This window comes from Camelus bactrianus, chromosome 2 (genome assembly GCF_048773025.1).
Source record: "Camelus bactrianus isolate YW-2024 breed Bactrian camel chromosome 2, ASM4877302v1, whole genome shotgun sequence".
Taxonomy (NCBI): Eukaryota; Metazoa; Chordata; class Mammalia; order Artiodactyla; family Camelidae; genus Camelus; species Camelus bactrianus.
In genome coordinates, this window is record NC_133540.1 from 50,234,857 (window position 1) to 50,306,945 (window position 72,089).

The window sequence follows — 72,089 nt, forward strand, 5'->3', positions numbered from 1 at the left end:
TTCCTGCGGCCACGAAAGGGAGGGAGGCCTCAACGACCCCAAGCCTAGAGTCCTGGACAGTTCCCCAGCCCTTCCAGGGCCCCCGGGACCCCTAAAGCCAGGCGAGGAGAGCGGCCCCCCTCTGGGTTCCAACGCATCTGCGGCCCAGCCCTACACAGGCGGAGAAGACTCGGGCGAGCCGCGCCCCACGCAGGCGCACTGAGGCCGGGGCGGGGCGGGGCGGGGTCGGCGGTGTTTCCGCTGCTCCGAGCCGCCTGTTAGCAGTTGCTCGGAGTCTTCTCCGCCCGCATCCTTTCCTGCTCGGCTTGTCGCTGCCCCGCGCTCCGCCGCTCTCCGGGAGGTTCGGGTCTGGGTGAGTGAGCGCTCGCCTAGTCCGTGGAGGGGAGCGGGGGCGTCGGGCTGCGCGGGCGCTCTGCGGGGAGCGGTCCCGGGAGCTGCGGAGCGGGCGGGTCTGTGGAGCGCGGAGGTGCTGTCTGGGCGCCGCTGCGGGGAGGTCTCATTCACTGAAGCCGCGGTCTTTATCTTGCAGTCCTGCATCAAGTCACCTTTTCCTGACCTGAGCAGTCGCCATGGCACAGGTAAGGCCGTGCGCCCCCGAGCAGCGCTTGCATTGACCAACTTTGTAAGCTGCTCAGGAGTTCTAGCAGTTGTCGGAAAGCCAAAAAAGTTTAGGAGTAAACTGAATCTGCCTTCGGGAGATGTCTTAACACCTTTCTTGTTTCCCCTTTGCTCCCCCCAACCTCTTTTCCTGCTTCTTCCCTCGGAGGGTCCACCGGAACCTGCTCCCACCAGGGCGCAGCCGCCGGTGACGTGGCCGGAGTTTTGCGCACTCCCTGTTCGTGAGTGAATGTGTAAAAGGAGGCCCTCCCCCAAATCCAAAGAGTCGCTAAAATTAGATCCAGAGCAAGTACAGCTCATTGTGGTCATGTGAAGAGAACGCATTACCCACCCCCACCTTTTCTTATTTGAAAAAATAAAGGAAGCCCTTTTTCCTGGCTTCCCTTTTTTTTCTCGCAAAGTTTCCTGTATTTTAATACTAGGTATTGGCTTTTTCCAGTAGAGCTCTAGGGGAGATTTTTCCAGTTGCTCAACTCGGTTTTACTGAAAGAAACTGTTCGTCTTCGGCAGTGAATTTTTTTTTCCTCCAGTGCAAAAGATTAAGAAGAGCTGCTTTTAGGTAACGAGCTCGTGGAACGAGTTCTGAATTGAATTTGCCTTGGGACTGTTTCAGAACTTGTTTACCCAATATTGGCTGTCTTTGCTGTTCTTAACATTTATCAAAAATATAGGGAAGAGAAAAGCAATTTATATAGCACTCGTTAAAAATTGACCGTGTTATGCAATCTTTTGTGAATAAAGTATCAGTGCTTAAGACACTCCACCCCAAAACTAATTTTAGAGACGTCATCCATCTAACTGGCTTATCAGAGTCCAGAAACTTTTTTTTAAACAAGTGTTTTAACTGCTCAAACAATGCCCTGTCTTATTTACAGTTCACTTTTTGAAAAAAATCAGATTGATTTATCAAAATAGAATAAGGTTTCATGGTTCTTTCCAAGAGAAAATGGGAGGATTAAGAGGAGTTGGTAACTTTATTAAATTTTTACAGTGCTTCCATTCTTTCTTTCTCTTTAGCACTTAAGGAATATAACAGTAAACCAATTTTCATATTACATAAAGTGGAGACTTTGGTTTAGATTCTTCCCCATAAAGGATACTTTTATATGGAATTAACTTTCCTTCACCAGGAATTACTTTTCCTATCTTGATATGCTGGTGGTGATGTAAATGATGATTTAGCACGCATCAGAGAATTGTTCTCATTATCCTAGCTCATTTGGCTGTTTCTCTTATCTCTTACCCAGTGATTTATGAAGTTTTTCAATCAGTTCTTTTAATTATGTAGACTCTTTACCCAAGATAGTATCAGTAATCACATTTTCCCAAATGTGAGCATTAATAAATTCAGAGTGAAAATAGTGTGAAAGCCCTTATATATACAAAACCTGGAGAATGTGGCTTGTATTATAGAGTTATGTATATGACCTCTATCACAGTATAACCAGGACTGTTTTCTATCCAAGTCACAGATTTTAGTTATCATGAAAGTGACAAGTAATGTTAAGAAAGATCCGGTGTTGAATTTTGCAGTACCTTTGTTGTTAGTTATCCTTGGAAACCATGGAAATAAAACATTTTGTTAAAATATTTAATATTAAGATGGAGTTTTGTTGGCTTTAGTCTTAACATTTGATGGTGGGCAGAATGCCCACATTATGGAATTGGACTTTTACTGTCTAAAATTTCCTTGGGATCCCAGTATCATTATTGGAAAGCTGAAGTCCTTCAGTGTTAGGTTTCAAATGGTTTCCATGGTAGTACCTTTTGTTGACCTGTGGGTATGGGAACCAGAGACCTCCACTCTGTGGCTCTCTGTAGAGTAATGGGGTCAGATGCCTGAGTCTTAGAGTTTTGCGTTTTGGCAATATAAAATGTATTGTAAAATATTAATGTCTCTTATTTACTGAAAAATTAGAAGGAAGCCTCCTCCAACAGTGGTTCTTCATATTTATGAACTAAATCTTCCATGCTGGTGGTTTTCTCTTTTTACTTAACATTGGAACTACCCCACCTATAACAGTCTTTAAGATATCCAGGAGTCAGTTATCGTATACATAGATCACAGGCATGACTGTCTTGTTAAGAATTTGACAGGAGAGCATTGATCGGTCTTCACTGATAGATACATTGAAGTTTTTTTTAATGTAATTATATTATTAGGGATATTTTACGCTTTTGTGCATATCTGTGTTAATATATTTATTATATAAGTAAGTTATAAATTATTATGGTTAATGTAATTCATATCAATGCCATTTTTTTAGTTTAATTTTAGCCTAATGATGTCAGTGTAGCGGGCAAAGCTGTGGCACATATTGGAAACTACGTAAAAAATGACTTAAATGATCCTGTTGGGCAAATACATTCGGAGTTGGAGGCATTTATGGGTAACCACCACTTGAGCTCTGCCTTCTCTTTCTGATCCTAATCCTCATCCGTCAGTATTGAGATAGGTGGGATTTAACCAGTTGACTATGGAGAGAAGTAGTCTAACGTGAGGCTTCCCAGACTCTTTCAAGAACACACTGGCTAACTGTATGTTCTCCATGATATACAAGAAAAATATAAATTATAAATGTACCTGCTTATAAACAATTCCTAGACAGTATTTACTTTTATATGCTTGAAACTATTCATTTGAATGCTTTAATATTTATCTGGTTTGAAACTACAACATCCATGTTATTTTAGCATAAAGTTTGCTAAATGAGTAATAAATTATCATTATTGGATCGGTAACACAATCTACTATGTTAAATTTGGGTGCAAGCTAATTCAAGATATTTACTAAGGAATGGCCAGAGTGCTATTAAAATTGCCTGCATTGTCTATAGTACATATTTTTGAATACTTTCATCCAACAGTCAACTTCTGATTATATAAATGTGGATTTTTCATTAGATTTTAGGGTCATTTCTTTAATCTGACTTATCACATATTGGGTTGGATTTCTTAAATTGGGTCCTGACTTATTTCTTTCCTATTGCTGAACTTGCTCACACAGGTTTATTTTATTTTTTTTAAATCTCACTGCTTAGCTAGAGCCAAATTATTTCGTAGATATTCTAATTTATTTAAGTACTTAAGGTTACATTGTGTACTGTGTTCTTTGGTTCGGAAAGATCAAGAGTTGGCTATATTTCCTAGATGAATGATCCATTTAATATATTTTAATTCAGTTTAAGGCTTTTATATCTTTCCTTTAAGATAATGAAACTTTAAAAAGTTATACTTTGGGCAGTTGGAACTTAGTTTTATTTATAATATTGTTTGTAAAGAGTTAACGTATTCAGGGTCGCAGGACTGTCATGAAGCAAAAGCAGGCTACATAATTTTTTGCTAGAAACTTCACGAATATCAGAGTTATCAGTCTGATACATACTTAAACTGTACAAGATTTGATTAGAAATTTTTTTGGTTGGTTTGAAATCATTACACTATGATCATTTACAAGGGCCCTGTGCAGAGCAAGCAGGTTGAATGTAAATAAGTACATTTGAGATGAGGTTTATGCCAGAGGACGTGCCCGGGTGTCACGTGCATCTTTTCTTCAGGTCTGTCACTTTAAGGTCAGACCTCTCCGTATTGAATGATTCCCTCGGGGGTTCTGAGATCAGGTTACCTGTTTACCAGTGGCCTGTGCTGCTTTGGGTTAGTTTCTCCCAGTTTCTGATTCCTTTGACTGGTCTTCATTTTGGATGCTGAGAAAGAACTAAATTCGAATCTGCTTGGCTGCTTTGCAAGCCACTGAGCAGTTCATTGGCGTTCAGTTAACTTTAATTCTCTTGTCTTGACCTAGTGCCCCTTGGACACAGGTGGCAGCCAGTTAGAGGTGGCAATCTGGTTTTCTTCTTTCAATGATTTAGAAGTTTATTATTCTAAAACTTCACAAATTATCAGTTAATATTTTTACAAAAATTAGGGCTCCTAAGACCTTGGCTTTAAGTGTTTTTTGGACCGACCCTTTCAGTTTAGTGGTTTGTATAATGTGTAAACCTATAAGCCATTGATTAGTTGGAAGGAATGCATATTCCAGTTGGTGTCATTTCTTTGGACACCAGTTCCTAACTGTGCTCTTTACTTTTCATTCATGCATGCATTCATGACTGTATGAAACTTGAGTTCCTACTGTGTGCCAGGTATTGTTAGTTATGAAAAATAAAAAGGCAAATGGAACTAAGTTTTATTGGTATAACAGATGCATTGCCGACTCCTTTGTATGCATTGTTTAGTGGTCATAATCCAGTTTTGGAAATAAGTAATACTATTTCAGTTTCACAGAAAAGGAAATTGAGATTACTTAGCTGGCACTAGTCACATGGGACAAAGGAGGAAAGGCATGATATGTAGAGGCAGCAACAGCGAAAGCACATGCTCGGGGTGTAAAGGAGTCTGGCCTGGCCGGGAGCTGCAGGCAGCGTGGCACTGCTGGGGTAAAGCTGCAGTCAGTGGGGAGATGGGGCCCTGCCTTGGAAAGGGGTGCCAGAGAGGCAGACTGGAGCCAGAGCTGAAGAATACGAGCCATTTTGTAGGTAATGTCGAGCTACCACAGAGTGGTAAGTTGGGGTGTGCCGTGGTCAGATTGATATTTCACAAAGATCGCCCTGGGGCCAGTGTGTTGTTGTGTTTCTGGGGGCTGCAGAGGTGGGGTGGTGAAGCAGGGGAAGAAGAGGGAAGCTAGATATTGGAAGAACACTTAGGAATCTGTGGCTGTAATCCTAGTGAAATCTTAAGGGCTTAAACCAGGCAGTAGCTGGGACTTCAGAGAGGAGGGCACTGTAGGAGACTGGGCAGATTGGATGCATGAATAGGATGGGAGTTGGGGGTGAAGGGCCAGATTGAGGTCAAGATGACTGACTTGCTTGATGGTGTGGTTGGTTGTGTTTTTCTTTGAGGAAGGAATGTGGGGGAAAAACAGTGGATTTGCTGAATTTGAGTTTTATAAACACTTAGGTGGTGCTGTCTAATACACAACAGAGTGTATAGCATCTTTAAATCCTCTTTCATCTCTGTAGGTCATCCATTTGTTTATATATTATTCATCTCTTCCTACAATTGAAAAGACTGGAGGCTGACTTATTTCCTACCTTTGTCTAGGACCAGCCATGTTCATTAGATTTCTGCCCCTTGTGTAGATGCAAAAGGAGGTAAAGTTGTGAACCCACACACACTATTCTCTAATGTGAGAAACCTATAAACTTGATTGAAGCATTGATATGAATGAATTGGTTAGTGATAGAGCTTTTCTTGTGCTGTGTGCACAGTGGCCAGTTGAACCACTGGGAATATCCCCCCCCCCCCCCCCATCATGTGTATTCAGCAGAGATCGGTGTGTTTGCCCGAGTTAACCAATTCAGAGGTATCACCGTTATGCAAAAGCAGTTAATTAAACTTTCCATTGTATTGGTAATTGCCAAGGGAAGGCATTCTTGTACTAGCTGGGAGGTAGCCAGAGGAGCATTAATGAAACACAACAAAAGCCTGAGTCATATTGACAACCTTGGTTTTGTTAAGTTTCTAAAGACTTCTTTTCTACCACTGTGTGCACTACTTGAACTGTTTTATAGTGATGCTTTTTTTCCTTACATCTGAGTTTAAGAGAGAAGTCAAAGGTAGTAGGATACTCAGACAGAATGGAAAAAATGCTAAAATAAGGAGGAGCATGAAAGGGAAAGGAAGTTATGGGAAACTTAACAATAGTTATAGACCAATTTAAATTTAAGGCTTTGAACTGTGGGCTCGATAGTTTGATGGTCTCGAGCAACGGTAAAGATGCAGGTGTGAGTTCTTATTTCTGAGCCCTGATTGTATGTGTTTGTACCCCTCAGTCCTCTGGGAGGTTCTAGTGTTTCCTGGTCTTTAATTTACTGTGCACCTCAAGTCATAATCCTGTCACCCTGGCTTTTCCCCCCTTCTTGCTCATCTCATTTCTTTCTTAGTACAGTGATTTTTCAGTTTTTTTCCTTGCTCATCAGGGGACCCATTATCACAGGAAATATTAGTGGGCCTGTACTGTGTCCCTCACATAAGACCTGAACTACTGTGCCTGGAGAGAGGAGGGAGGACTCTGCCCTTGGCCTTCGTCCTCCCCACCTTCCTTGAGGGCCTCCAAAAGCTTTTTGCAAAACCTGAGCCTCAGAAGAACCACACACAGAAATCCTTGTGTAGCTGCTCAGCCCCAGTGGTCTGCTTCACGATGCCTGGCTTCTGCTTCGCGGCACCGAGGGGTATTTAGGTGTCGATTTCATTGAACTGAAGGCAGATTTAAAGAGGATTTAGTTCTCCTCTGTGCCTTCAGGAAAGCTTCAGTTTAGAATGTTTCAGACTAGGTGAACGTTTTCTCGTCTTTCAATTTAGAGTATTGTTTCTGTGTTATTTTCCTGTGCTTCTAAATTCTGTGTCTAGAAAAGCAACCCTCCACTTGTGTTTTGGCTTAATTTTATTCATTTTATCTTGGCATACCTAGTCTTTGAAGGTAAAGAACTTTTTCACTTAGAGCAAACAAACAGAAAAAGCCAAAGAAAATTACAGAGCTAGGAGAATTGAAGTTGAGAGTTAAAAGAGTGAATTACATGTTTTGGCCATGTATTGTCTGAGTATATGTAATAATTCCCTTAGTACAGCGTTGGTGGCAGGGGCCCAGGGTAGTTGAGGATGAACTGAGGATGGGTGAAGGGAACAGTAGCTACTTAGGACTGGAATTAACCTGGGGAAGGTGCACCCACTGAACTTGAGGCTAGTGGGAATGACAGGAAGCAGGGACGTCCTCTTGTGAGTCCTGCAGGATCCCCTTTGTCCAGTGTGGACAGTTTTGTGAGGGCGGGTTCTGCCCTCGTGAGTCACGTCCTGTGATTCACATCTGGTCCCTTACTACGGCTACGTGGCTTTGCTAGCTTTCATGATGACTCTAATCACATGGAATGTAGCGAGAGTATTTCCCAATTTCTAGAAAGCTCTCAAAAATACAGCCAGCAGGTATGTCTTCTTCGTGTTAGGAGCTGAGACTCTGAGGATACCTCTTTTTTTTCCCGTGGTTCACTACGCTTCCTTCAGGCTCGGGGGTCAGATGTCCCTTCTTTTTACGACAAATCCCTCCTGTCTCCTCTGTTCTTAACCTCTTCCCTGTTTTTAACTTCTCTATCTGCTAGCCACTTCTTCAGAGTCATAAACTGGATAAGGTATTTTTTAAAGTGTCTTTCTGAAAAGGATTTAAAAAAAAAGTCATTTGTAAAATAGGAGTTCACAGAGATGCTCTGCCTCCCAGTTCACCCTTCAGTGTCCTCCAGTCAGGCTTTTACCACCACCAAGGACCTCCTAGTTACAACTCCAGTGGGCCCCTTTTCATCGTCCCTCTCACTTGACTTCCCTGTGGTTTGGACACTGGCTTTTCTTCCTTTTCTCTTAGAACATTTCTTCTCCTTTGACTTCCATGCTGTCACCTTCTTTGGATTTTCCCTTTGCCTTTGGGAGGCTGTGGAGCATCATAGTTAAGAGCCCACAGTCCCATAGCCTGTGTTCAAGTCCCGGCTCTGCTACTTGTCTTGCTTGCTGGTCATTGGGTGATTCACCAAACCTTTCTACGACAGTGTGTCTTTTCATCTGTAAAATGCGGTTTCACTGAGAAGATCCACATGAAGCCCTGAGTATGGTGCCTGGCTCGTTGTTGCCCTCAGCTGATGTTAGTTGCCATTCTGTTTGTAGGTGACCTTCCCTTCTTCTCCAACTCTTCTTCCCACCCCATCAATATTGCCTTCATGAGCCTCCTCGCAGGACTCCAGTTTTGCCCTGGTAACAGACAATCCTGCTTCTCTTCCAGTACGTGGAGAAATGCAAAACCAGCCTTCCTTTCCCTATCAGAAAAAGGAGTCATCCTAAAAGGTTCCCTTCTGCCTTAGCCCTGTCTGTTCGTCTGTCTTTTTCTTTCCATTTCCACTGCTCCTGACTTAGATCAGGTCTTTTTTTTACCTTCTTTTTATATTTACTAGTTTTTAAAACAGGCTTCCTGTCTCCACAGATGCACAGTCCCTCCCGTTGTCCCTACTGCTGCCCTAGTCATGTGACTGCAGGGTCAACATTGTTCCTCCCTGCTTAGGCGCTCTCCAAGGGCTTCCCGCCGCCTTTGGGCTGACAGCTGCTCTTCTTAGCAGGGCTTCCAGCCTGTGCTTGCCCCCCACTGTGACCTTTCCCTTGTTTGCTTTTCTGACCGACCTTACTGCTTGTTCCAGCCTGTTGAAATGCTTAACCCTTTGTCCAAAGTACAGCAAAGTTTCATTCTCCCACATTTTCCTGTGTGTTGAAATACCTGCTTGCCCTTCTCTGCTTTCCCGAACCTGCAAAGTCATAGGCAATTTTCAAGACGTTTGGGGAAGTTTTTCCCATTTCTTTCCCTTCCGCTCTTCCCGTCTCAGTCCCTCCTGTATGTGCTCACGTCACGCTGATGAAATCTCCGTGTATGTATACTCTACCGCACCTGATTATTTACATGCCTGTCATTTTTTCTTGACTTAAGAGGTCATGACTTTTTCCTAATGGTTTGTACAATGCTTGGCATGTGGAAGGCATTCAAAAAAATGGTTGTTGAGTGAATAAATAAACAGACAGGTGAACTAATCATCCAAGTTCTCACATTAAGAAAATCTATGGTATTTATCCATTTTTATGATGATGTTGATGGTGTCTTCATCATCGTTTTGAACTGGTTTTACTAAACAGAGAGAAACTGCAGTTTGACCTGAGAGAAATAACTTTGCTAACTCACACCAATTTTGAAGGGCCATCTTCTTAAATCTTACCAGTTTCTCTCCCAACCTATTGCTCCTTTTAATTATGTTGAACCTTGGGAAAGTGCTAGTACTCAGCCATTCAGTTTCAAGCAGCTCCAGCTTGATAGAACTAATGGCAGGGAGTTTATTGGCCAGTATGCATCTGTGCTTTTTAGGTAGGGTGGAAATGGAGACTAGCCTGGCTGTGGGTGGATTTCTAAGAGTTCTGAGCCCAATTCCAATGTAGGGGGTGGTTTCCGCACACCAACAGGCAATTCTTCTGCACCAGCTGGGTGTCCTGCAGTCCAACTCCATTCTGACACTGTCTACCTGAGATAGTATCAGATCCCACAGTTTAAGGGCTCAGTCCTACAAGACTGCCTCCTTCATCTCCCCCCACATCCATTTCATTCAGATGCCAGTTTCAAGTCCAGATTGTCACCTGTGCTTCTGACTGGCTATAGATTGAAATTTCTAGTGAGCCCATCATTGTATTTGATTGTGCTAGAGTGGCTCACAGAATTCAGAGAAACATTTTACTTACAGGGATCATTGGTTTATTATAAAAGGATGTAACTCAAGAACAGTCAGGTGGGAGAGATGCATAGAGCAAGATATATGGGAAGGGGTGTGGAACTTCCTCTCCATATCTCCATGTGTTCAACAGCCTGGAAGCTCTCCAACCTTTTCTTTTTGGGTTTTTATGGAGGCTTCATTACATAGACATTATTGACTAAATCATTGGTTATTGTGAGTGAAGTCAATTTCCGGGTCCTCTCTCCTCCCTGAGGTGGGGGTGGGGGTATGGGACTGAAAGCTCCAACCCTCTAATCACATGGTTGGTTCCCCTTACAAGCATCCTTAGATGCTTTCCAAAAGTCACTTTAGTAACATAAACTCAGATGTGTTTGAAGGGGGTTTGCTATGAATATTCAAGCTCTTATCATTAGGGAATTCCAAGGGTCTTAGGAGCTCTGTGCCAGAAATGGGGATGAAGACCAAATATGTATTTCTTATTATAATCACAGAATCACATTTTCCCACTTAGTAGAATGAAGAGCTCTGGCTTAGTTTCGTGACCTCCCATGAGATAAGTAGGAGCGAGCACCCCTCCCCACCCCCCTTTCCTAGTTGACCACAGTCTTTTGTTTAGCTCAGGGCCCAGGGAGTGAAAGCTGCTACCAATCAACGCTCTGAGGCTGGGAGATCAAACTGGGAGACACTTCTTCTCTTGTTTGTATACTTTTGGCTGCTATAGCAACACTAAGGTTTTCCTATACGTCGTCTCAAGGCTGACTCTGATGTTGTAATGGTCCAGTTCACGTTTCAGATGGGGTTTCTATATCTTATCAAATGGTAATGTATTTAAAGTCTGAACACGATATAGAGCCAGTGGCTTGCTGTTTATGTGGATTGTCGTATTAGCTGTGCTTGAATGATACCACTGTTTTTCCTGTGCCAGGTTCTCAGAGGCACTGTGACGAGCTTCCCCGGATTTGATGAGCGGGCTGATGCGGAAACTCTTCGGAAGGCCATGAAGGGCCTGGGTAAATTCAGCCTTCTTTTTGTTCTAAAAAAAAAATGTGACTTTTGTTTTTCTGAACAAAAGTCATTCTTTTGTAGTAAAATTACTTTTAGAATATTTTGATTTGAAATGTATGTAGACAGAAAAGTTACCTTAAGATAGCAAAACGATGACTGGCCACCTCCAGTCTTCATTGTCTAGAACCGAACGGGAGTGCAGTTCAGCCTCTGTTTTTTTTAGCTGTTCCACTTTGTCTGTGTGATTGAGTGGCTGATTGAGTAGATAAGTAGACATTCCTGAGAGTGATCAGCTGTGCAGCATTTCTCTCTCATTGCGCAGTCACATAGCAGTTCTGTAGGATTCTTCTCTCCAGCTGTCTTCTCTTTCCTCGCTCTCCTTTCTAGCCACTTAACTCATCATGAGGATTTCCATCTATAACTAACTGATCCCGTTGTCCTCCGGCCCCCTCTGTACTCATGTCCATGTGAAGGGATCCACCTTCCTCAAACTTGGCTCTGACCCCGTCACTCTCCATTTTGAACACTGTGTGAGATTTCCTGTTGTAGCAGGGTTAGGTGCAGCTTTCTGGCCGTGCAAGGCCTTCCCTGTATCGCCTGTGTCCTCTGATCCAGCCATGCCGGCTGATCTGCTGTTCAGGAAAACCCTGTATTTTCCTGCTGCTGACCTTTTCCCCAGTTCTAAAAGCCTGTCTTCCTTCCCTATGTCGTCACTGCCTGTTGCAGTCTTTTCATTCTTCAAGATGGTTTTGGATGTCACCTTCTCCATGAAGCTTTCCCCTGGACTCTGTTCCACCTCCTATCAGCTAAGAGAACCTCCTTTGAACCCTGTTTAGCACCTGGACCTCTCTTGATGCACTTGTCCCATTCTGTCTTACCTCACAGTTATTTGTATTTTTGTATTTTTACCCTAAATTGCCAGTAACTTGAAACCTGGGTCTATATCTTTCTCCCCTCAATTCCCTGTAACACCCAACACACTGTGCCTTGTGAATAGCTGTTATATGAGAAACTTTTAGTTGCAAGAAAAGCTAGATGCACTGTTTCTAAAAAGTCAGGAGGATTTTTGCATTTACTTCACAATGTATGGGGCTAGTATGTATTATTGGAAATGATAACATTTTGTAATTGTTAATTTTAAAGTTTAATAAATTATGTAATAGAATATATTTTGTGAGGTAAGGAATTAATGGAGATCTGGTTACACAGGTTACTGAGAGAGTGGGATGTAGGGGCTGAGATGTAACAGTTCGAACATAAATTGCAGGCACCGATGAGGAGAGCATCCTGACCCTGTTGACATCCCGCAGTAACGCTCAACGCCAGGAAATCGCTGTGGCTTTTAAAACTCTCTTTGGCAGGGTAAGAGCACACTTCATCCCAAGGTCAAATGTGAGAGCAGCTTTATCTTTTAAGACGAGTTTGAAATCTAATATGCTTTCATAAATATCATTTATTTTATGATTCTGACTTTCCTATTCCTCCTTTCTTTTCCAGTCTCTTGGTTACTGGATGTTGGTTTATAATGCTCACCCAACTTATCCTCATGTGATTGTTTTTCCTGGCTTGACAGTCTAGAGGTGCTGGAAGATCCCATGGGGATAACTGCCCTTTCCTTCTGTGCTTCCCACTCAGGACTGTTGTGTTATCTGTTTTCCAGGTGTAAACCTGCATTGCAGTATGTTTTGTTATGACACAGCACCTGCATGTGTCTTGATTCCTTTTGGAGTGGTGTTTTAATAAATGAATTTTTAAATCATTGATTTAAATGCTCTTATTCGATAAATAATTGAAAGTGAAAATTAAATTTTTTACTAAATGAATTAGTACAGACATGAAAAATTTAAATACAGTTTTGTTATTCTGAAAATTTGTGTTTGTTATTTTGAGAAACAAGTGCAAAGAAAGAACAGAAATTATTTTAAGCACAATTCCTAGTTGCCTTTGTGCTGAAACTGAAATGGATAAGAAATACTGCTTTTCTCCATAATTTTACACACAGTTTCCCCATGGCAGCTGTCCCGCAGTAGTCAGGAGCGCAGTAATGAACGTAATCCGTTATGTGCGTGTTAGACTATCATTAGATGTGGAGAGAAAGGAAGACATTGTTTTGTTTAGGTGTGATAGGCCAGATTTTGTCCTTTCTAAAAATGCATTTATGAGTTTTTTTGAGGAAGTTTTTTTTTTAAGATACACGTTTCTCAGAACAGTGTTTTTAAAATAAAAATTTTTAACCTATTTTTAAAGTATTTTTTTAAAACTCTTGAGATAAAGAAAAACATCTCTTAAAAACAGGTACCTTGACACTTCAATGGGTTTGCTTTAGCTTAAGCTTTGGGTCAGATGTCCACAGTACGTTGTTCGGAGCTTCCGCATGTGGTTTAGCTTACTGTCTTCTGCTGGGAGATAGCAAGGTAAAGAATTCATTAGAATAAAGGGCTGTCTCTCATTTTTTAAAAGAATCTCCTTAAATTTATGCCTGGTTAACAAATTTATATTTTTTTTGTGTTAGGACCTTTTGGATGACCTGAAATCAGAACTGACTGGAAAATTTGAAAAATTAATCGTGGCTCTGATGAAACCCTCTCGGCTTTATGATGCCTATGAACTGAAGCATGCTCTTAAGGTAAAAGGAGGAGTGCAAGGAACATTCCTATCATGTATCATATTATTTTGTGTTGGTAATTACTTCATTGTATTTTTTTTTTATATTAAAAAAATGAATTTTTTAGTGAAGGTTTCTTGGAGGACAAAACTGTAGGAGGCAATAAGAAAAAAAGAAGGGAAAAAAAAAAGGTGGGAGAAAATGAATAGAGTGTCATTTAATCTCTTTGTACAGTTAATAATAGTGGGTATTTAAAATTTTAATATATTTGACAGCCTTTTATATTCTATTTTCATGCTCGTTTTCTCATTTTGAGATGTGTTTTTAAAATGTTACAGATTAGATACTTTATCTTTTAGTATAGAGGAGCCTGAGTAGGAAACAATAATATTGTCAATCATTTTAGATTAAAAAAATTAAGCTTCAGAGAGAATTTTGATATAAGATAGATTTTCTTCTTTCTTTTTGATACTTCTAAACACTTTCCTTTTCTGAACCCTTTTCCCTTTCCTTCTTTCCTGTATTTCTAAACACTAAAATGAAATAGCTGGTAAACTTGATATAATTTCACTGTAGCAAATAACTGAATACATATTCCCTTGCCTGGTGTTTGGAATGTTGTATAAATATGACCATGCTGAATCATTTGTTTAGACTTATGGGACGGAATAGTTCAGTCATTAGTAGTTAGGTTTTGAATGGGCAAATTGAAATTTAGCAACAAGGAGGTTAATGTAGCTCAGGTGGCGGGAAGAGGGGCTTTATCAAGTTAGGAACCTTTCTGTGCTTCTTCTCTTCATTTTCCTGCAGAGATTCTTTGGAATGAACAAAATCTTTGGTTATTGGAAATGAGCACTTTTGCAGCCTTCTGAAATGTTAGCAGTAGCTGAAATTCTGCCAGAGCATAAACCTAGTTTTTTCAGTGCTTGATTTTTGGTAAAGAAACAGAAATATAAAGAGAATAAGGCTGTCTTTTAAATTAAGTTCTGCTGTGTCATTGCTTTTGTCTTCTAATTCAGCAGTGTAGATGTGACTTTATAATCAGAAAAAGGAAAACCAGTTAAAATTATTTTTCAAAAATCCAGAAAGCAAGTCACAATTCCTTTATACTGACCCCAAAACTGATTTCCTAATAGCTAAGTGATGCTGTGTTTATTGTTACCTTTGCTGCAGAATTTTCCTGTGGATCTATGGAGAACTTAATTTGGAGACAGGGGTGTTTATATTTTGAGGTGTATATTAAGTATCAGTGCACCTCCAAGTAAATTTATGTAAAGTTTTCATTTTTACTATTTAGCCTTTTTATTTATTTCCTGTTTCATTAAAATGTTTTACTTTTAAAAAAAATTTAGTTCTTATGTTTTTTTCTTGGGGAGGGAGGGTAATTAGGTTTATTTATTTATTTATTTAATGGAGGTACTGGGGATTGGACCCAGGACCTCATGCATGCTAAGCATAGACTCTACCACTGAGCTGCACCCTCCCCCCTAAAATGTTTTACTTTTAAACCATTTAGAATTAAATTGATAAAATTATAAATTTATATATGTTATATGCTATATATATGTATACACATACATACATGCAATAAACATTTTTTTCATTAGACCAAAAAAGGGATAAAATTGTCTTTGGAAAGAAAATTAATTTGACATTTTTTATTTCTACAACTGCTAGAACTCATAGAATAGGAAGTGAATGTTTAAGATTATATTTTCAAATACAATGATGCTACGCTCCATTTTAAAAATTTATGGTTATGTTTCATCTTCAAAATAACATTGCCTATATTGTTGGGCTCTATCATTACAGTAATCAGAAGACCCCACAACTGCCTGTTAGATAACTAAGAGATTTAGGATTAAGCCTTTATCAAACTCTTTGAAATTTATAATTCATAAAAATTGTTTAGGAAGTAAAAGACATCTCACAATCTTTGAATTTCCTAAAGTACCACACTTGACAATATGTGGGGACCTCGGAAAGTAGATGTTCACTTTCATCCTTAGCTTTTTATCTTTCACTCAGGAATAAAACCCTCCATAAAATAAACCCCACAATAAGTGCAGCGTCCACTACCATTCATAGACGGTGCAGTATGTAAACAACAACATGTTGGAAAATAAACAAAGCTGCCTTTTACTTCTGTTGTCCTTCAATATGGATAAAGTAAACACGTTTTCTGTGGAAAGAAAAATAAAGCATCCTTTGTCAAAGTAGGAAAAAAAGTGAATGTTATGTTGGGTAATATTTATATATTTATGCAATTTGGGTAACACCCAGGAAAATCACTTTCTTTTTAATCTTAATTGACGTTTTTTTTTCCTACTAAAAATCAATCTCCAAACAGGGAGCTGGGACAGATGAAAAAGTCCTGACAGAAATTATTGCTTCAAGGACACCTGAAGAACTGAGAGCCATAAAACAAGTTTATGAAGAAGGTACATGTTTTGAATTACATTTCCCTTCATTGCCACTGTCACTTTCATTTCTCTAAAGTGAATGCAGTTCCTTATAGTTACAGGAGGCAGGCCACACATGATTTCCGTATGAATGAATGACTGAATAAGCAACAATTCAAGCTAGTTTTCTCCTTCTGTAGGGAAAAGGGCTGCCTTTTACTATACCTGTAACTATTTTAGTATTTATAAGAAGCTTCTGTTGAGGATGGAATTTATTTTCACATAGGATTTGCAGCTAGCATAGGGATATACAGATTGTCATTCTTCTGCATTAAGTTTAAGATGTAAGTTGTTTTTCTTCCTTAAAAAATTCAATTTTATGTTAGTGGAAGTTATGAGCTGTCTAAAAGGAAAAACCTTGTTCAAGTCAGAGTTGATAATACATGAGTAAATGTATCTCGTTTTAGCTGATGGCAATGCTTGAATACTCTGCATTTTGATTTTTCTTTCTGTTGTCTTTTCTTTTTTATTTCTAATTTTTTTGTGGGTGGGGGGAAGCCTGTATTTCAGTCAGAAGCATATCCTGTGAATGGAGCCAAGAAAATGAAATAGGAAGTAAAGGTGGAGAGTTCTTTTCTCATCGGATTTCATGTAGAAGACTCTCCCTCTCAGCTGACTGAGGAGGATCAGACCTTCCAGATTGTCACCTCCAAGCATAGTGGCTGCAGTGAGGAAAATGGGTCCCTGTCTTGGCATTAGTCTGTTAATCTTAAAAATGACATTGTAACCTAGCCAGTGAGAACAGTGTGAAATTTACCGCAGCTAAATAATTTACCTTTGAAGTGCTGGATCTTTCTTTCCTGCTCCTCTTTTTACACTTGGATAGGTGCCCACCACTAAGGCAGAGGGAATACATGTATCTCAGTTGCAGCTGGTCACCCTTGAGTTTCTAATTTTCAGATATCTCTTTCTGGGGATGTTGACATTGCTGAGTGAGCCTTTGTGCTGCTGGGTGACAAATGGGGTGCCTCAGGTATAATAACTGCTTATGGCCCACCCAGCCAGCTGTGTTATTGTGCACTCGCTGTGTGTCCGGCAGTGTACTGGCTGTCATGAAATGATGCAAAAGATGTACATAACATAGCTCCTGTCCTCGGGAGTTTGCAGTCTATCTAGGGATGACATGACTGAGAAAAACTGCAGTTAAAGGATAGTAAAAGTCAAACACAAAAAATGCAAAATTCATTCAGAGAAGAGAGGTCATCATGGCTTTGGATGTTAGGAGGGGGCTTCACGGTGCGTTCAGACACTGAGCGAGGGCTTCAAGACCAGATGGGTTTTAGGTGGATGACAAAGGCATTTTTGGTCAAGGTGCATCCACTGTCTGCCATGGCACGGAAACCGGACTGAGAAAAGTACGTTGAGGGAGGGTACGTGCATGTCCATTCTGGAGATGAACTGACTAGCGCAGTTAGGCTCTGTTACAGGTGGATTTGTAAGACTGGATTAGAAGTTTGGACTTGACTCAGAGGCTCCTTGATTGTAAGCTCCTGAGTGGGCAGTGGAGTATTGAAGGGATAGTTGAGGGAGTGAGGAGATTTGAATCAAGAGGCTGATTAGGTAGCTGGGTGGTGGGGGAGGTAAGCTTTGCAGGTATGGCTCAGCCTAGGTTGGTGGGAGGTAGGAGGCGCATACATCAGAGAGAGGAGGAATATTTGAAAAGATTTGATGGTTAATTATATATAGGCATTGGAGCAGAGGGAGGAATAAATAATTCCTTCAAAGTCTTGTATTTGGGTAACTGACTGAAATAAATATGTAACTCTTTTGGAACTTTAAAAATAGAAGTTTCAAATAAAGTTTATCTCCTTTCAGATAATGGTGAAATATTTAAATGCCTTAGAGCATTTGATCCTTCAACAGCAGCTGTTTGAAAGTTACAGGGCAGTGCCTGTAACTCTTACAGATCCTGCTTCTCCCCTTTGCTGTGGCTTCACACTGAATGGTGGGAAGGGCATATTTTAAAATAGCTCTGCTGACTCTCAGAGTTAACTTTATTTGTTGCAGAGGAAAAAAATATCTTATTAGGGGAAGCAATGGCCATGCCCCAATGAAAGAAATATTAGAATATTAGATATCAGAATATTAGAGAAATACCTTTGGAGGGGAATCATGTAAAACAGTTGAAAGAAAGCAAAACAAAGTTTAAAATTATGATCGATTGTATTTTAGAGGCTTTCCAGTACCATCATGTGTCTGTAGACTAATAACTACATTGGCTGAGAGCATTTCTAAACGGCTGAGTCATCATTTAAGTTTCAGTCGAGTGCTTTTGGGAGACTTCGTTTTCACCTAGCCACTCACTTAAAGCGTTTGCCTTCAGTCTTTAAAGCCCTTAGAAAAAGATGAACATTTATGCTAATCAAATATTTCTTCCTTTATGTCTCTTCTATTTGATTATTGAGACAGGATGTCTTTCTAGTTGAAAGAAGCTGTAAATAAGTGTGGAATTATTCTGTTGCAGAATATGGCTCAAGCCTGGAAGATGACGTGGTGGGGGATACTTCAGGGTACTACCAGAGGATGTTGGTGGTCCTCCTTCAGGTATTGGGTGGAGACTATTTATGGTTTGATTAAAAAACTCTGAAGCTGGACTGATCTGAATCTAGTTAAGTAAGGTCATTTAAAATTCTTTTAATTATTTCTGGTACTTGCTTGATTCTGGCTTTGTGGTGCCTGTGTTTGTGTTTCAGAATATCTGACCTGAACTCTTCATAGCTAACTCATAGTGTTTTTGTTTGTTTGCTTGTTTGTTTGGATGTCACTTTCCTCTTTTGTTCATAGAATTTAAAATCAAGAGGGTCAGTTTGGTTTTGGACAGTGCTTGTGTGATATTGTAGGACTGATAAGGTCTGATATGGTACTTTATCTCTTGTAGGCTAATAGAGACCCTGATGCTGGAATTGACGAAGCACAGGTTGAACAAGATGCTCAGGTGGGTGAGACTTACTATGTGATGACTTGCTTATGACATATTGAATCATATGTCATTGAATGAAAAAAAGAATCCATGCTTATGCTAATGAAAAATACATATTTATATATTATATATGTAGTATATAATATTATATAATATATAATGGCATCTAAAAATAACTTGGTGGGTCCTTTACAAATCATAAGACCCATGTAGGTCGATTTCTCACATTTTGATATGGCCAAAAAATATTTTATCCCAAAGCTGAAATGAAATAAAATAAATTATATGGATAGTGAGTTCCACCTAGATGTTATTTTTTTCTGTGGTTGTGGAACAGTCACAAAGTAGAGAATTTTACCAGAAAAACAGGTAAATTCTTCTGCCAATGAGCCAGTCAGTCTCTTGGCAGAGAAGGATATAGAAGAAAGAGTAAAGTATTTTAGTGATAAATTGTGATTTATCACATAATAGATGAAGTTAATTGTAGGATTTGAAAATTCCTCCACCTTTCCTCTGGTAGAATTCTAAATAGGATTGTTCTTTTTGTCAGCTGCTCTTTAGTGACTCCCAAATGAAATTTTGTACTGAAATGGCTTTTCAATCCCATTATAGTCTCAGTATGGTTTATAAAGTAATCAAATGTAGGAAACAAGTATTAGGAAATTTGAAACGAGGAACTTGAAAACTGGAGATTGATAATAAAGAAATTACTCGGGTTCCTGCAATCACATATCGTAGTCCTGTCTTTCTGGTCACATGGTTCAAATACAGGAGGTATTGTGGGTTCGGCTCCAGACTATGCAATAAAGTATATATCACAATAAAGTGGATCACATGAAGTTGTTTGGTTTCTCAATGTATATATAAATTAATGTTTACACTTACTGTTTATACTTACAATATTTATATAATTACATCGTTGAAAGGGGAAAAGCCGTATTCTCTCCTCCAACTGACTGTTCTCTCTGAAGAAGCCATTGGGTGTGTGAACTGACTTTGCTAATAGGAGAAAGGAGGGCCTTATTCTTCTTTTCAGGAGGTTGATTTCCTAATGGCTGTGGGATGCCGGCATTTCTTTGTGTAGCTGGAGAGGGAAGAGGCGAGGAAACAGAATGTTTGCTGAGGGCCATCTGCAGTGTTTGATGCTTGCCTCACTATCCCTTAAAAAATGCAAACCTATTGTGTCCCATCCCTGCTTAAAATCTTAAAACCCTTCCGTGGATCTCATTGTCCTCAGGGGAAACCTCAAGTGTGGTTTTTAAGCCTCCTTGTTACCTGTCCCTTGCTTTCTTATGCCTCCAACCTCTCTCTTACTTGCTCTTTCTCCTCCCGCCCCTTCCTCCGCCCACTCGCCTAATTCCTCTTCAAGGGTCTGTCCTCAGATAGGCTGCTTTTCAGGGTGCCCTGCCTGACCCCCCTAGGTGTGTGTCAGGTGCTCCTTACGAGGAGGACTGTAGCATCTCAAGCTTCCTGTCCCAGTGCTGGCCACCTGATACTGAAGCTGCCTGTTCACTTGACACCCACCCAGGGCGCCCTGAGCCGTCAGTTCAGTTAGCCTAGCATATTGGCAGCACTCAGTAAATAACTCAGGAGTGAGTTAGTGTCTAACTCTAAAGTAGAGGGGATCGTTTCAGTTTTTACAGATGAGGAAACGGAGGCTCAGGGATTCAAGAAACAAGCCCATGGTCCCCACTGAGTGGTGGTGGAGCCTGGGGTTCCTGCCTGCACCTGTCCAACCTCAAAGCCCTCTCTCTTTCACTAGATGGCAGGCTCCGTGTTCTTCCCTGTTAGCTCCTTTCTCACTTTCTCTACTGTAAAACCCGTCTATTAAGTATAGATTGGAAGGAAGGAGCTAGCTTAACCCCGCCTTCTTAAGGGGCAGGGCCAAGGCTGCCTGCAGACCCACACTCCCTGCTGTTAGGGGCTTTGCTCATTGCTGAGACCACCTCGGTACTTTCCCAGCATTCATTGTCTGTAGGTCTGGAGGTGACCGTGCTGGTTCTCACATTCCTCCTCTCAGGAGTAGGGGTCATGGTCACAGGGAAAGAAGCCAGCTTTAATAATCTCAGATGACTGTGGTGAGGCCTCCATTAGTGGGCGGTGGGTCGATTTCCCAGCACAACTGGTGGTGTAATGAGATCGCTGCTGCCCTGTGAGCAGGAACAGTACATCTTTATCTCGTTTCCATTGATGTCTCTGCTCGGAGCACTCACTCTGAGAAGCAGTGCTTCTCAGACTTTTCTGTGCAGGTTGTGACTCAGGAGGTCTGGGTGGGATCTGGGATCGTATTTCTGACAGGCTCTCAGGTGACGTCCATGCTGGTCAAGGGACTGCACTTTGAGGTCAGGCTGTGTAAGCATCACTTAGCTCTCCTGCAGGGATGTGACCATCCGGGACCCTGAACGGAAAGCTTTGTACATCTGAAAACTGACTTACAAAGTTACTTTAAAATATCCCTGAAACAGTATCCAGGCTCTCCTTACCTTTTCAGTGACCAGGAACAACACAGCATACAGTCTTTGATTTGTAAAAATGTATTTTTATTAATTAATTCAGCCTGTTGAAAATGATCCTTTCAGCATTATAAAAAGGAACACACCCATTTATACCTTGTAGAAAGAGTACCTGGACTGTTACCACTAATGGGAATTTAAGATTTCTTAATTGAGAGTAACTGAAGGGCCCTTTCGTAAGCTTTTGAATTTTTTTTCTCAACCGATACCTGGCACTAAGAGAATTCCTATTATTTCAAGGATTTGGTAAGCCACAGTGAGTCATTCACCTGAGAATTGAACATTTTGTAGATAACCCACTTTTCTTTTTAACATTTTTAATGTGTTAAACTGATTTTACCTCCTTCCCCACCAAGTCCTTGTTTTGTGCTTTCTCTGGAGGGAAGGTTGAGCTCTTCAAGGAAGTGGGGGAACAGTGTTTATGGAGCACCTACTGTTGGTTACCTGACATTGCTCAGTGAATTCATTATCTAAGTTACAAAATCTCCAGTAATAACTCCATAGAAATACTATTCCTAGTCTGTAGATGAAGGCACTGAGGCTCAAGAAGACATTAAGTAACTCATCTAAGACTCAGTTGAGGACAAGGACCAGGTCTTTTTTGACTCTAAAACCGCTATACTTTGCTTATCAAAGTGTGCTTGGGCTGCACCGTCAGGCCCCCTCTGAGGACGGAGGACGGTGAGGAGGTGTGAGGGCCCCTCATCCAGGGTGGCTCCATGGACGCTAAGCATCCTCATTCAGAAGAAAGGACCCTCAGGTTAAAACAAGACAAAACAAAACTTGTAAATACCGCTCTGCGTGAAGATGCCGTCGTTACTGCTGTGTATGATTTACTTAGTAGTAGTTCCAGAATAGAGACTGATACCAAACATAATCCTTCCAAGAAAATTAAGAGATGGTTAAAAATAGCCATTTCACCAGTTATTCCCGTACGACAGGCTTACCTGCTATACCTACTCGGGGAGATTCCTAGCAATCTAGCACAGTTGATAAGGAAGGAGGGCTTCAGCAGGGCTTGCCGTGTGGTACAGGATGAGCCCCACACCCTCCTAGGTGTTACCGTATGTGTCTATCTTACCTGTATGTAGTGAACGTACTAGAGGTAAGTAACCAGTATCCTCAGAATGTTGGTATTCATAGTAATTTTTATTTTTTCAATGATTTTTCTCTTTTTCACAAAATTTCTCAGTGAACATATTTCATTGTAATTATATGTAAAAAAGTTATTTTAAGATGGGTCTGTAACACTGTGATACAGTTCTAAAGTTTACATACTTTCATGACTTTCACACTAACTCCTTTTCAGTTTGGAATAGCATGCTCACATGACCAGGATTGGTGTTATTTTTCTCACTAAAATAAATTAATTTCCAAATTGAGCGTAAAGATGATTCTCTGGAAATGGAAAAAAAAATAAATCTGTAACACTATATAATAATAATCTATATTCTTAAACATAACGTGATAAGAATTTTGACATCCAAATACGTGTTCTGATCACCTCCTATCCTTATTTGTTTTGCCATTTGTAGGCATAAGGGCAGCTGCAAGTAGCAGTCTCAGCAAATTGCATTCATCTGGTTTTAATAGGTATACTTTTACCTTGAAATGAATAAAGGGTAGTAAAGACATTTTAAAGATTCTTTGAGTTTTAATAAATTATCTATGTCTTAATAAATAGACTCAGATATAATGGTATTTGTGTATGATTTTATTTTTTCAGCAAGTATATGAACACTGGAAAGCATATAGTCTTTTCCATGTGAAAAACTAAATATGAACACTCATACTGTTCAACAAGTATATATTAAGTGCCTGCTGTATGCCAGGAGCTGTGATACACCCACAGCCTTTCAGTTTTATTGTGATCTTTTAGAAATGGGGAAACTTCCTGTAGCTAGCATTGTTTAAATTTCACTTATAATGAGAAAATACAGAGTTTCCTTTTTATCATGTGTTATTGAACAGCTGCAGAGCAAGCAAAACAGAAAAATGCAGACACCTTAGCTCCTGGTTAAATTTTTTCCCTGTAAGTGGATGCATCAACAGTGGGGTAATCAGAGCTTTCCACCAACCACACCATTGCTCCTGAATGACTGGAAGTTATGGTAGACCTTTTGGGAACATTTAACTTGGCCTTATTGCTATGCCTTATCGCTCTGACCCACTAATCTTCTGTGGCACAGTTCAGGGGCAAGGTCCAAAGTCGCCCCAAGCTCAGTGAGGGGAGTTTCAGAGTAGGAAACATTAGAATTGAAAAATAGGAGATGAAGAATCAGGTAAATCAGCATTCAGGGACTAAAACACAAGTGTGATGAAGAACATGGAAATGAGATGGAAGAACAGTTTATTAACTGGGGTTGAAATTTTCACAGGCTTTGTTTCAGGCTGGAGAACTTAAGTGGGGGACGGATGAAGAAAAGTTTATTACCATCTTTGGAACACGGAGTGTGTCTCATTTGAGAAGGGGTGAGTGAAAAAAGTGTGTATGACGCAGGTACTTTGGTAAATTTTTTTTTCTGTATGTAATGGTTAATTTTTAAAGTACAGGAGCCAGTTTGTCAAAATTATCTGATGCATAACAGACGCTTACTGAATGAATCAGTTTTTATATTTCTTTCTTTTGGTGACCTTGAGAAATCTCAATTCTCTTTGCTATTGTAGCTTTCACAAAACTAGACATCTTTAATCTAACTCTCTTCACTGTCATATGATGATTAGGGAGGTGGGCCTCTAGATTGTTACTCTCATAGTCACAAATCACCGAGCTGTAGCTCCCTACAAGAATTTCCTCCTAGATAGTGGTACCTAAGGGCTCATTTCTGGATATTCATCAGTATTTGTGTATCAGGTAGGAATGAGTTCAGTGGCAAGTGACAGAAAACACTATTAATAGTGGCTTTAAAAATTGGGCTTTCTGTAGGTAGGATTCCTTGGCTGATTTGGCAAGACCTGGGCTCTTTTTCTTTTTCTGCTTCACCCCCCTGAGTGCTTTGGTTTTCTTTCTCATGCTCGGTACCTCTTTGTCACAACGTGGCTGCTGTTGCTCCAAGCATATCAACCATTTTTGCCTCAAGAAGAAAAGAAAGGGGTAAACTAATAGCTGTCTGTTGCTTTTAATAAGGAAAGGGAAAGATTACTCAGAATCCTCTCCAACAGATTTATTTACCTTTAGGTCTCATTTAAACTAATAAGGAGGTTCTGGGAAGTGAGTAAACAAAGAATATTTATAATCCATTGTTTAGGGCTTGGCACATTGAGGCTCTGAATAAAATTAGGGTCTCTCAGCAAGGAAAAAGGGGAGATTTGTGTTTGGTAGGAAAGTACCTGGTTAGAGTAAATACCTTGTTTCTGGAAAGTGATTCTTATGTGATTAAGAAATTGCTTTCCTGTTTTCTAGTGTTTGACAAATACATGACTATATCAGGATTTCAAATTGAAGAAACCATTGACCGAGAGACTTCTGGTAATTTGGAGAAATTACTCCTTGCTGTCGGTAAGTAATTTTTTATTGTGTATGATATTTGTGGTGTTAAGAGCTGAAGTATTTGATTCAGTTGAAGCTGTATCTGAAAATAGCTAGCTGTTTCTTCATGAAAAGATCTTACCTTGATATTTGGGTGAAGCATACCCCTAAATTTCCAATTCAAAGTCTGTTTTGATGTTGGAAATACATGATTTTCTAGTTAGTTCATCTAATTCTATGGGAATACTAAGAGAATTGTTTACAAATCATTTAGAAGCTGCATTAAAAATAACACTATTTCACTGTGAACCTGAAATGTCATTGTCTCAGAGGCGTGTAAATGTTATTTCTGACACCTGTGGAATTCTGCTTTTCTTTTGAATATCGTTGTCACAGCTTTGAGGCCGACTGAGAAATTAGAATCTGATTTAGAAAAAGTATCTTTGATAACCGTGGAAAATGTGATGGTGACTGTCTTCCTGATTAAATAGTTTGATGTTTAATTTTAGCTAAATATTCAGAGTAACCTAGAAAAATTGGAGAACTGAGTTTGTGCAGTTTATTGTAGTAGTAGATATTCTTCTAGTCCAGGGAGAATGTAGCTTGTGAGTCGCCTGTGGTCCTGGTCTTCATATGGGTGTGGAGGGAAGCTTTGGCTGCTGTTGTTCCGAGTATTTGGTGTTGAGTTGAAGTTCTTGTGCTCTCTGACTTCTGGAGAATGAGCTAAAAATGTGCGTGAACCAGGACTAACAGTAACCTTTCACTTGAGTCCACTGTTAATGAATTTTAATAGAAAATTTTTAGATATCCCCTTTGTAACTGGAATACGTGTAAAAATTATGGTGTTTTTAGTTTTGGTGGCTGCTTTTCTTAAGCATTGGAAGAAAGAAAATACTGCTTCCCATTCAATGATGTGTTATTTTGGTATATTAAGGAATTCTCATATGATAGTTTCTGAAGCTAAGCAGATTGAGTTCTGAGCAGCCCTAAGGTACTGTCGATTTGTACATTTTCAGGGAAGACACTCTTTTCTGTTACCAGTTTATCTGGGTATTTCTCCCAAAACGTATGAGTCTCACGCCGCCCTGTGTGACTCACGGATGTTAAAGAATACGGAGAGAATACCTGGATTAAGATTACAGGCAGATGTCTAAGGTTTGTCACAGATTAGAGAGAGTAAGTAGCTTGTATTATTTGCTTGAATATATTGAAGTGAAAACTCTGAGGATGTTTGTATAATTCACTGGGGATGAAAAAGGTTGTGGCTTAACAGCCCAGTCTGCCGAAACTGCCATTGCAGAAAGGTGCTCATAGAACAAAGGGGCACTGAAACCCCTGCACCCCGTGTAGCGCTCAGAACTGTGAGGAGAGCTCAAGCCAGGATCTGTGGAGATACTCGGTAGCAAGGAGGTCAGAGCAGCTTGCAAATGAGCAGTTAGTTAGCCTGTGTTCCTTGCATAGTTTTATATAAGTAGAGCTGTAAGCCTGGGGCAGCTTTTGATTTTTAATTACTTCATCTTTTCTCACATCAGAATAGCATGTGACCATTATATTACTTATTTTCTTAGTGAAATCCATTCGAAGTATACCTGCCTACCTCGCAGAAACCCTCTACTATGCTATGAAGGTAAGTGCATACGTTGAGTCTTCTAGTTAATTTATCTCTCTAGCATGTTTTAGATAATAGACATTGAGTTTTTTTCTCCTTAAAATGTGTAGTTCAATTCTGCTAAATTGTTTTACTTTATTGATTCACCCAACTCAGGGGAGTTTGATGATATAATTGACTTTTTTAAACAACGTGCCTCTCTTTCTTTTTTAAAGGGAGCGGGGACAGATGATCATACCCTCATCAGAGTGCTGGTTTCCAGGAGTGAGATTGACCTGTATAACATTAGGAAGGAGTTTAGGAAGAACTTTGCCACCTCTCTTTATTCCATGATTAAGGTAGTAGAACCTTTCCTTAAATTACACTTAGAAATCTACAGCAGACCAGTATGTATCATGCAAGACATGGATGGGAGAACCCAATTATTGTGTTAAGTTTAAAATTTCACTGGTATGATTAGAGCTATGAGTTACAAAGCTTGGCATAATGTTTCCTGGAGTATGGATGATGGCTTCCGAGTGAAAGATTGGCTCTTGGTGAGCTTAGAAGCATTATTTAGTAGTGGTGACAGATGACTCACCAAAACCCAACCCCTTGTCCACGATAATAATGTGTTCTTTCTCTCTTTTATCAGTTCCAGCTGTCTTATCAGTTCTTCCTTTCTTTTCATGTCATGGTCTTTTCTTCCTTCATTGTCTGTTATCACCTTGTCTCTGGTATTGGTTCATAGTTCAGGAAAGAACAAACCAGGTGTTATTAGAAGTAAGTAAAAAGCTTAAGTATTACTTTAATTTTTGTCCATTTAAAAGCAGGGGACACTGTGGCCTATAGTGGAATTTGGCTTAAGACCTTTTGACTTCTTTTTCTCTTCCTTCCTTCCTTTCTCTGTCTCTGTCTCCCCCTCCCTTTCTTTCTTTATATCTTTCTCTCTTTTTCTCTTTGATAAGGGGGAATGTAGGCTGTATGCAAAGCAGTATCTCGGTTGAGCAAGATTTTAACTGTGTGTGTGTGTGTGCTCAGCTGAGCAAGATTTTGTGTGTGTGTGTGTGTGTGAGTATGTGGTGCGTGGTGTGGCTGGGCTGAATGAAAGGCAGAGCTCTTCCATGCATACATCTGTGTATAAGACTAACAGAAGCAAACTGTATCCTGCCCCTCTGTCTCTGACGCAGAGCCATAACAGCCAGGCAGTCCCAGCATTGCTCCTGTAGCCAGATGTGTACTACGTGATGGAAACTTACATCTTGTTTAGAAAGCTTGGCCTTAGCATGGTTGTAAAAGCATCCCTGTTCTCTGTGTTCCTAGAGGGAAGAACATACCCCACTGTCTTAGAACTGTGCTTTTAAGGGGTAAAATTAGGGATAAAGCTAAGCGAAGTCCCATCGGTAGGAAACTGCCTGTATAACATTCCTGATGTGAAAGTCACACGCAGAGAGATTGTCCACTTGGGAGAAAAGTCATATGAATAGTATTTGTTGTCAAATATGTCTTAGTTTCATATTTTCTGTGACTTCTGTGAGTCACGGAGGCTAATGGAGTACATTTGGGTTTTAGGGTGATACATCTGGGGACTACAAGAAAGCCCTCCTGTTGCTGTGTGGAGGTGAAGATGACTGATGAGCGCCGGGGGGCCCTGGCCCGGCCTGCCGTCCTTCAGCACATCTCGCTGCGCTTCTCATCCGCTAGCGCTTGGCGCGTTGCCTTATTCGTCCTAGCATGCTCTGACCAAACGTGTATGCTGTAGAAGAGAGTAGTGGTGCTCCTTTCTGATCTTCCATTAAGATCTTTCTCTTTGACTGTTGTAGTACTGAAGTGTACTTATGTTACTGAGACCAAAGTCTGGATCTTTCATATTTTCCTTTAAGAGATCCGACTGCTTGTAGCTTTTTTTTTTTTAAAGCTTCATTTATATTAAACTGATAACCGTATTACCTTAATCAGAACCTTAGCCTTGGAATTGTGAACTCCTGGAAGTGTTATTAATCAAGTTTGCTACTAAATTAAACCTGAAAAATTATGATGGTTGCATTCAAAAGATTAATGAATAATAAACATTTCCTTCCTCTTAATTATGTGTGGGTGTGTTGAGAAAATTTACTTAATTTACCTGTTTGACAATGATGTCTTTTTTCAAGCTAGTCAACTGACAGTGGTGTCAGTTAACAGATGAATTTATAGTTGGCTTTTGGGTGAAAAGCTTGAAATATAGTACGGAAAAATGAATTTCTTCTGCAGTGTGGAATGAGGGAGAGGTTGAAGGGGGTCTCTGATTATTGGTAGCATGTTTACATGGACATCAATTAAAGCAGGGTTTATGCTAGTTGCTTAGTAGAAAACTGATTTTAAACTTAACCTGAAAATTCAGAGTGCTACTTTTGACTCTACTTTTATTAACTTGTTTTTCTTGTTTTCACCTTCTTTGAGATAAAAAAGCAGACAGTAGGGAGACAAAAAGAGAGTTTCTTTCTCTCTTCTAATATTTACCTTTCAATTTTGTTTTCAAACTGCTTCGGTTGGTGTCAATTTCACTTACTCCCTTAGAGATGCATTTTGTTTGTTTTGTTTTTTTAAGGAAATGATTGTTGTTAATAAGACATTTTAAATAAATGGACTACTCTCCTGTTGAAAACTTAAATAGTGATACTATTTTTTTCACAAGCTTGGCTGGTCATCAGAATAACCATGAGAGCCTTAAAAATTATGTGTGTATACGTATCACATTGGATTTTTTTTCAGAAGCTTCATAGGGGATTCTGATGCAGAGCCAAGTTGACAATCAGTTGTCTCTACTCCCCCGCCTTCCCAGTTTTATTGAGATACAGTTGACATACAACACATGTTTAAGGTGTACAGCATAATGACTTGACTTCTATGTATTGAGAAATGATTATCACAAATAGTTCAGTTAACATCCATTATCTCATACAGATTTAAAAAAAAAAAAGGAAAAAATGTTTCTCCCTGTGATAAGAACTCTTAGGATTTACTCTTAGCAACTTTCAAATATGCCATATAGCAGTATTTTTTAAAATATATTTTTATTGAAGTATATGGTCAGCAGCAGTATTAACTATAGTCATCATGTTGAACATTACATCCCCATGACTTACTTATCTTAAACTGAAAGTTTGTACCTTTTGACCACCTTCCTTCAATTCCCCACTCCCTACTGTCTGCCTCTGGGAACCACAAATCTGATCTCTTTTACTGTAAGTTTTTGTTTTTTAGATTGTACATATGAATGAGATTGTACAGTACTTATCTTCTTGTTACTTCACTGAGTATAATGTTCTCAGTGTCCATTCACGTTCTCCTAAATGGCAAGATTTCCATCTTTTTTATGGTTGAATGATATCAGTGTGTGTGTATCTGTCTCACGTTACTTTATCCATTCATTTGTTGATAGATACTTAGGTTGCTTCCATATCTTGACTATTGTAAATAATTTTGCAGTGAATGTGGGGGTGCCTATATCTTTTTGTGTTAATGTTTTCATTCTCTTTGCATAAATACCCAGAAGTGGGATTGCCGAATCATGTGATAGTTCTGTTTTTAATTTTTTTTATTGAGTTATAGTCAGTTTACAATGTTGTGTCAATTTCTGGTGTACAGCACAATTTTTCAGTCATACATGAATGTAGTCAAGACTTGTAGCTCATGGTGAAAAAATACGAAGATGAATACATGTTTTTAAGTTTTTGAAGAGCCTCCATGCTGTTTCCATAGGGGTTGCATCAATTTACATTTCCACCAACTGTGTAGAAGAGTTCCCTTTTCTCTATATTCTTACCAACGCTTGTTTTTTTCTTTTTCATAATAGCCATTCTAACAGGTGTGAGATGATACCTCATTGTGGTTTTGATTTGCATTTCCCTGATTAGTGATGCTGAGTACTTTATGATGTACCTGTTGGCCATCTGTATGTCTCCTTTGGAAAAATGTCTGTTCAGATCCTCTGCCCACTTTTTAATTGGATTATTTTTGTTGCTATTGGGTTGAGTTCTTTATGTGTTTTGGTGTTAACCCCTTAACAGACATCTGATTTGCAAATGTTCTCTCCCATTCTGTAGGTTTCCTTTCTATTTTGTTGGTTTCCTTTGCTGTGCAGCAGCTTTTCAGCTTGATGCAGTTCTACTTGTTTATATTTACTTCTGTTACCTTTGCTTTTGGTGTCAAATCCAAAAAAAAATCACCAAGTTTGATGTCAAGGAGCTTGTCACCTATGTTTTCTTCTAGGGTTTTTGTGGTTTCAGGTCTTACGTTTAAATCTTTAATCCATTATGAGTTAGTTTTTGTGTATGGTGTAGGTTAGTGGTCCAGTTTCTTTTGTATATGGCTGTCCAGTTTCTCCAGAACCATTTACTGGACAGACCGTTCTTTCCTTGTTGTATATTCTTGGTTCTTCTGACGAAAATTGACTGTATATGCATGGGTTTATTTTTGGGCTCTCTGTTACGATGATCTATGTGTTTATTTTTAGCCCAATAACATACTACTGTTTTGGTTACTATAACTTTGTGATATAGTTTGAAATCAGGGAGTATGATGCCTTCAGCTTTGTTGGGGTCTTCTGTGGCTCCATACAAATTTTAGAATTGTTTGTTCTGTTTCAGTAAAAAATGCCATTGGAATTTTGATAGGGATTGCATTGAATCTGTAGGTTGCTTTGGGACATTTTAACAATATTATTCCAGTGTATAAACATGGAGTATCTTTTCATTTATTTGTGTCTGCTTGAATTTCTTTCAGCAGTGTCTTGTAGTTTTCAGTGTACAGGATTTTTTTATCTACTTGGTTAAATTTATTCCTAAGTATTTTATTCTTTTTGATGCAATTGTAAATGGAATTGTTTTCTTCATTTCTCTTTCTGATAGTTCACTGTAGGTGTATGGAAATGCTGCAGGTTTTTGTGTATTGATTTTTTATCTTGCAGCTTTACTGAATTCATTTATTAGTTTTAGCCTTTTTTTTTTTTTGGTGGAGACTTACGGGTTTTCTTTTTAATATCATGTCATCTGCAAATAATGACAGTTTTACTTCTTCCTTTCAGGCTGCTGTCTCATGCTGTGCTGTGAGTGGGGGTAGCCGGTTAAGGATAATGTCTTTGTAACAGTCCTGTGGGACATATCAGTGCGAGCGCTGCTGGCCACCAGAGACAGGTGACCGAGAAGTGTCACCTGAGCAGCAGCTGCGAACGTTGTTGCACCGTGCACAAGCTCCCTGGGAGACACTGGAGACGAGTGAGGCAGAGAGCGTACAAAGATGGTGCCCACTTGCAGCCATCCCTGGCGAGCACTTCTGTAGGTCCCTGTAAGTGTGCCAGGCCGGAAGCCTAGCCCGCAGGCCGAGGTGCCAAGACAAGCAAACAGGCCTCTTTTCACAGAAAGGCTGGGGGTGTGTTTTTGTCTGCTGTCTGTGCAGTGCCTGGTGGGGGCAGCCCACCAAGAACTGTCTCTCCATTTGTTACAGCCCCACACGTACAAGCCATGATGGCCACCAGAGCTGGGTGATCAAAGGGTGTCCCCGGGGCAGCAGCCACAAAACCCAGGATACCAGATATACGCACATGCTCCCTTACAGGACATGCAGGTAACCTGGAGCGTGGCAGCGGGACAGTGCGAAGACAGTGCCCGCCCTCCAAGGTCTCCAGAGAGATTTACAGTCAGCCCTTAGGTGTGTGTTTAGTTAGAAGTCTGCCCCTTAGGATGCAGCTATGAAGATAAACAATCAACCTCTTTCACAGAGACTGGGCGCCTCAGTCTTTGCATCTCTGCTGTGCCCTGGGGGCAGCAGCCAGGTAAGAACCTTTTCTCCATCTGTTACAGTTCCGTGGGACCTGTGAGTGTGAGCCACACTGGCCACTAGAGATGTAGACACATCTGGGCGGCAGCTGCAGAATTGAGGCACCAGATGGTGTCTAAGCTCCTCTCCAGAGACACCAGTGGCCTGGAGCGAGGCAGAGGGACGGTGCGACATGGCACCTGCTGGCCTCCATCTCCGGAGAATATTGCAGGGGGCCGTTAGATGTGCGTTAAAGTAGAGGCTTGCCCCTCAGGCTGACACTTAAAGACACTCACATAAGCCTCTTTCACAGAAATCTGGTTGCTTTTCAGTTAGCTGCCTCCACCCTGGCCTTGGGTGGGTGAGTCTATGCCAACCTTTTCAGAACTGTTGTTCAGTTTGCTATAGCCTTGTGGGTGGGTCTCATGGATGTGAGTCCTGATAGTTTTCAAAGCTAGCTACCTGGGGGGCTTGTCGGGTGTAGGTGTTAAAATTGGGGTACCTGATGCTGGGGTGCCTCAAGCCTTTAGCTGCTCAGGGAGAAGCTCTGGAATTGTATTTTCCTGCACGATTGTGGGTTGTCGCGCCTGGGGTGGGGTTTGTGGTGAGATTGTGTCTCAGCCTCTCCTATCTGCTTCAGTGTGGGTTTTTTCCTCATTTGTCTGATAAGTGGGAGTCACTGAGAGAGGTGAGTTTTTCCCCCAGAAGAAATTGCTTCCTACATGGCTATAGATTTGGTGTGCCTGTGAGAGGAGGCGACTTCAAGATCCTCCTATGTTGCTAGCTTGAACCAGACTCTTGGTTTTTCTTCCTTTTCTATGGATAAGGTGAATTATATCAATTGATTTTTGAATATTGAACAATTTTGCATTCCCAGGATGAACTGCACTTTGTCATAATGCTTTATCATTTTTATATGTTGCTGGATTTGTTTTGCTAATATATTTTTGAGGATTTTTGCTTCCCTCATGTTCATGAGGGATATTGGCCTGTAGTTTTCTTTTCTTGAAATGTTTTTTGTCTAGTTTTGGTATCAGAGTAATGCTGCCCTCATGAAATGAGTTGAGAAGTATTTCTATTCTATCCTGTGCAAGTTTATATAGAGTTGGTGTGAAAATTTTCCTTATATATTTGGTAGATTTGCCAATGAAGCCTGTCATGAAACTTTTTTGGGGAAGGTATTAAACTGTAAATTCAAATGTCTGTCTGTCTGTCTATCTGATTTTTAATATACAGACATCAGTATATGTATTTATCAAACACTTAATGCCTTAAAATAACCCGAATTATTATCTTACAGTTCTAGAGGTCAGAAGTCTAAAATCAGCCTCACTGGGCTGAAATAAAGGTGTTGGCAGGACTGGGTTCCCTTCAGGAAGCTCTATGGGAGATTCCATCTCCTTGTCTATCTCAGCGTCTAGAGGAGACCTGCATTTCTTAGCTTTTGGGCCCTTCCTCTGTCTTTGAAGCCAATAATCAATGCACTCCAATTTCTTCTTTCTGACCTCACATCTCCTTCTCTGACTCTAACTCTTTCCCTTTTTAAGGACCTGTGTTATATACACTGGGCCTACCTGGGTAATCCAGGTACTTTTCCCATCTCAAGATTACTTCTGCAAATACCTTTGTGCCATATGACGTCACATACTCACAGATTCTAGAGATTGACATGGACATCTCTCTCTCTTTCTTTTTTTGGTGGGAGCAGGGGTATTTTTCTGTCTCCCACAGGTGGTCTCCAAAAAATGGTTTTGTAATATACACAGTATTTTCTCTTTGTTAGGGTAGGAGTGATGTTCTACATCCTAGGTTTAAGTGCAATTTCCAAATTATATACTCTTAGTTTAGCTGACATAAATGGGGAAAGACATTTTATTACTTGATTTGGTACTTATACTTAATGTTAGTGATCAGAACCCTCTGGGGATGTTTTTCTCTCTTGAACGTGTGTGCGCGCGCGTGTGCACACGTGCACGCTCACACATTCGCTTAAGACTCTCCTGCCAAGTCTGTGGCAGTCTGCCTTGTGCCCAGGGGGTGGTGCTGTTGGCGTAAACTTACTTCCTTCACAGTTGAACTTCACTTCTGTTTTCTGTTTACGCTGCACTTTCTGATTTTTCAGCTTCAGAGAGTATTCCTCCGCAGTCTTCCTCACCCGAACACTCAGACAAAACTGAATCTAAACGTTAACCCTCTGCTTGGTTACTCAACTGTCAGTAGCTTAGAATCATCCTGTTTTGCCTGTTGTAGAACGTTCAAAGCTGTTTTCTAAAGCACTGGTTCCTCCTTTCCCCTGTGGTCTTTGGTAGTTAATGAATTCCCACCTTCCCGCCTGCTCCCCACCCTTCAGTGGAGCACTGAGCGTGTCTCCTTCCCCTGTAGAGTCTTTGGATATTTTCTATGGATGACGCACATTTGTCTCCATTTTTCAACCTGACAACAGTTAAAAGACACAGCCAGAGGTGCACATAGAGAAGAAGAAAAAGAATAACAAAAAACTCCAAAACCTGCAGAATGAATTTGTCCTCTGGGTTTTGATATTTGAAATAAAGGAATATTTTAAACAGTTAAATTCACTTTTAAAAACCGTTGTCCCTTCTACACCAATGTCTAAAACGACATTCATCACAGATTCCACAGATGAGTCTGCCCTCCCGAATTCCCTGTTTTTGATGGTGGCTCTAAAATTCTTCTAATTATTCAGTCCCCAAACTTTGGGAATATTTTCGTATCCTCCCTTTCTTTGTCCTTCATGTTAAACAAATTATCACATCCAGACAGTTCTTCATTATGTCTATCACATCTGCCCCTCCTTTCTGTTCCCGCTACTATGCTATTTCTGGAATTAATTACTTTATTTGGACTACATGAATGGCTTCTTTTTATTAAAGAAAAATTTCACTTTTATCAAAGGAATAAACACCCCAGTTTAAGAAGTTGAACAGCATGGAAATATAACATGCTGTTCCCCCTTGGGGTGGGTGTCAAAAGCCTTAAACATTTTCATCATTTTCCATTTAACTTTTTTCCAGGAAGTTTCATCCGTATTTCTGAGATATGTGTGTGTGTATAAAATGTGCTACTATATATCCTACTATTTCCCTAGTTATTCACTTCGAGATTTTCTGTTGGTTCCCTGCTATGACAGATGGCAGTGAAGCTCCTTTATCCCACTTTCCTTTTATCCTCCCCCTCCTCTCAGCATCCTTACGGTGCTCTTCTGAGTTCCTCTCATGGTTACCCATGTAATTTTAAACAATATATTTACATTTTCATTTCTTCTTCCAACAACAACGGGAAGAATCTCTAGACCCCTCACTAAGGGAGATTAGGGTACCAGAGACTCTACCCTCATCTCTCCCCTTTTCATCTCCCAATTCTTGTCAACTGTAATTTTGCTTTTTAAATGGTCTGTGTTAACCCTCTATACATTCTGCTCTATGATCCCTATGAAGTCTTTTGTCAGTATATTGAGTCTTCAATTTGAAATAGAAAAGTTAAGAATATTGACAAATAGCTAACCTAACTCTGTTCTATGAGTTTATTTCTCTCCTTGTGTACTTATATCTCCTAGCCTCAAGATATCTGCCTTTATGGCTTCTTAGTGCCTGTAATATCCAAGTGTCGTGGGAAGTCTATGGAACTGTCCCCACATTTTTCCTCCTGGTATTTCTTTCCTGGAGCTGCCACCCTTTGGTTAGACTGATCTCTCTCTCTAGGCTGGCTACACACGGGACACCTCTGAATACCAGCATGGGGGTGGCTTAGCTCTGAGGGTGGCCGTACTCACCAACTGACCTGCTTCTCCTTATACGTGCCTCTCAATGTTTTAAAAAAGGACTTTTCTCTTTTCGCCTTCCCTCCTTTTCCACTCTCCCTCGCTCCCTCCCTCCCTCGCTCCCTCTCTCCTTCCTTCTATTCCTTCTTTCCTTCCTTTTTTCTGTGCCTGGAGGAAGGGATGGGGTATTGGTGAGTGAGGCTCTAAGCTCCAGGGTATTGTATGTGGATGTGCTTTGTTCCACAGACAAATGTTAAGTTCTCCTGCTTTTAGGTCCTGCAGGCCGTTCTCCAGGCTTCTAGCTATCACTAGATATCCGTGAGTCACAAGCCTTCTGGGGGTGCTATGGGACAGATTGCTTTTCTCTTCATCTGCAGCCTCTTTTCTATATATTTTTGGTTAGGGCTTTATCAGACACCTCTTCTCCTTCCCTTCTTCTATTTCCCAGACATTTGATGACATCTCTCTTGTGCTGATGGCTTCCCTCCCATTCTCTTTATTGTGAGATTTTTAATTCCTTGATGCTCCCTTTCAGAGTCTGGGGTTCATAACTGCTCAGACCGCCGCCACCTTGAACCCGATGTCCTGAGAGGACTTCTTAAGTGCCCTGCTGTTCAGAGCCCTTCTGCTGGTCCGGGTCCTGTCCATCTCTGTGCCCTTGCTCTCCCTAGTTCCCTTTGTACCACCCCTGTGTCTCTTTTCCGGAAGCTTGACCCTGGCCAGTCAGGTTGACATAAAGAAGACAGCGTCTGCACTACCTCCATTCCTCCCTCATGGAGGATGGTCACCAGTTGCCCTGCTGGGCTGTGGACGGGAGTCCAACTGCTGCTCTCTGGGTCCCAGATTTGTCCTGAAGACAGGGCTTCTGCCTCTTAGGCCCCAGACTCCCAGATTTCACTTCTGCTTCCTTTCTAGCAGCTTTGTATGGGTCAGCCTCTGCTCCTGCCTGCGGGCAGTCTTGTGAGTCAGACACCGGGTAGCGCAGCTCAGGGTGATCCCAGCTGGCGTGCCCGGGTTCCCTAGTCCCGTGTGCCATCTGCCTGATTGGGCCTCCCGCCTTCTCCTGAGAATCCAGTTGCAAACTGCTGCCACGTCTCCCCTGAGGCAGCCACCTCTTTGAGCACTTCCTTGTTCTCCTGGTTGCTGTTCCTTCAGTCTGCCTCCAAACTGCACTCTGACCTAGCACGTTTTCTGTCATCAGGCCCCAGCTTCTCCTCTCCTTGCCTGCTTGGATTGCTACAAGGAAAACAGAAATACTTCGTGTGTCCATCTGTTGATATACCACCCTCCAGTTCTACACATCCTATAACCTAATATTCTCAATAAGGGTAATATCACCCCTAAGAGGGTAAATGTTGATTTCTTGGGGGCTGAAAAGAATTCACTCTTTTAATGTATAAAACATAGATACATACATACAATGCATAATCAGATAAACAGTATATCTGTAGTATTAAAAATTCATGGGGGTGGTGCTTAGGGAAAAATGTCTTTGAAAGCCCGTGTGTTGTGTGGGCAACAATGAAAGAGCTAGGAAACGCTACTGTAACCTTTGCCGCTGTACTCTTCAGGTACCATTTTCATCATCTCTCCACTGGCCCAGAAGCCATCAATAGCTCCCCATGATCAACTCGATAGAGCCTGAATCTTGTTCTGTAGTTTAAAGCTCTTCCTAATTTGTCCCCAGCCATCTTTCCAGTCCTGGCCCTCACTCTTTGCCTACATAGATCATCCCCTGTTCACAGCCTCCTAACCAATAGCCTCTGCCTTCTGACTTGGCTCATACCAGATTGCGTGGGTGGCCTCTGGCTGGCAGCTGGGGACTTGGGTTTTGAGAAGGTTCCCATCGTAGATGCAACTGACAAAAGCAGCTCACTGGGCCTAAACTCCACAAACAGTATGGTTTATGGTGCACCTCTGCTTTCCTGCTGGGAGTCTGGAATCTGAGTACATGCTAGGCAGAAGTGCCTATGTGACCAGCCCTCCAAGAAAAACTTTGGGCAATGAGTCTCCATTTCAAGTTTAAAAAAAATTTTTTTTAAATGGAGGCACTGGGGATTGAACCCAGGACCTCATGCACGCTAAGCATGCGCTCTACCACTGAGCTATACCCACCCTCTTGGGTAGTGAGTCTTTAAAGAGCTTTCTTGGCCCACGACTTTACACATGTTATTACAACCTACTGCTGCGAAAATTAAGCATGTTCTGGGAGACTCCCCTGGACAAGGACTCTTGGAAACTTGTGTCTGGTTTCTTCCACGCTTCTCTGCATGAAGCTTTTCCTTCGCTGATTTTACTTTGTGTCTTTTCACTGTAATAAGTTTTATCTGTGAGTATGACTATGTGCTGAGACCTGTGAGTCCTCCTGGAGAATCACTGAAGCTGGGGGTGGGCTTGGGGATCCCCGACACAACGTGACTAGTGGTTTCTATTGTCCCTGTGGTTCTCAGCCATTCCTTCATGAAATGAGAGTGATAGGAGTCTTGTTGCCCAAAGGTGGACAGTGAGGCTTAGCAGCTTTGGAAGGAAGGTAACACGAAGGCCATATGTCCATAGCCTGTGGTGGATTGTATCGGTTAACTTAGCTGAGCTGGAATTGTGTTTTCTAGAATTCCCTTTCCTGGATGATTTGGGGTTAGCATAGGTCATGAGAGATATTTTGCACAAGGTTTGGAAGGCAGAAGTGGAACAGCAGTCATTTTGCTTTTTATGCTCTAAAATTTAGTGAGGTGTCATTTATCCACGGGCTCGTCTGGTCGGCACGGGACAGCAGCTGGGCTTGCATCGAGTCAGCTCCTGCCTCATCCTCCTCTAGCCCTCCCAACTCCTGGACTTGGTGTGTGTTTAGCTTTATGATGGAGGGCACCTGTGTCTCCTGTAGGACACACCCATCATCAAAGTTGGAGACCTGGGGGTGGTAAGAGACTTGGGCAGGTTCCAGTTCACCCATATGGGTCCAAGCTCAGCCTCCCAAGTGTTGGGAGAGGCGGTCCACCACGGGCGCTCATGTCCATGGATGTTCTTGCTGCGTGTGCCAAGAATACAAGTCTCTTCTTACCCGGACATTTGTCAGGGTTGTGTTTACAATGAGCCACCTTGAGGATGAAATAATATCTCCAACTAGGACAGAGAACAGGTTTGCTTACTGCTTACTACACTTACTTACTTTGGTGAATTTTCCAGACTCAGTATTCCTCTGCTATGACATATATGTGGCATCCATCTGGGACCCTCTGCATTGCCCCCATGGGACGTGGGGGACTGGGGAACCCAGACAAACATCGTGCTCATGCTGCTTGCTATCCTGTAACAGAGTCCTTTATCTCGTGTCTTCTGCCAGAATTCTTAAACTGTAAAAGGCCAGTGGAGGAGCTTGTAAGTAGGTTAAATTCCTAGACTCTTCTGGTTTGTCCTTGCTTCTTCCACTTTGCATTCATCTTCCCTTCTTGACTATTTGCTTTGTGGACTTCAGGCACCAGACATAGAAACACAGACTCAGATCCTACAATTGTGTAGGGATAAATCCCCCAAATAAATGCTTATTACATCTATTCCCTGGTGGATCTGCTTCTCTGATCAAAGCCTGGTTAATCCAGTTTCCCTCACAACCAGACTGATCAGTCTCCTGAAGTTCCATATGGTTGTAAGTTCTGTATCAATATAATATTTAACATAAATATCAATGTTTAATTAAATATCACTTAATGGCAGCAGAATATTTCACCCTGGGTAGGCTAGACATAATTTATAGACCCAAATTTTTGGCATGAATAATACTCGGCCAAGTCAGTCTAATTATTCAAAAAAGAAAAGGGATTTGTGAAATTGAATTAGATTTTGAAAATACCTTTACCTTTCTGTGTTATTAATTTTGTGTAAATATTGGAACACTCTGCTATGTATTATTCTAGTATTTCTATTTCATTTGTTTAGATCTGTACTACCTAAGATGCAGGTTTGGGAGAGAAAGAAAGGATACTAAAAGAGAAGGCAGTGAAGCCAAGTTCAGGTAAGGCCCTCTATAAACTCTGTGAACATTTTCACATGCTTACTTGCTATAAGAGTTCATTTTAAGGTACAGCCAACAGAGAAACAGCCCTGAGTTTTGGATGGAAGGCAATAGGAAAATGTGCTTGGGGACAAATAATATCTGCATTTTTTCCAGTTGAAGAGTTCAAATGACTCTGTTCACTAAATATGATCTTTAAAGAGGGAGAAAATCATGATTTAGGTTTCTTAGCAATGAAAATGACTATTATTTTGCTCTGTGCAATTCTGCTTTTGTGGTGGGGAAACAAAACCTCTTTTGTAGAATAATTCTTCTGGCACAGTGTCCAAACTGTAAAATAGTTTAACTATCCTAAAATTGCTGGAATGTAATCACACCTATCATTATTTTAAGTAGCCAGCATATATGAGAAGAGGTTCTTGCTTAATGTAGGGTAAAGGATATGACCTAAGAATGATCTTTTCTACTGAGAAAGAAAGAGAAGTGAAACACTCAACTGCAGGGTTTTTTAGGGAACTGATTACCACTATCTGATTTAACGCTATATCCTTAGGGTCCAACACAGTGCTTGGCACAAAAGAGGCGTTTATAAATTATTTGTTTAATAAATGAATGATGAGGAATTCAGAGAGAGAAGCATCAAGATTTACTCCAGAGGGAAGAATCCTCTGGGGCACAGATAATCCAACTAAATTTCTCAATTTGGAATTAAATTTCAGCAAGGACTTACCAATCATATTATATATGATTTCCTGATATGAGTGTTTATTATTTTGATTTGTCTTGTTCTATTTATATATTCAATGAGTTTTTGGAGCAAGGATATTTGTGAAATATTTTTCAAGTCTATGTATATCTGTGAATGTCATTTTGTTATCTTCCCATGAAAAATAACATGGTTATAAAATATGGTTTTTTTTTTTTTTTGAAAGCTGTAGATGTTTCTTTTTTCATTTAGCACTGTGGAAGAAATTAAAAAAAAAAATGAGACCAATCTGTATTACTTTCCCTTTTCCTTTCACCTCTACCCGCCTGGAAGTTTAGAAGTTTTTTTTTTCTTTATTGTTTTAATTTAAAAAACTTTACCAGGCTGTGTCTGAGATGAATTTCTTTTGGTTGGCTTTCCCTGGAATGAGGCTGTTTGAATCTGAGACCCCAAGATTCTTTTTAAAATTTAGATGATTATTTAATTATAGGTTTGATTTTTCTAATTTTTTTGGTCTCTCCCTGAGGAAAAAATAGAAGCCTTAGGTCAGATCTCTCTTCTCTATTCTCCTTGGTTTTCATTTCTTTATCATTTTTCTCTGTGCTTTGAGACCATGTGTGATATTTGTCCTTTCCCTTACATTCTCAAGTTTTTGTAATGTTAATTCTGATCTTTTCTTCTTTCCACATGAATTATGAGTGTTTTTGAATATTTACTTTCTCTGCAGTTTTCTTATCAGGCACTCTTCCTGTCTTGCCATTTTATTTCAGGATGTTTCTTCTTCATGCCAACTACATCTTTTACATGGAGGTCATGTGGTCTGACCTGTTGTAGAGGATGCCAAAAAGGTCATCGGTTTATTTAAAAAAATGGCTATTATTTGCAAAAGACTGCTAAATCTTATTTCTGTTAACACAGGCAGTTCCCTCAGGAAGAAATTAAGAAAATAAGTGACAGCTTCATAAAAATTATTCCTTGCTGGCACTAATCCCGCTGCCACTAAAACATGTTGAATAAATATTTGTGAAATATAGTTCTGTAAGGGTGCCATATTGTTAGCCTGTCTAGAAGATGCATATGTCTCACAATAGCACAATCCTAAAAATATTTCTGGTAGGAGGAAAAACAGGACGTCATGGTACTTACAAAGTTATTTATATCCACAGGTTGTTGAAGTCATGCCTGGAACTTGAGAAGAGGTTTATCCTTTGGAAAAGCTTAAAGCTTTAAGCTTAAAGCTTAAAGAGGGCTGAGCCCTCTCTGATAGAGTCTTGGGGGGAACAGAGAAACTCTGGGTTTACAGGAGATGCTGGCAGAATGGAGGTAGGGGTAGGGATGGGGCATCTTACGGGGGCTGGATGCTGGCTCTAGTTAACTGAGATGTGTGAGACTGGGGGGGAAAGAGTGAATACATATGTGATTTCTGCTAAGGGTGGACGTAAGTAACTGTCAATGTCCTGAAACTTCTGAGTAAGGGTCTTGAGATCTTTCTTATTTCTTTCAGGACAAATACTGTACCCCTACTCTAGGCAAAACACGCAGCGGGCACACGTTGTCTAAGACACGGTCCCTGCAGTCAGGTGGTTTACAGCTGAGCTGCACTGACTGTCAGGTCTTTCACACTGTGCCGGTTAACCGTGTGTGGCTGAGAGCCCTGCGGGGCCGGGGCCGGGGCCGGATGCCCAGCCCCTTTTTCTGGGCTGCTCTATTTATTCTAGCATTTCCAGAATTCCATGGAGTAATGGCACATTATAGTATGAATAACTTTTCATTGTCTTCTGCTTTTAAAAACATTTTAAGGGTAGCATATTTTGAAAAATAAGATAAAAAAGGGAAACCAAAAGAAGTTACTCAAAACCATGACAGAGCTAACCACTGTTAACATTTTAGTGCATAACACTCTCCTTTTGAAATAGCCATTTACTGTATTTTCCAATGAGAAGTTTTACAAGATGTTATATATTTAACCAGACTCTTGTTTTCCTGAATATGTGAGTCCTTAATTTTGAAGTGAATGCAACTAAATTATAACTAAGGATGGGACTAGAATTAAAAATACAAACTATTATAGTCCACAGATGACAAGAAAACACTATCATTTGATGTGTAAAATTCAGAGAATAGTTGAAAGTATCATTATATAATTAGTACATGTTCACAGAAAAATTAGAAAATATGGATATGACAGAAGAGACACAAGTCATTAGTAATCCCAGTGATAACCACGGTTAATATTTTGTATTATGTTCAAAGACTATGCCTTTCTTGAATTTTTTATAAGAGTGCACATATATTTTTTACCAAAATGGGAATCACAGTTTACAAAATGTTTCATAACTTAATTTTTTTTCACTTTTCCACTTCCTTCCAGTCAGTAAATATATTTTGACTGTATGTTTTTCAACATCTGCATGGTATTCCATCATATGACTATATCATAATTTATACAGGATGATTAAATTGTTTCCAATTTTTCATTAAAATGCTGAAAAATATATTCTCTACATACATTTACCTCTCATTTTTATTTCATTGATAATATAATAGACTTTTAAAGTGGTAAACTATATTAGCCAGAACACAGAAAGAATCTTGACTGTCTGATGGTTTTATGTCAAGGTGTTATCACTCACTATGTTCTGAAGATCTAAAGCTATTTTTATCAATTGGTGTAAGAAAAAGAAAAAGTGGTGGCAGAATAATCATTTATGCACAAGGCCAAGATACATCACTTGGGAAGTGAGAGAGTGTGGAAGGACTTCTCCCAGACAATTATTTAACCAGGTCTTATATGACCTCAGTCAACTGAGTCTCTGACCTTGGTTTTGAGCCTGATCACGCTTTAGTTATTACAGGTTGGTTGGTCAAAGATTATATAGGGTTTACAATGTTTAGACCAGATACTAGATTTTAGAACATGAGTCATATAAGAAAGACAAAAGGAAGCACGGAAATTGAATAGAACACTGTACTGACTGAACTAAGTGTATGACACATATCTTGTTTGAGATGAGAAGAAATAGCTAGAGTTGGGGATAAATCTCTGATGAACATAATAGAACATTATATTTTGGAGGCAGTAAGTTAAGACTTTAAAAACAATAATGAACACTATCAGATCTTAGAATTTTACCAGACAAGATCCAGTAAATCATGCAGAAGTGAGCAGACTCAAGGACCTAGAACCTGAATCCAGATGCAGGAGGTGGGCTGCAATGAGCAGATGTGCAGGACATGGACGCCAACACAGGGGCTGGGACTCAGTTGACCCCACGAAGATGAGCAGGTGATCTGCTAAGAGACAAAGAGGTAGTACAGTAAAGAGACTGTATCCTTTTCCCCCCAAGTTTTATTGAGATAGAACTGACATACAGCACTGAGAAGTTTAAGGTATACAGCATAGTGGTTTGACTTATACATATTGTGAAATGACTACCACAGTCAGTTTGTTAACATCCACTGTCACATATAGACACAGAAAAAGAGAAAAATGTTTTTTTCCTTGTGATGAGAACTCTTAGAATTTTCTCTTAACAGTTTTCATATATACCATTTATCAGTGTTGTATAGTTATCATGTTGTACATTACATCCCTAGTAGTTATTATCCTTTAACTGGAAGTTTGGACCTTTTGACAACCATCCAATTCTCCCTCCCCACCTTGTTTTTTTTTTTTTTTAATTCTACATGTAAGTGAGATCATGCAGTATTTATCTTTCTCTGTCTGACTTATTTCACTTAGCATAATGCCCTTGTGGTCCATCCATGTTGATACCAATGGCAGGATTGCCTTCTTTTTTGTGGGTGAATAATATTTCATATTATTTCATAGTAAATGGTGGTGAAGCTCATTTATTCTACTTTCCTTTCATCTTCTCTTCCCTCTTCTCTCAGCATCCTTTTTTTTTCTCTCTTTTTTTTTTTCTGGTTGGTTGGTTGTTTGTTTTAGGGGGAGGTAATTAGGTTTACTTATTTTTTAATTTAGTTTTTTTTTAATGGAGGTAGTGGGGACTGAACCTAGGACATCATGCATGCTACGCACATATGGTACCTCTGAGCTATACCATCCCCCTGCCCCAGCATCCTTACAGTGCTCTTCTGAGTTCCTTTCATTGTTACCTATGTAACTTAAATAATATATTTACATTTTCATTTCTTGTTCTAACAACAATGGGAAGACTCTCTAGACCCCTTACAGGGAGAGGTTAGGGTACCAGAGACTCTACCCTTCATTTCTCCTACCCCCTTTTCATCTCCCAACTCTTGCCAACTGTAATTTTGCTTTTTAAATGTTCAGTGTTAATCCTCTATGCATTCTGCTTTCTGATCCCAATGGTTCCAGCTGTGGGGAAAGGAAGTCTGCAGATCAGATGCAGGGAACCTGTCTGAAAATGTAATGCATTTGCCATTAGTGATGCTGACATTAGTGATGTAACAGTCTAAGGGGGCTTGTCTTGTCCCTGGGCATTAAATACCTTCTTCCAGAGCAACATGCAGCTGCCTTTTTCCAACCAGTGCTCTTTTTAACTGCCTGAGTCTCAGAGAAAGATGTAATTTTACCCCTTTCTAGGGTGAAAATACTAATTTCTAACTAGGGTAAAAATACCAAATTCTAATACTCTGCAGGGGAAGGGTATTAGAAAAGACTGGTGAGCATGTTCCAAGAGTACCACTTTGCCCTCTCCTCATGGAGGTAGAACATAATTCTCTATTCCTTATGTGTGAGCTACACTGAGTGATGGCCTTCCGAAGAGCAGAGTATGGAAAGAAGGGACAAAGGAATTTTACAGTGGAGAAACACATGACAAACACTGCCTCAGCCAGGTAATCAAGGTCACCCTCAACAGCGCTAAGTCATGTTGACACTAGGTCCTCTTGATATGATGGGATGAGAATGCCATTTTCCTTCTATGGTCTTGCTCCTCGAAACCTGTACTGCCAATCATGAGAAAAGCATTGGAGAGCTTCCAGGGGAGGGGTATCCTATAAAATATCTGAATAGCATCCCTCAAGTTTGTCAAGGTCCTCGAAAACAAGGGAAGTCTGAGAAACTATCACAGTCAAGAGGAATCTGGGGAGACATGGCAACTAAATATAACGTGGTATCCTGGTGAAATACTGGAAACAGACAAAGGTTAAGAGGTAAATACTAAGGAAATCTGAATAGAGAATTGACACTGGTTAATAATGTATCAAGATTGGTTCATTAGTTGTGTCATATGTACCAAACCAATATAAGATATTAATTAAAGGGGAAAATGGGTGCAGGATATATGGGGATCCTCTGTTACAATTCTTTGTAACACTAGTGCTATTCTAAAATAAAGAGTTAGTAAAAAATAAATTAATTAAAAAATTTTAAGTGCCATAGTAATGGAAGAAGAAGAGCAAGCTGGGGTGAGATGAAACCAGTAATAGGGAGAGGACTGGAGACAGAGCAGATGTACAGGCATATGACCTGGTTGGGGGCTATCTGCCTGGTGGTGCTAATGGTTGTCAAAAATCAATGGCCATTTGAATGTAACAGTATCAGTGGCAGGGTAGACTTTCTGAAACCATTTATGAAATTACTATATTTATATTTTATTAAGCTCTTAACTTGGGAAGACAGTGGTCCGTTTTACCAACTTACTTTTGAGGGAACTGGCTCTTGATTCTTTTAGAAACTTTTAATACTTAAATATACTTTAGGGGTAGACAAATGTATGAGAAAAACTTTCAAGACAAAAAAATTCACCTGTGTTCACTAAATATATATATATATATATGTAGAGAGTTTACAACAGTGTTTATTTCTCTTTCTATCTCCAAACCCACAAAATATTTCAGATTGAATAATGGGTTAAAGAACTGTGTGTAGAAAAAAGAAGGTGTAGTAGATGCATTGACCCTTGAACAACAGTGGGGGAAGGGGCGCTGACCCTCTGTGCTGTGGAAAATTCACAGATAATTTATAGTCAGCCAGCAGGAGCCTTCACCATGAATCTAAACAAGTCAAGCAGTACTGTAATATTTACTACTGAAAAAATCTGCATATAAGTGGACTCGCGCAGTTTAAACCCGTGTTGTTCAAGGGCCAACTGTAATGTAGTTCTGCCTTTGCTGCAGCTTGGTTTCCTAAGTGCATTGTAGATTAGAGACCTGGGTCATCTTACAGTGCTCTCTCTCTCTTTCTCTCTCCAGTGTTCTCCCTTCCTTCTTCTTTCTTTCTCTCTCCTTCCCTCTCTCTTTCTTCTTTCTTCTTCTCTCTTTCTTTCTTTCTCCCTCCCTCTCTCTTTCATGGTGTAACCATATGTAGAATCCTCAGGTACCCAATCAGAACAAGAGAAGTGGAACTACATAGGATCTCAAATTCATACTTACAGTGATGAGAAAGGCCCGGAGCCCCTAACCTCCTAGCTTGTCTCATGTACTGTCATTACATAAATGCTCTCAGGTGCCAGTTATATCTCTAGCTCTGACCTTTTCACTGAGGTTGAAAGCATAGATCCACCTGCCTGCTTGTTGTTCCCACTAGACTATTTACCTCCAAACCTGATCCTCTCTGTCTTTCCTAACACAGTAAATAGCACTTTTACTCATCTGTAACCATTTTCCACCGACCAGCCGACCAGGGTGATCTTTTAAAACACAAGGACGTCATGCCACTTTGCTATTTAAAAACCTTCCAATGGCTTCCCCTACAATTAGAATAAAATACAGTCAGTTCTACAGTTCTACCACATTGCTTGCTTTGAAGAAGTGGCAGCTGTGTGAAGGAACAATTTGAGCATAATGTGAGTTTCACGCTCCCTTGTTGTGAAAACTACCAGGTGAATGCAGGAGCTGCACCCAGTAAATGGGGCACAGGTGCGCGCACCTCAATTACCCAGCAGCCACCCCAGCTCCTCGAGGGCTGGGAGCCACGCCCCTGCGCAACAGGTGCTGCCACTCTGGGCGGGGCTACAGGTAACCCTCTTTCTGCGCTTGCGGGAAGAACGCCGCACTGTGAGGCTGTGAGCTTCCGGACGGACGGACGGACGGACGCCCGCTGCTTCCACCAGCAAACTTAGGGTCTTTTTCAAGGTAAAGTAACATAGTTATTGTAGTATCTTTGTACTTAATTATTGAAAATATGCAAAATATGCTGTTTTATTAGGTTTCTATCATTTTTTAAAGTGTGACACATTTTTTGAGATTTTGTCTTCAGCCCTGTGTTTCCCCCTATGCCTTGTGGGTTTTACTGTGGGATTTTGCACAGCATTTTGGTTTTTAGAAACACAGATGTTGTAGTACGGCAGAATTACTGCACACATTTCCTTCCTTCTAAAGACCTGCATGTTGGCTTCGGCTTGTCCGTCCACCCTCGTCTCACACCGCTCTGCCTTCGGCTCACAGAGCTTCAGGTTCGTCCCACTCAGGGCCTGGAGCACCAGACTTGGTCTTTCTGCCTGGGAACTCATTCTCCAGTTCTTGTCATGGCTGGTTCCACTGCTTTCTTCCGGTTTTAACCTCAACGCCCCATTTTTAGATTGGCCTGTGTCAACCACTTTATCTGCTCTGACACCCCGAAAATCTCCTGATGTGTCTCTTACATTGCCTTGTTTATTCCTTTCGTTGAATTTATCACAATCTGAAATTATCTGAAATATGTGATTAGTTCCTTTTTCTGTTCACTAAATTGTAAGGTCCTTAAGGAAACTTTTTTTAAATGTCTGTCAGCTTTAACAAGTTCTCATACACTTAATTTTTTTTAGTGAATTATTGAATGGAAGGAAATGAACATTTCATCATCATCTTGCTCTACCATAAATGCTTTTACCAAAAATGCTCTTATATTTGAGCTATAAACTCATGTCAGAAAAATTTTTAGACGTGTACTGAGAATCATCCTCCAAGTTTTCTCCAGAGGGAACTGCCACATTTTACTAGAGTGAATAAACACTGGGAAAAAGGAAATAACCAGATTTTTGTAGGATTACTACACATTGGCTCTGAATTGATGCTAAATACAGGGGAACCAAAATAGCACCAGTGTTTTGGTCCTCTAGTCAAAGTAGGGTGTATGGTTGTCAAGTGATACATAGGGGTTTTTGGCCCAAATGTGAATTACTGTGGGCTCAGTAGGTCTGCAGACTCCTGTCGTTATTTCCTAAATTACTGTTTGATTTGAATAGGCATCCTTGAGGAATCGTCACACAGCTTTTCTGACTTGTGAAGTAAAGATATTAAGTAGGAAGGACTGCATGGTTGCCCCTAGGACTTCCCCTTCCTGCCAGGATGGTAAATAAAAGTAATACTACACATCTGGAGAAATTGCAGGGATTATTGGCACTTTCAAAGACTTGGAGGGGAGGGCAGGGCTCAGTGGTAGAGCACATGCTTAGCATGCACAAGGTCCTGGGTTCAATCCCCAGTACCTCCGTTAAAAAAAATAAATAAACCTAATTACCTCTCCCCCCAATTTATTTTTTAAACAAGCTCGGAAGATGCAGGTATAATGATATGAATGATGTCTATTTAATTTGCTTGTTTGGATCTTGGAGAATAACTGTGGAATATCATACATTTAATCAGTTATTGACTTCATTTGCAACTGCTGTGCTCAATATGTGGCATCTTCACTGAACCAAATCAACATTGACCCTGGTGCCTGGTGTGTAGCTATTGACCTGGAAAATGCTTTGTTTCCCCTCCATATTAATTTGCAAGAATCACAAAAGTAGCTTGCTTTTGCCCAGTAGGACCTGTAATACACTTTTGCAGTTCTACCTCAGGGCTATGTTAATTTTCTTATTTTCCATCATAATATCTTCCATAGAGATCATCTTGACATTTTAAACAGCATCACATTTCTCCAGTGATGGTGGAGGTGATACGTTGATACTATGCTTATTACCTCTGATGAGCAGGAAATGGCAAGTTATTTAGATGCCTTAGTAAGACATAAGCAAAAGAAAGAGTGGGTTATAAACCCACGAAAATTTAGAGACCCACTAAATCAGCTCAGCAGAATTTCTGAGATACCACCACAAGGGTGAAGGGCAAGTTGCTGCACCTTGTATTACCAAGTAACAAAAAGAGGCACAGGGCTAGGTAGGCCTTTTTAGATTTTGGAGGTAACATGTATCATATCTGAATGTTTATTACCTATTATTGCCTTCAGCAATGAAATTTTTGTTCCCCCTGGAAGATAGGAAATCCTGACTAGCTGAGCCCCTGACTGAGGACAAAGAAAACATAAATGAGGTGTAGGGTAAAGGGGTTATAAATAGCAATCAACGCTGCATTACAGAAATGAGGTTAGCAGCAGCTGTATAAATATATTCTTTCTTGGTATATGTGTATACATATACATAGACACTTTCCTTTATTTCCCTTTTATTTAGAATCTTATGCAAATTTTTTAGAGGTAAACTTTAGTCTTTGGATAACAGACTATTTACATGAGGCTGTGACTGAATTTGAGGTATAATTAACATAACTCAGGGATACAATGACAGTTAGGACTTTGCACCTCCAAATTTTGGGGAGAGGATGAAAATGCCTTCATTTGTCTAAAGGATAGTTCTGTCATATTAGGGACAAATATGGAGTTCTTTTTGTTGCTGTATGAACGTTCAACTATTTGTAGAACAAGTGTGAATGGATGCTGAGTAGCCAAAGGGGTAGATTTCACCAATGATTCAGCTACTGGGTCTCAGGTCCAAATCCACCCTTCATACTCTGCTCAGTGATATTAGGGCTGAATTCTGCAAACAGGATTTCTTTGCCAGCTGGCTCTCTGTTAGATCCTGACAAAGGGGGCACTAGAGAGAACTACAAAGCTGAAGGAGAAAGAAGAAAGGAGGTTCTTCCCCTTTTTTTGTTAGTTCTGGTTCTTATCAGTATCACAACCATCTTGTTTCTGCAGTCTGACAGTGGCACTCCATTCTTACAGAAGCAACTGAATCCAGTTTGCAGATTTTCCCACTTTTGCAGAATTAGGTCTCATTGTGCCCCTTCAGGACACTGGGAGCTGTCATTAAACATCCCTTCTGAGAAGTCTGAAGCCTTGCTCCATGGAAACCCTCCTCCAAACTAAGAGACATCTGCTCCAGCTGACAAACATCCTTTTTCCAGAGATCTGAGTATCAGCTACGTGGAGCTCCTCGTTCAAAGTTCTAATTTTAATAGTTCTGACTTCTTCCTTTTGTTGTCCTAACCCTAGGGGTGGTAGCTGCTTCCAGTAGTTGTTAGTTTCATGACACCTTATTGTTCTTTAACTTTTTTGAGGCTCTTGTTTTTTAGTTAAAACAAAATTCTTCTAATTTAATTCTTTATGCTAAACCCTCTGTTAAAGTAATGTACGTGATTTTTTTGTCTCCTTACAAAGAGCCATAAAGCAGTACATAATAACCAATACTATATTCACTAATTTTAACACTGACATAGATGTCTTAAAAAAATTCAGAGACCTTAATTGAACAGTCCTTGTGAATTTATATTACTCAAACCATTTATTTGTACATGCATCTTCCTCTTGTCAGCCCCTTGGAGATATGTGCTGTTCATTATCACCTGGTTTCCAAGCAAAGGAGAATTTTAATTGATACAGTTGGTCTTTCTTGTCAATCTTCCAGATTTTCCAAATGGAATCATTCAAAAAGAACTGAATTAGAGTTGGGTCTATCTATGCTGACTTAGGTCAAAGAAGAAACACGCTAATCTGATGTATCGCTGAACATTGTTTTTGTCTTTGATCTTTTAGAACCAATAGAATAAAATAACATCTGTTGCTTCTGAGAAGCCATGCTAACTGAACACTGTTGTTTGAAACTCAAGGACAAAGTTTTCTTATATTTACTTTACCTTGATCAGCATTGTTAAAACAAGAGAACCAAAGCATGCACGATGGTAAGTATACAGAGCAGGTCAACCTGAGGACAGGGAGGGGAGCCTGTGATTGAGGCTTACTCCCAGTTTACCCCATGACATAGACTATGCCAACAAAACTATTCCAGTCCCCCAGTCATTGATGTGCTGAGGATTTAGACGTTCTCATATTGTGTTTATGGGTAGGAGTTTACAGAGTCTAGGAAAGGCAGGAGCTGACACTCTTCAAGCTGTTAACGAACAGACTAGGTCAGAACCCCTGAAGCTGTTCTGTTTTAGGAAATTTCTTTCTTAGCCTCGAATTGTCGTATCAACTAGTAGGTCTTTATTTCATAGCTCCTATATGTCAGGCCTGCTAGATGCTATCATGGCTGGAGCACGAAGATGAACCCTGACTGCTACATCCATGGAACTTGAACTAAAAGGGACCTAAGCACATGGGTAGCAGTTATCAGATTTGGTCTGCCAGTTTTCTGACTCATCTTTAAAATTATAACTGAAAACTGAGCATGAGATAGGGAGATTGACCAGTTTATGCTTCTAGCCTGCCTTCCTCCTTACCTTTTCCTGCCAGCTCTCCTGAAGGGTTATGTTTGTACCAGCCAGACTCTGAAGCAGAATCAGGAAAATGGAGGGATGGGAAAACAATTGGAGTCTCTGAAAGAACCAAGGAAAGTGGCAGAGATTTTGAAAAGAGATACACAGGCAGAGATTAGAACACGTGTTGAGGTTTGGTTATGAAAGGTGGTGGATGGAGCATCTGTGGAATGAGAGATTTGGAGAGAGGAGGAAATGGGTATTTGAGAAGCATTATTGTGAGTTGTAAGTTCAGCATCGCTTCGTGTTCTTGGATGCGTGTAAAGATGTGAGTTCTGTTGAATATGCTTCTGGTTTCTGAACTGTGCTTTTCTGTCTGTGACTTTATGCAAGGACTGGCCTATATGGGTACTGACTTTTGGGGTTTCATATGGGTTACCATTAACTCATCTCCATACATTATTTTGCTCAGTCAGGAAGCACCAGACCAGCATATGGAATTTCTGTTATTTAGGGTATATCGTTCAGTGGTGGTTTAAGTTTCAGTTGTAACTTAGTGTCTCTCTTTCTGTTTTCAATTCACTATAATACAAATAGGTTCTCTGAGAACTTTTAGTCAAGTTAGGGCAAGGGTTTTGCATACACAGTAAGCAAGGATTTTTAGTTTTTGTTTTTGTTTTTTGAAATCTACAAACCAACCTTATGTGGCTGGTAACCCACTGCTCAGGGCAGTCTAAGGGCTCTGTGCTAGAACTTCATGTGGTAGCAAAGCTCTTTGGCCAACCTCTGATATTCCCATTGATTTTGTCATTTTCTGGCAAATGGCATTTTTAAAATAATCCCCTGTGTTTCTGAATATCCAGATTCTGCCTTGTCTCCAGTTAAAATTATCTGACACTTTTATTACCGTAGCTACAGTTACTGCTGCTGCTGACTCCATTACCTAACATGGTTGGCTGACTTTTACAACTGCTTCCAGTGTTTCAGGTACTGAGCAAGGTGCCCTGCATATTACCTCATGTAAGACTCTAACTGTGTAACTTTCATCCATAAGATTTATATTTCATTTAATCCATAATTGTCCCTGCAGGGTAGGTATTTTGAACTGTTTTAACTCTGGAAATTCCCACCTGCTTTATTTGTTTCACGGTTAATGCATATGAAAACTAGTTTTTTAAAACACATAATATAAAAGTTACCATTTTAACCATTTTAAGATGTATAATTCAGTAATATTAAGTACATTCACAGTGTGGTACAGCCATGACCTCTATACATTTCCAGGGCTCTGCATCAGCCCAAACAGAATTTCTGTACGTATTAAACAGTAACTTCTCATTCCCCTCTTCACTCAACCCCTGGAAACCTTTATTCTACTTTCTATCTCTTTGACTTTGATTACTCTAGTGTATTAGTCAGGGTTTTCCTAAGAAACAGAACCAACCAAGGAGATATACACACACACATATATATATATCTTAATATATATACTTATATATAAATACTTGTATTTGTAAGAGGAGATTTATTATAAGAGTTGGCTCATGTGGTTGTGAAGGCTAAGGAATTCCAAGATCTGTTGTCTACAAGATGGAGAACCAGGAAAGCTGGTGGTGTAATTTAGTTCAAGTTCAAAGTCCTGAGAATTGGGCTGCCAATGGTGTAAGTTCTAGTCTGAGTTCAAAAGCTTGAGAACCAGGAGCACCATGTCCAAGGGCAGGAGAAGGTGAATGTCTCATCTTAAGCAGAGGTAGTGAATTTATCTTTCTTCTGCCTTTTTATTTTGTCAGGCCTTCAAGGGATTGGATGATCCTAACCAAATCGAGGAGGGCTGTCTTCTTTACACAGCCTACTGATTCAAATAATAGTTTTTTTCACAGACATACCCAGAAACAGTGTTTTTCCAGCTCTCTGGGCAGCTCTTAGCCCAGTCAAGTTGACACATAAAATCAACCATCTCGTCTGGTACCTCATATAAATGAAATCACAGTACTTACTCTTTTGTGTCTGCTTATTTCACTTAGCATAGTGTTTATAAAGTTCATCCATGTTGGGGCATATTATCATAATTTCATTCCTTCTTAAGGTAAAATGAAGTTCCATTGTGTGTGTGTATGTATATCTGTATTACATTTTGCTCATCTTTGAGTTGTTGGGTTATTTCCACTGCTTGGCTATAGTGAATAATGCTGCTTCTGTACAAACACCTGTCTGAGTCACTACTTTCAATCTTGTAGGCGGGTACCTAGTAGTGGATCAGCAGCTCATATGATAGCTCTATTTTTACCTTTCTGAAGAATCTCTGTATTCCATAGTGGCTACACCATTTTACATATTCCCACTGGCAATGCACAAATGTTCCATTTTCTCCACATCCTCAGCAATCTTGTTATTTTTGTGTGTGTTATTTTGATAATAGACATTCTGATAGGTGTGAAGTAGTATCTTACTGTGGTTTTGAATTCCATTCTCCTAATGACGAGTGATGTTGAACGTCTTTTCATGTGTTTATTGGCTATTGGTAGGTCGTCTTTGGAGAAATGTCTATTCAGGTCCTTTCTACATTTTTGAACTGAGTTGTTTGCTATTTTGTTGTTGAGTTGTAGTTCTTTATATATTCTGAATATTAATACCTTGTAAGAGAGATGATTTGCAATTATTTTTTCCTCTCCTGAGGGTCATCTTTTCACTCTTAAGAGTAGCCTTTGATGAATAAAACTTAATTTTGATAAAATCCAATTTATCTAGATTTTCTTCTGTTTCCTGTGCTTTTGAGGTCTAGAGCCAGGTTTTAAAGCTTGGTTGGGTTTTTTTCCTAAAACTCAGATCATCACTCACGTATAGAAATGGATTTGGAAATAGGAATTTATTTTGATCAAAAAAAAATTGGGTACAACTTTAATAGTACACTTGACTAAAGAGGAAAAGCTCCATGTGTTCAGGTGGGTTCCTTCAACTCCCTTCTCATTATAAAGGTATTTGCTTTAGACTTTGCCTATCATGGTATATGTAAATGAGTCTATGAGAATCTAATGGAATACTCTCAACTAGATTCATTCACTCTATAAGCTCTCTCAGCCAATTTGGGACTTGCAAACATTTGCTAATAGAAGAAATTTCGAAATCAAGTGGTTTAAATAAGATAGGGAGCTTGCTTTCCTCTCACATGGCCTGAAGGCTGGAATTAGCCAGTCTTGGACTGAATGGGTAACTCCAGACTTACTTTCTGTTACTCCGTCATTACCTTGTTGCTTCATCTTCAAGACCACTCCACTATCACAATGGGCCTCTAGTAATTGCATCTGCATTCTAGAGGGATGCAAGGGGAAAAGAAAAATAATAACCCTTTTAAGTGAGTCAACCCTGTTTAAAGAACTTTCCCAGAAGCTCCACCCAATAACTTTATGTTCCACAGGCCATATCAGCAAGGGAGGCTGGGGGATATGGGACAGTAGTTAATTGTTAGCCAAGCTTATTGCTGCTGTTACTGACATTTTCTGGTGCTCTGTATAAAATTTGGACTTCTCAAATTATTACTCCTGGGTTGTTGATACCATATATATATTTTTTGTATGAAAGCATGTGTATTGAATAGCTATCTGGACTCCTCTTAGGAAAGAAAGTCATTTTTCTCGGCCATTCTTGCTAAGCCTCAAATAAAATGTCCACAAATAATAGTACTCTATGCTATCTCAACAATAGAGTCGTTCATTGCAACAGATATTGGGTAGGCAGTTAGCAATCTTTTTATACCTCTTAGAGAGTAATGTCATCTCAAGATCCCTGGTTGTTTTGATTCAGCTTTCTCTAGCCACACAACCAAAATATTACTTTCCTTCTCTCTTCTGTTATCCAATTGTCTCTTTTAAAAATTAATTTCTACATTATGTACTACAATGCACAATGTACAGATTGTCTTTAAAACAATTTTCTTTCTTCTTTTTCCCAGTTGAAATATGTAAGCCACTCAGTTTCATTCTTTAATCGTTCCTGACTTAATCCTGAATTATCTACGTGGATCAACTCAATGTAGGTTGATGGCGTTCTCATAGCATTAGTGAAATATACCTAAAAAGTAGGTCGATAAGAACTCTAACTCAGCTTAAAAGGAAGAATAATGGATTTTAAGAATAGAAGTGTGTCTTTATTTTTAAATATCTGTTAAGGGTCAGAAAGCAGAAGCATTGTTTTTATCCTTTCAAGTTTGTCAGAAGTCTGAATAATGGTTTGAAAAAGTAATTTCCCACCTCCTCTCACTCTCTCCAGCTCACTGTACTTTCTTGTTTGCACAAAGGCTCAGATCAGTTCTAATTTGAAAAGTTCTGGTCTTGGGTGGGAATTATATAGGTATCTCACTCAGAAGGTCTTAGTACCAAACTCCATTCTTTATGTGGTACTCTGTTTCCTTATGTTTTGAGCAAGGACGTTTACTAGAACCCTAGCAAGACTTATAGCCTGAGTTACTGTTTGTTTTGTTGTCTGATCTGAATTCCTGCCTTTGTCTCTTTAAACTAACTGTACCCAAATCTTACTCTCTGAGTTTGCTGATTTCCTTGAATTTCGTCCATGAGGAAATGACCCTTGACTTGATTTTCGTGTGAATTATATATGTTTGGTTTTGTTGAGTGTTTAATATATTGTGCTCTTACATTGAGGTTTTTTTCCCTGTAATACATTTCTAGGTCAGAGTAAAGTTTTAAGTGAACCTGCATGGTAATTTTGTGACTGTCTATGGTTGTTTTTAAAATGGGTTTGCTCTTGTTTTAATTTTTTGTGTTGTTTTGTTTTCAGCTTTATGTGGAGCAAAGAAAATAGATTAAAGCAAAAATTTTACTAAATTTTGTAGACTTTCTAGTTTTTTGACTCTAAAGATTCTCCTTGACTCTTACTTCCTTCTGTTTACATCTCTTTTCTGGTATGTTTTAATTATCCCAATAAACAGGCCATAACATGGCAAGATCTTTTCATCGTAGTCTTCTATTTTTCTAACTTTTGATTTTTTTTCTTCTTTATCCTGAAGAGCTTCTACCAAGGTTTCTAAATATTGTCTGGCTCTGTAAGAACTCAAACATTTTATGTATGTATGTCTTTAGTAGTTTAAATGTTTATTTTTTATTGTGGTAAGAACACTTAACATGAAATCTACCTTAACAATTTTTTTCCATTTTTAGTGACATAGTTTTCTTTTAAATGTCACAAGCAATACATGTTCATTGCAGAAAACTAGAAATGCATGAAAGCATAAAATAAAAAATAACAATCACCTGAAATTTTCAATCTCAGATAACCAGCATTAGCATTTTGATGCATTTCCTCCCAGTGTCCACATATTTTTTATTGAAGTATAATTGACCTACAATAGTTAGTTCCAGTGCACACATAGTGGTTTGATACTTCTGTATATTACAAAATGATCACCATGATATATAGTCATCATCTGTCACCGTACAATGATATACAATATAAATGACTGTACTCACCATACTGTACATTTCATCCACATGATTCAGTTTATTTTGTAACTAGAAGTTTGTACCCCTTTTAATCTCCCTCACGCATTTCATTCATCCCCACACCCCTCCCGTGATCTGTGGCCTGGAGGTAGGTGGATTCATTTTACTTGAATGGCCTCAGTGGAACCACTCCACAGGTGAAGGGCACGGTCAATCTCTGATCTGTGGGGCTGCCTATGAAAATTTGCTACTTTCCCGAGGACCCCTGAAATAGAATGATTTATTTAGTAAGGAGCAGGACAGAGGGCTCTCAGGCATTCCTGTCAGAACAAGGCTGTCAGGAGCTTCTTGACAGGTAGGTTCGTGCTGGCACTGATTGCTGCCCTAGGCCTACCTTTGGGGAAGCAATGCCCTACAGTGATTGTATGAATCAGGTCTGCTTCCCATCTGGACTGCACCAGCCTGTGTGAATGTGAATTAGAACTCTCTGAAATAGTTCAGTATAGGAGTTTCCCTTCATGTTGGGTGAGGATTTATTGTGGCTTCCCCTGAAGACAGAATTTAGAGCCTCCCATCACATGCCGAGGTCCTCACTGAGCAGCCATGGGAGGTCTAGAGGTAGTTCGACCACCTAGACACCGCGCTGACATCTCCAGTCTTTTAAAATAAGCTCATCATCTGCCGTGGTTTAGTGTTTGCTGTATCTTTCCCTCTATGTTACATCTTGCCATTAAAAGCAATCTAATGTGTTGGTAATTCAGCAACATTTTTTTTTTTTTTTAAACAGAGGTACTACAGATTGAACCCAGGACCTCGAGCATGCTAAACATGCACTCTACCACTGGGCTACCCCTTCTTCAGCAATATTTCTTGCACAAAGAAATGAAGTAAATTGTAGAATGTTTATAAGCTAGCATTGAATAGCTAAAAGTAGGTCACTGACATGATTTTATAGTTATTCTTCAAGCATCATTGTTTGTCGGATAGGAATATAACACTCAGGTCAGTATGCAAAGAAAAGCAATAGATCTTGCTGACTGGTGCTTCCACCTGTCAACAGCACTTAGTCATTATTATACTCATTTTATAATTCTGACAGTTTGAGGGCCCTCTAATCTTGTTTAGAAATGTTATGCAGTATTAGCAATCTCCAAATTATTGCTGTTTAAAGAAATTGTGGCTCTTGAAGATGATTGCTACAGTCTCTCAAAATGTTAATCGAATTTTCAGGGAATGCAGAGATGCTTCATTGATTTTGCTGCCTCTTTTACTGTCTCTGTTTTACCATCTTTTCTTGTATTTGGAAGTATTTCTCAATTTATCTGCCTCTGTGCCTTCTTTATTCCCTTCAAGTTCTTATACTACCCATTTCTTGAATGAAAAATCGACTTTTTCCCTGAATAAAAATATATTGTAGTTAAAAGAATTCAGCAAAAAAGCCAGAAAAGAACAAATAGATGCTGTTCATCTAAGTGGAAATTTGCAAAACAGGCCCAATCCTATGTGTACATCAAAACATCATTCTCGCATTAGAGGAGGACCTAAAACTACACTTTAATGACAGTTTAAGCAGCTAACATTTTACAAAGAAAAATCTAGTTGTTAACACACTGTGCAAATATCTAGTAAGACAGAGTGGATATTCAAAATAGTTAAAACCTGTTAACAACATTAAACAAAATAAGATGCAGGGTGAATACAGGCTAAATATCTGACCTGCATTTAAAGAAAAAAATCAAATTCCTTCCCTTAAAAAGGAGGTACATTTGAGAGATTTGCAAAATACTGTGAAACTATTCCATGCCTTAGAGATGTAACCAGGGGATCCAAAAACCAAATATGTGAACCCAATGTGTGCATTAGTATGATAATTAATTTTATGTTTCAGGTTGGCTAGTTCATGGTGTCTAGTTGCTTGTTCAAATACCAGTCTTGATGTTACCTTGAAGATATTTTTTTTAGACGTAATTAATATTTGAATCAGTAGACTGGAGTACATCAGATTATCCTCCATATTGGGTGGACCTCATCCAATCAGTTGTATGTATCCTATTGGTCTGTTTTTCTGGAGGACCCTGACTAACAGAGTTAGTGACCAAGATCAGTGGTAATCCTCTCTCAAGATGCCCAAGGAAAGCTGACCTTGGGCAAGCGGGCAGTGGGGGTCATAAGTCCTCAGCAGATAGGTCTTCCCACAGTCCAGCTACTTTGCCCTCCTTCCCTATTTCTGAATAACAATTTGGATTTCCTTATTCAGCAATTTACCTGAGTGACCATCTGTGATTTTGATGCTGTCCTATCAGAGGCTCTCGGAAGGATTTCTTAGTTTTTGTTTTCCTGCGTAGTTCTTAGTAACCCCGCAGAAAGGAAGACTCCTTGCAATAGATTGGCAATGATAAATACCTATGGATTTAAGGCTCCTCAACAGCAGCTTTGCATATGGACCACGCTTATGTTTTTTTTTTTTTTGAGATAGAATTGGCATACAACACTTTATTAGTTTCAGGTGTACAACATAATGATTCAATATTTGTATACACTGAAATGATCACCACAGTAAGTCTAGTTACTATCTGTCACCCTATACAAAGCTACAAAAAATTTTTTTTTCTTGTGATCAGAATTTTTAAGATTTACTCTCTTGGCAACTTTCAAATATGCACTACATTATTATTGACTATAGTCACCATGATGTATATTACATCCCCACTTATTCTATAACTTGACATTGGTACCTCTTGACCCCCTTCACTCATTTCACCCACTCTCAAACCCCTCTTTCCTCCAGCCACTATTCTGTTTTCTGTATCTATGAATCTGTTTTCATTTTGTTTTGTTTTTTTAGACTCTGCATACAAGTGAAATCATATGGTCTTTCTCTGACTTATTTCACTTAGTATAATACCCTCTAGGTACATTCATGTTGCAAATGGCAAGATTTCCTTCTTTTTTATGGCTGAGTAATACTCCATTGGGTATATATGTGTGTGTTCATGTGTAAACCACAACTTCATTCATTTATCAATTGATGGGTACTTAGGTTGCTTCCCTATATTGACTATTGTAAATAATGTTGCAAAGGACATACAAGTGCATATATCTTTTTTTCTTTTGGTAATTATGTTTATTTATTTATTTATTTTAAATTATTTTTTAAATGGAGGTACTGAGGATTGAACCTAGGACCTCATGCATGCTAAGCATACACTCTACCACTGAACTGTACCCTACCTCCTGTATGTATCTTTTTGAATTAATGTTTTGTTTTCTTCAGAAAAATACCTAGAAGTGAAATTACTGGATCATATGGTAGTTCTAATTTTAAGTTTTTGAGGAACCTCCATACTGTTTCCCATAGTGGCTGCACCAATTTATATTCCCACTAACAGTGTACAAGAGTTCCCTTTCTCCTCAACAACACTTGGTATTTCCTGTCTTTTTGATAACAGCCATTCTGGCAGGTATGAAGTGATATCTCATTGCAGTTTAGAGGTTTGCATTTTGTATTGCTTTGTGTTGATGATTAGTGATGTCATAAACATCTTTTCATGTGTCTGTTGGCCATCTGTATGTCGTATCTGGAAAAAGTGTATATTTAAATCCTTTGCCCATTTTTTTAACCAAATTGATTTTTTTTTTGCTATAGAATTGTATGAGTTCTTTGTATATTTTGGATATTAATTCTTTGTTGGATATATGATTTGCAAATATTTTCTCTCATTCAGTGAGTTACTTTTTCATTTTGCTGATGGTTTTCTTTGCCATGCAGAAGCTTTTTAGTTTGATGTAGTCCCAACTTGATTATTTTTGCTTTTGTTGCCTTTCTTCTGGAGTCAGATTCAGAAAATCATCACCAAGATTGATGTCAAGGAACTTATCACCTATATTTTCTTCTAGGAGTTTTATACTTTCAGGTCTTACATTCAAGTCATTTTGAGTTAATTTTTGTGTATGGTGTAAGCCAGTAGTTGGGTTTCATTGTTTTACGTATGATGTCAAGTTTTCTAGCACTATAAATTGAAGAGGTTATCTTTTCCCCATTGTATATTCTTGCCTCCTTTGTTGTATATTAATTGACTATGCATAAGTTTATTTCTGGACTCTATTCTGTTGCTTTGATCTATGTATTTGTTCTTATGCCAATACCATATTGTTTTTATTACTATAGTTTGTTTGAAATCGAGGAGCAGTCTGACTCCAGCTTTGTTCTTTTTTTCCAAGATTGCTTTGGTTATTGGTTTCTTTCTTTCTTTCTTTTTTTTTTTTTTGTGGTGCCATACAAATTTAGGATTGTTCTATTTCTTTGAAAAATGCCATTGGGATTTTGATAGGTATGACATTAAAACTGTAGATTGCTTTGGGTAACATGGTCATTTTAGCAATATTAATTCTTTAATTCATGAGCATGGAATACTCTTCATTTATGGTTATTCACTGCTTTTTGAAAGTTTGCTTTATTACATTTCACCTTTATGAAAGACCTAATTGTATCTGTTTTTCCTAACTAACAGAAATCTAAGAGTGATTTTTGCTTTTATGAAAAAGGTGAAAAGCAAAAATAGCGTTCAGTGTGTGCTTTGCAGTGAGCCATCATAGTAGCAGCATGCACCTGAACAGTGAGAGTGGTACCACCAAGCACCCTCCCTGGAAACTATACTAAGCCTCTCAGCATCAAGCTGCCTTAGCTTGGAACTGTGTTTATGAGCATCTGTGCTTTATCTCGGTTTAAATGCATCCATTAGGAAGAAGTGTCCTAAAGTAATTGCTTCTTTGCTTTTTGACATTTCAGCTTACAAAAGGCTTCATAGGAATGTTCTACTTTTGAATAGCAGGAGAACCTGTATTTGTGTCTTCAATTTCTTTTTTCAATGTCTTACAAGTCTTCAGTATACAGATCTTTTACCTGTTGGGTTAAATTTATTCCTAGGTATTTTATTCTTTTCTATGCGCTGTTGATTATGATGTTAGCTTTGGGCTTGTCAATATGGCCTTTATTATGTTGAGGTACATTCCCTCTATGCCCACTTTGTTTAGAGTTTTTTTTTTTTAAATCAGAAATGAATGTTGAATTTTGTTAAATGCTTTTTCTGAATCCATATGAGATGATATGATGTTTATGTTGTTAACATGGTGTATCACATTGATTTGTGAATGTTGAATGATCTTTGTACCCCTGGAATAAATCCCACCTGTTCATGTTGCATGATTCTTTTAATGTATTATTGATTTCCATTTGCTAATATTTTGTTGAGGATTTTTGCATCTGTTTATCAGGGATATTGGCCTGTAATTTTCTTTTCTTGTGGCATCCTTTTCTGATTTTGGTATCACGGTGCTGCTGGTGTTGTAGAATGAATAAAGAAGCATTCTTTCCTCTTCAGTTTTTTGGAGGAGTTTGAGAAGGATACGTATTCAATCATCATTAAATATTTGGTAGAATTCAGGAGTGAAGCTGTCTGGCTCTGGACATTTGTTGGGAGGTTTTTGATTACTGATTCAACCTCCTTACTAGTAATTAGTCTATTCAGATTTTCTATTTCTTCTTGATTCAGTCTTGGAAGATTGTATGTTTCTATAAATTTATCCCTTTTTTTCTGGGTTGTCCAATTTTTGGCGTGTAGTTTTTCATAGTAGCCTCTTATAATTCGTATTTCTGTGGTATCAGTTGTAACTTCTCTTTTAATTCTGATTATATTTATTGGAGCCCTCTGTTTTCTTGTGAGTCTAGCTTAAGATTTACCAGTTTTGTTTCTTTTCTAAGAACCAGCTCCTAGTTTCATTGATCTTCTCTATTGACTTTTTAGGCTCTATTTTATTTTTAATCTGATTTTTGTTACTTTGTGCATTCTAACTTTGGGCTTTATTTATTCTTTTTCTGTTTCCTTTAGGTCATAAAGTTAGTTTTTTTTTTTAACATTTTTTATTGATTTATAATCATTTTACAATGTTGTGTCAAATTCCAGTGTAGAGCACAATTTTTCAGTTATACATGAACATATATATATTCATTGTCACATTTTTTTCTCTGTGAGCTACCGTAAGATCTTGTGTATATTTCCCTGTGCTATACAGTATAATCTTGTTTATCTATTCTACAATTTTGAAATCCCGTCTATCCCTTCCCACCCTCCACCCCCTTGGCAACCACAAGTTTGTATTCTATGTCTGTGAGACTTTCTGTTCTGTATTTATGCTTTGTGTTTTTGTTTGTTTTTGTTTTTTAGATTCCACATATAAGCAATCTCATATGGTATTTTTCTTTCTCTTTCTGGCTTACTTCACTTAGAATGACATTCTCCAGGAGCATCCATGTTGCTGCAAATGGCATTATGTTGTCGGTTTTTATGGCTGAGTAGTATTACATTGTATAAATATACCACTTCTTCTTTACCCAGTCATCTGTTGATGGACATTTAAGCTGTTTCCATGTCTTGGCTATTGTAAATAATTCTGCTATGAACGTTGGGATGCAGGTGTCATTATGAAGTAGAGTCCCTTCTGGATATATGCCCAGGAGCGGGATTCCTGGGTCATCTGGTAAATCTATTCCTAGTCTTTTGAGGAATCTCCGCACTGTTTTCCATAGTGGCTGCACCAAACTGCATTCCCACCAGCAGTGTAGGAGGGTTCCCCTTTCTCCACAGCCTCTCCAGCATTTGTTGTTTGTGGATTTTTGAATGATGGCCATTCTGACTGGCATGAGGTGATACCTCATTGTAGTTTTGATTTGCATTTCTCTGATAATTAATGATATTGAGCATTTTTTCATGTGCTTATTGATCATTTGTATGTCTTCCTTGGAGAATTGCTTGTTTAGGTCTTCTGCCTATTTTTGGATTGGGTTGTTTGGTTGTTTCTTATTAAGTCGTATGAGCTGCTTATATATTCTGGAGATCAAGCCTTTGTCGGTTTCATTTGCAAAAATGTTCTCCCATTCTATAGGTTGTCTTTTTGTTTTACTTCTGGTTTTCTTTGCTGTGCAGAAGCTTGTAAGTTTCATTAGGTCCCATTTGTTTATTCTTGCTTTTATTCCTTCTAGGAGAAAATTTTTGAGATGTATGTCAGATAATGTTTTGCCTGTATTTTCCTCTAGGAGGTTTATTGTATCTTGTCTTATGTTTAAGTCTTTGATCCATTTTGAGTTGATTTTTGTGTATAGTGTAAGGGAGTGTTCTAGCTTCACTATTTTACATACTGCTGTCCGGTTTTCCCAACACCATTTGCTGAAGAGATTGTCTTTATTCCATTGTATAGTCTTGCCTCCTTTGTCGAAGATTAGTTGACCAGAAATTTGTGGGTTCATTTCTGGGCTCTGTTCCATTGGTCTATATGTCTGTTTTTGTTCCAATACCATGCTGTCTTGATGACTGCAGCTCTATAGTATTGTCTGAAGTCTGGGAGAGTTATTCCTCCAGCCTCTTTCTTTCTCTTCAGTACTGCTTTGGCAATTCTAGGTCTTTGATGGTTCCATATAAATTTGATTATGATTTGTTTTAGTTCTGTGAAATGTGTCCTGGGTAATTTGATAGGGATTGCATGAAATCTGTAGATTGCCTTGGGCAGTGTGACCATTTTAACAATATTGATTCTTCCAATCCAAGAGCATGGGATATCTTCTCATTTTTTAAAGTCTTCTTTAATTTCCTTCATCAATGGTTTATAGTTGTGTATAATTCTTTCACCTCCTTGGTTAGATTTATTCCTAGGTATTTTATTACTTTGGGTGCTATTTTAAAGGGGATTGTTTCTTTACTTTCTTTTTCTGTTGATTCCTTGTTAGTGTAAAGAAATGCAACTGATTTTTGAACGTTAATCTTGTAACCTGCTACCTTGCTGAATTCTTCGATCAGCTCTAGTAGTTTTTGTGTGGATCTTTTAGGGTTTTCTATATATAGTAACATGTCGTCAGCATATAGTGACACTTTTACCTCTTCTTTTCCAATTTGGATACCTTTTATTTCTCTCTCTTGTCTGATTGCTGTGGCTAGGACTTCCAAGTCTATGTTAAAAACTCTCACCAAAGTGGATATAGAGGGAACATATGTCAACATAATAAAAGCTATATATGACAAACCTACAGCCAGCATAGTACTCAATGGTGAAAAACTCAAAAGCTTCCCACTAAAATCTGGGAGAAGACAAGGATGCCCACTATCACCACTCCTATTCAACATAGATTATTTATTTGGAGTTTTTCTTGTTTCTTGAGGTAGGCCTGAATTGCTATGGATTTCCTCTTAGAACTGCCTTTGCTGCACCCCATAGATTTTGGTAAATTGCATTTCCATTTTCACTTGTCTCAAGATACATTATTTCTCCTTTGATTTCTTTGTTGATCAACTGATTGTTCAGTAGCATGCTGTTTAATCTCCATATATTTGTGAAATTTTCCAGTTTCCTTCTTGTAATTGATTTCTAGTTTTATACTGCTATTGTTGGGAAAGATGCTTGATATGATTTCAGTCTTCTTAAATTTATTGACACTTATTTTGTGTCCTGACATTTGATTTATCCTGGAGAATGATCCATGTGCAGTTGACAAGAATTTGTATTCTGCTTTTGAATGGAATGTTCTGTGTGTATCTGTTAGGTTCATCTGGTATAATGTGTCATATAAGGCTGATAATTCCTTGTTGATTTTCTGTCTAGAAGAGCTAGCCATTGGTGATAATGGGATATTAAATTTCCCTACTATTGTACTGCTGTCAGTTTCTCCATTTAAGTCTGTTAGTATTTGCTTTATATATTTAGGTGCTCCTAGGTTGAGTACATACATATTGACAAATATTCTCTTGGTGGATTGACTACTTTATTATTATGTAATGCCTTTTGTCTTTTATTACAGTCTTTGTTAAAGTCTGTTTTTTTCCTGATATAAATCTGGCTACTTTAGCTTTCTTTTGGTTTCCATTTGCTTGAAACATCTTTTTCCATCCCTTCACTTTTAGTTCATGTGTGTCCTTACATCTGAGGTAAGTCTCTTGTAGAAAGCATACATATACACACACACACACACACACACACGTGTATATATATGGGGCATTAAAAAAAATCCATTCAGCCACCCTGAGTCTGTTGATTGGAGAATTTAGTCTATTTACATTCAAAGTAATTATTGATAGAAATGGTACTTAGTGCCATTTTGTTAATTTTCTTGCTGTTTTGTAGCTCTCTTTCTTCTTTTCTTGCTTCTTTGCAGTTTGATGAAACTCTTTAGTGTTATGCTTATATTTCTTATTATTTTCTTGTGTATCTACTACACTTGCTTTGTGGTTACCATGAGGCTCACATGTAACAGCCTATATATAAAAGTCAATTTTAAGTTGGTAGTAACTCAAGTTTGAACATGATTGTAAAACTCAACATTTTTACTCCCCCACTCATGTTTTATATTTTTGATGTCACATTTTACATCTTTTTGTTTTGAATATTCCTTAATTGATTACTGTAGTTATATTTTTACTACTCTTGCATTTAACCTTCATACTACTTTATAAGTGATTAATCCACTAACTTTACTATATATTTATCATTACTAGTGAGATTTATATTTTCATGTTTTCTGTTACTAATTAATGCCCTTTCTCTTCAGCTTAAAGAAGTTCCTATAACATTTCTTATTTGGCTAATTTGGTAATTTGATAGGAATTACATTAAATCTGTAGATGGCTTTGGGTAGTATGGGCATTTAATGATATTAATTCTTCCAATCCAAGAACATGGGATATCTTTCCATTTTTTTAAAGTCATCTTTAATTTCCTTAATCAGTGTTTTGTAGTTCTCTGCATATGTCTTTCACTTCCTTGGTCAGATTTATTCCTAAGTATTTTATTTTTCTAGATGCGATTTTAAAAGGAATTATTTCTTTACTTTCCTTTTCTGACATTTCATTGTTAGTTTAAAGAAATGCAACAGATTTCTGTATGTTAATCTTGTATCTTGCTACCTTGCCAAATTCTTTTATCAGTTCTAATAGTTTTTGAGTGGAGCCTTTAGGGTTTTCTATATATAGTATCATGTCATCTGCACATAGTGGCAGTTTTACTTCTTCTCTTCCAGTTTGGATCTCTTTTATTTCTTCTTTTTTTGGTCTAAATGCTATGGCTAGGACTTTGAATATGTTGACTAGAAGTGGTAAGAGCGGGCATCCTTGTCTTGTTTCGGATTTTAGAGGGAAGACTTTTAACTTCACCATTGAGTATTATGTTGGCTGTGGGTTTATCACAAATACTTTTAATTATGTTGAGACATGTTCCCTCTACACTCACTTTGGTAAGAGTTTTTATTGTAATTGGGCATTGATTTTTATTGAATGCTTTTTCTGCATCTATTGAAATGATCATATAATTTTTGTACTATTGTTGATGTGGTGTATCACATTGATTGATTTGCATATGTTGAACCATCCTTGTGTCCCTGGGATGAACCCAATTTGATCCTAGTGTATGATCCATTTTATGTGTTGGATTCTGTTTTCAAGTTTTTTGGGGTTTTTTTTTTAAGGTTTTATCTTGTTCTTTCTTTTGGAATATACTTCTGTTTTCTCTTTGTTTGACATTCTGTGTTTGTTTCTGTGTATTAGACAAAAAAGCAACCTCTCCCTGTCTTGAAGGAGTGGCTTGAAGGAGATAAACCTTATCTTTAAAGTCTGTCCTAACTGTAGATTGTCTCTCAAATCCTTGTGATTGTCTAAGCAGCCTGATTTATTCTTGATAGGTGCCAGTTGAGGGTGTGCCAAGATCTGTCAGTGTTTCAAAGGGAGAAATCTCAGTTAGAACCTAGTTTTAGGTTGACTGGAAGCCAGATCCTCAGGCAGCAGCTTTTAAAATAAGCAAATAAATAGTCTTGTGGAACTGTATTTATAAACCCTCATGGCTTCCAGGGCAGGCAATCTGGAGGTGTACCCTGAGTAAGAGTGCAGAAATTTGGGTGTCAGATGACTGTATTATAAGCTCCTTTCTGGTCAGTGCCAGTGAGCCGTAGCAAGGTGAAGGGAGAGTGCAGAGATGGTGCCCCTCCACCGATGTTCTTTGAGAGCAGCTCTGTAGCTTCTAGATGCCTGACAAACCTGAATTCTGCCCCTCAGGCTGAAGTTCCAGAATTCAGTCAAAAGGCCTTTTTCACAGGACTGGGGATGTGTTTAAGTCTATCTTTGTATTGCCCTGTAATGGTGGCCTGCTAACAAACTGTCTGATTGTTACTGTCCTGTGGGACCCAGGAACATAAGCCCCTCCAGTCGCCAGAACCAGAGGAATTAAGAAGCATTTCTTGTGTGTATTTAACCTGCCGACTTAAGTGAGGCAGTAGGAGCGTGCACATCCAGGTGCGCCATCCAGGTTTCCAAGGACAGCGGGGGAGTACAGGGCTGGGGTGCACCTGCTGGCTTTTGTGAGACCACAGCGGAGCACAGGGTTGCGGCATGCCCTCTGGTTTTCATGTAGCCATGGGGAGCCCAAGACTGGGGCACATCCATCTGCACTATCAAAGTGAAAAGGGAGTTCAAAAATGGCAGCCACCAGAGCCTCAATCTCTAGAGAGTCCAGACAGATCCTTGCCCTCTGGCAGATGCTTCAAGATTAGCAAATGAATTTTTTTTCACAAATAATTTAGGTGCTTTTCAAACTGCTGCTTTTGCACTGGTCCCTGCAGCAAATGAGTTTGTACTGAGCCCTTAAAGGGAAGTATCATAGCTCCCTGTAGCTCTTCAGGTCTGGATGTGAGCCGTGTGGCTTCCAAAGCCAGACGTTTGGGGGCCTGTCTCTCCATTGCATGTCCCAAGGGTTGGGGTGCCAGATGTGGGCATAAAATTCTCATTTCTCAGGGTGAAATCCTGGAATGGTGAGGTACCTCCCAATTAGGAGTTGTACTGGAGGTGGAGTTTTTGGCAAGACTACATCTTTGCTTCTTCTCATCTGAGTGGCCCTTTTACCATTTGTTGTGAAGGAGCTGTTCTTAGTTTTCAGGTCTTTTTCTGCAAGAACTGCTCCATATGTAACTGTAGATTTAGTGTGTCTGTAGAAGGATGTGAGTTCAGGAACTTCCTTTACCACCATCTTGAACTACCATCCTTATGCTCTTGTTTTTTGCATCAGTGGTGGGAGACAAACTCTCTGCACTTTTTTTTTTTAAACCAAATTAAGATGCATAGCTGCTCAATTCTGATTATCTTAAATTCATAGTTTCCATGAGGAAATAAACTTGTAGATGCTTTGTCACTCCGTTTTATTTTAGAAACACAGAACACCATCAAAAATATTCCTTAGCTTCTTTTCTTAATTAGTATTTAAGATCATTGAAGGCAGAAAAAATGATGTGTTCATCTTTGAGTTTCTAGAATTAAGCAAAGTGCCTATCAATTGTAGACTATATTTAATAAAATTTTAAATGAGTGATTATCAGTAATATTGAACATTTTATAATATATTTTATTGATAGAAAATAAGCAATATTTTAAAATTTTGAATCAGTGGATGATGATATCAGTTTCTTTCTTAATGTTTATTCAAGAGAAACTCTATCCAGGAGATCAGAGAACAGAAAATAAAAGGTCGTAAGGACTCCAGTTCTCTGTTTAGCTATAGTCCTTTTATTTTATTTACCATTTCTTTGTTTTATGAATGATCCAGTGTGTTGAGTGGCAGTTAGGAGAATTTTACCATGTGCTAGGAGTCTGACTGCAGTTTGATAATGCTTAATGTGCTGAAATTTACTTATACGGTGCCATTTAAGCAATACTATTTAAATTGTGTGTAGTGGGGGTTTTTTGTTTGTTTTTTTACTGTAAAACAGACTATGTAAATATGCATACCTACAAATCCCCTTTGTACTACATGTGGCTTTTTGTCTGAGGGAATCCCCAGGAGAAATATGGTGCCATTAGCCTGATTTCAGGTGATAAATAATGAGGTAAATACAAGCTACTGTGTCAGCAGACAAACTGGTATGGTAGTCAATTATCCTAACAGAAAAATGAGAATTTGAAGAGAAGTAATTTGCTTTGAAGAAAACTATTCTTTTAAATAATTATTACTTTTTTTTTTTTTTTTTTTTGATAAGTGAGTAGAGTTGAAGGATAGGCAATGATTAGGGCAGACAGATAAGAATCGAAGGCAATCACACCTAAATTGTATCCCTTCTCCAACTGGGAACCTTTCAAAGCTTGCTAAATTGCAACTCTCCAGATACAATGAGAGGCAAAAGATATTTTAGAGTCTAGAGGAAAGTTATTGATTGCTAGCAGTAAATAATCTATGAAAAGTAAACTAAGAAAAGGTAAATATTAAGGCAGCCAGGACAAGCAAGTTGTGGAAAATAGGAAACAGATTTGGAAACTAACTCTAGTGGGGATATAAAATATTGAGTACACTACACTAGGACAATTGCATAAAAGCAAATGTTATTTTTATAGCCAGTTAGCTATATGCTTCAACAGCTAAAGGCCAGTAAGACCCTGCAGGTCTTGGGCATGCCTGGTCCATTCAGAACCCCTAGGATGTCCTTGGTGATGCTTCTAGAGTCTTGGTAGAGAAAATGGTGACAATTTTTTTTAATACTTATATAATCCACATAGAGACCTAGAAGGATTGACTTTCTTATGGATCCACCATGTTAAGTACCAGACTGTATCCAAGGAAGGTTCTTACAGAAAACAATGTCACCAAAATTGGCAAAAAAAAAAGTGACCTGAGTTGACCAGTAAGTATTAAGTAAATTGAAATTATAATCAAGATACCTCAAACCCAAATATTTTTACAGATGATTTCTACTAATTTTTCAAGTCTGAGTAATTTTTTTCTTAAGTTATTATAGAAAATAAAAAGGCTAAGTTGCTTACCTTATTTTATGAGGCAAATGAAATCAAGATTCCAAAACCAGACAAGAGTAATGCAAGAAAATTATAGACATTTGTTACTTACGGTCTTAGAGGTAAAAAATCTTAAATAAAATATCAGCTAACTGAATCCAGTTGTGTGGACCAGACTACATGATCAAGTAGGCTCTATTTTAGTTATGCAGGGATAATTTTACTTCAGAAAAACCTGTCAAAGTAATTCACCATATTAAAATATTAGTAGAGAAAAAGTATCTCAGATGATACAGAAAATGCACTTGGTATGGTACAGCAGTTATTTAAATAAATTTTTAAAGTAAGTTAGGAATAGAAGGGAGCTTCCTTAATGTGGTAAAAGTTATTTGTCAAAACCTTACACAAATATTATACCTAATGGAGAAAATGGAGATGATATCTCTCAAGGACGAGAGAAGAGAAGAAGCTGCCAGTTCTCACTAACAGTTTAAAATAGAGTGAGACGTCCTGGCTAACACTACCAGAAAAAATAACTAACATGTAAATGTTGGCAGAGGTAAAACTTCTTATCTTCAGACTATGATGTTACATAAAAGAGCACTAAAATCAACAAGAAGCTGTTATTACTGATAACAGATTTCAGTAAGTTTGCCAGATATAAGA

At 39.0% G+C, this 72,089-nt stretch overlaps 1 protein-coding gene across 1 annotated transcript; it reads left to right on the plus strand.

The window, feature by feature from the left end:
* Positions 1 to 200: 200 nt before the first annotated feature.
* On the plus strand, positions 201 to 28,569 carry ANXA5 (annexin A5). Its single transcript, XM_010952591.3, has 13 exons — positions 201 to 352; positions 530 to 578; positions 10,846 to 10,930; positions 12,193 to 12,287; positions 13,438 to 13,551; positions 15,881 to 15,971; positions 18,457 to 18,536; positions 18,871 to 18,927; positions 23,804 to 23,897; positions 24,829 to 24,924; positions 26,463 to 26,521; positions 26,719 to 26,841; positions 28,055 to 28,569. Exons 2-13 carry the CDS (start codon positions 570 to 572, stop codon positions 28,115 to 28,117), a joined length of 966 nt encoding a protein of 321 aa, XP_010950893.1. The 5' UTR covers positions 201 to 352; positions 530 to 569; the 3' UTR covers positions 28,118 to 28,569.
* Positions 28,570 to 72,089: the final 43,520 nt, after the last annotated feature.

What these genes read in the sequence shown, in the direction of transcription:
- ANXA5 (XM_010952591.3), top strand. An exon ending in TTAAAACTCTCTTTGGCAGG is followed by an intron (nt 12,288 to 13,437) that starts GTAAGAGCACAC and finishes TTTTTGTGTTAG; the next exon opens with GACCTTTTGGATGACCTGAA. An exon ending in CTCTTTATTCCATGATTAAG is followed by an intron (nt 26,842 to 28,054) that starts GTAGTAGAACCT and finishes TTTGGGTTTTAG; the next exon opens with GGTGATACATCTGGGGACTA.